The sequence below is a fragment of the Thamnophis elegans genome, chromosome 1 (assembly GCF_009769535.1).
Source record: "Thamnophis elegans isolate rThaEle1 chromosome 1, rThaEle1.pri, whole genome shotgun sequence".
Taxonomy (NCBI): Eukaryota; Metazoa; Chordata; class Lepidosauria; order Squamata; family Colubridae; genus Thamnophis; species Thamnophis elegans.
The window spans coordinates 150,692,232-150,755,420 of NC_045541.1; the positions used below are offsets into that span (position 1 = coordinate 150,692,232).

Consider the following 63,189-nt stretch of genomic DNA (forward strand, 5'->3'; position numbering starts at 1 on the left):
GTAAAGCTTTTCCATTTCTGTTATCAAGTTGACATTGGGGGAAAGGGGGGAGAGTATTCCAATCATACCTTCAGCTATAGTTGGATCTCAGATTACTACATCAGGCTGGTGATGTGTGAAATTTTACAACCTGCTGCCGCACTTCATTGGTGAATGTGATTTATGACACAGACTGAGGAGAGGGGAGAAACGGGGGTAAAGTTCAGCCATAATTAAACTGAAATTAGATCTGACTCCATGCAGGAATTCCCGATATGATGTTCCTAATAAGTGACTAGATTTCTTTGAAACTTGGCTCAAAGCTCATAAGTTAATTAGGGCATCTTTCAGAAACCTGACAGATGGTTTGTATAAGATAGATATGGAAAGATTTGTTGAATGATGTTGGGATTTGTGTATCCTATGTTTTAATTTCTTTTAACTTATATTTCTGACTCCTTTTCTGTATTGTGCTAATATTGCATGATGGTAATTTAGGTATGTAAATATGTATGTATTTACTTTTTCATCATTTCAAAACTTGCCAAGTCTAAAAACTGTTTTGATAAAAAGGACACCACAAGGAAGTCATGTGGGAAGGAAATCAAGTCCTCCAGCCACACATTTTTCCCACTGTAATTAGACAAAAAAATCAGAATTACAAATCAGAATAGGCCCTACACAAAAATTAAAATGTGGTGCAAATCTTATCACACAAACATTCCTCCTATTTTGAGCTTGACGTGAGATCTCAGGAGAAAGAAATGTGATTGGATTGGACTGTACCATTTAAGTCTTCCACTAAGGCAGGGCTGTTAAACTCATGCGCTGGCCATGCCCATGCCAGGTTCAGTGAAGGGGGGGGTCCAGATACATCATGTGATGCCGCCATGATGCCGTGAGTTTGGCACCCCTGCACTAAGGACTTACATCCCTGAATTTGTACATTGAAAATATCATGGCAGATGGAAAATTGGATTAGAACTTTCCTCTTTGTCACAGGGTTTTCTACACAGCCATATTTTACCAAAGACAAATTTACCACCTGGAAAACAAAATGTTGAACTTCAGTGTTTAAAGTTGTAGTTTAACTTACCTCTCCTGAGTGATTTTATTATGCACTGTAGGTAAACACAGCAAAACTATTGCTTGATATCTTCAGCTAAGCTATTAAGAAAAGGTTGATATGAAGCAAACTTGGCACTGCCTCTCTGAGTTTTTGAATTATCACACTTTCTCAAGAAAAACAGATAAGAGGAATGCTGCTGAAGTCACTGCACCCTTTCAGTCATCCAAGGCAAGGAAGGCAGTTTAACACTTCAGCCAAATCCTGATGTATTTTCTGACTATCTGGAAGCCCTGATTTTCAGCTTGGAATTTTAGGCTGCAGGCTAAGAATACCAATGTGCCTGCAGAACTTACTTTAATTCCTGCCACTCCCTGCCTCACACGGATTTTTCAAAGGTTACTTTAATAAGAGTAGCTGATAATAAAAAAAAATTCAGAAAGGTATATTGCAAAGCACAAGCCTCTAGCATAATATTAACAGAATGCCCCTGAGTCATACGTGATCGCTATATACATATTTGCCAAATGAAAAACCAGTGGGTGGCTTCAGACTAGGGCTTCATTGCTCAGTTGCTCAGAAAAAAATATGAAGATGTGGGATTACAAAACCAAATGAAGGGCTAGAGGGGATGACTAGGAGCAGCCTCATATTTCTCTTTGGATAAAGGAGTGAATTGAAGCTTATAATATTATTTATGGCCTCTATATTGATTGTACAAGTCTCACATGGCAGCCACTTTTTGAGTGTATGCATGATGTGCTATCAAGAAGTCCAACTGTGTCTCCCCATCCGGAAAGCTTATTAACCCCAGACTACAACTATTCCAGCTCTCAAAAGACTGCTGATGGCAATTAGTCTGGAGAATTACTTCTCTGTTTTTTAACAGAGCTACTATATCTAAAATTCAACATCTAGATAACTACTAGATGGCAGCAAAGTGAGTTTTCTCTGCCTCATTTCCTACCCTCCTTAAAAAAAAACTCAGCTGCTGGATAAGTTATTTATTATGTTGTTATAATGTTTTACCTTATTTTTATATATTTTTTATCTGCCCTGTCATGTATTTGGGCTGAGCAACTGTATAAAATGAATGAATGGATGAAAGAATGAATGAATGAATGAACGAATGAATGAATGAATGAACGAATGAAGTGGTCCTTCATTTTTCTTCAGCCTAGATAAAGGAAGAGTACAGTTAAATTTCCCAGTGCCATTGTAGCAGCTGTAGCTGTGAAAGAAGCTACATTATATTGTCTTTTGATTTTACACCTCCTTCTGTTTATCAAACTCGGAGTCAGGCAGTTCACTCTTCCTCAAAATAAGGTTCTGCATTTTCTTACTCTATATTACTGAATGTATGATTCATATTTAGTTTTCAAGGTCTGGCTTAACACAGGCCTATGCATGACATATCAGTTGGGCAACACATATTTTTTCCAGAGTATCAGCACTTCAGCATTTTCATTCAGTGTCCCGCCTACTTCTCTGGCATAATTGAAAAGAATTGCATACATAAAGGAAACAATGCTATATGCAAATGATGACAATTGATTACCAAATAATGCTACAACTCAGCTGGCAATCCTGAACTCATCCTTGTATCAGTTTCCTCAGAATCTCCTTTACCACTATGGTCCAGAAATGCAAAGCATCTTTAGCTGATAACCAGACACATTAGGTATCATCAAGATGATGTTGACTTATAGTGATAGACATAGATAGCTTTTCTCTATCAGCCATAAATATATGGTAGACAGCACAATATGCATTAACAGGGCAACCATAAGCCAATAGCCGCGAGGGGCAAGTGTCAGCCCCACCAAATGGACCATTTCATGAAGTCAACTGTAATGAATTAAGGAGGTAACTACTTGAGTTACTTCGAAATGTTTTTTGGCTCTTCTGCGCTTTAAAAATGCCCTTTTACCTAGGGAACAGCTCCTGTACAGTTTCATCAAAATCAACTTCATTACTCTTTGTAGGATGGGAGGGAATTCCATGATCAAGGCAATTGTATCAAGAATCTCAAGTATCTTGAGTTGCTGCATAGCATATCCCTGATAGGCATGACACCCTCAATAGGGCATTCTTCATGCCACACAGTATGGCACATAAGAAGATGCTTTATAAAATATCATGCAAATCATAGTACCTTACAAATACTTGGAACATTTTTGGAATATTTGCCTACAGGCAAACATCAGTTCATTAGCACCTCCTGTTCATGTTCCCCCATGAGACCGATATTGAGAGACATGCAGAGTCTTATACTGGATGTAATTCAGAGCCATCATAACTAATTTTATTGGATCCATCATTATATGTCTTCCATAAATTGTTTAATTCCCCTTTAAAGCTATCCAGGTTGGTGTCCATCACTGTCTTATGGTCGTTAATTCCATAAATTCACTATGAGAGTGCCTTTTCACCAGTTCTTGAATGTTCAATCATTATACATTACTGGATGACCTTGAATGCATTTGCACTCAGTCACCATTTCCCCCCAAACACAAAAAATCATATGATCATGCCTTGTTCACAAGTGTTTTCATCATTAGCTGCCATTCTCTCTAGTGGGACAATAGGAAAATGCAAACTCAGTGCTCTAGGTAACCCACCTATCCCTGTCCTTGCATGCAAATAAGCAAGGAAGTCATCTCACCGATTCCCTAGAGAATACAGTGGAATGGTAATTCAACATCATAGTAGTGTTTCTGGAGGGAATAAGAGAAAACTAGGAACCAGGAAATGAGTCAAAGTGGGAATCAACAGAAATTGCCTTCCTGACATCTCCAGAAGAGACTCTGCATTGCTATCCTCACAGTAGTTTTTGTGGTGCAATTGCTAAGGCAGAAATTAATCAACCAAGCTGCAAAAGACACCTAACCATTGCTTCCATCATAATAATACCAGTATACATGGATCATTGTAGCCCAATAATGTAAGTTGGCTTGGTTGTGGAAAAAGAGGAAAGTTTCTTCCAATCTGCTTTTTTAACACCATGCATAATTTTACATTTCTAAATAGAATAGAATAACAGAGTTGGAAGGTACTTTGGAGGTCTTCTAGTCCAACCCCCTGCTCAGGGAGAAAACCCTACACCACCTCAAATGGTTGTCCAATCTCTTCTTAAAAACTTCCAGTGTTGGAGCATTCACAACTTCTGGAGGGAAGTTGTTCCACTGATTAATTGTTCTTTCAGGAAATTTCTCCTTAGCTCTAAGGTGATTCTCTCCTTGACCAGTTTCCACACATTACTCCTTGTCTTACCCTCAGGAGCTTTGGAGAATAGCTTGACTCCCTCTTCTTTGTGGCAGCCCCTGCGATACTGGAACACTGCTATCATGCCTTCCCTGGTCCTTCTTTTCATTAAACTAGACATACCCAGTTGCTGCAACCATTTTTAGTTAGCTTGAACTCTACCCGTGAGGATCTGGTTGCTTGCACCTGATTTTTTGGTCCTTCAGGATAGAATAGAATAGTAATTCTTGTAAGTTGCTTCATTTGAAGGTGAAAAGTTCTAACCACTGTAATTTTCCTTTAATGGAATTTCCCTTTAATGGAATTTCCCTGGACCCTTTTCAACAATTGCTTCTACTCTTCCATATATATTCTGAGGTCAGACCTATAGAACTTCAAAGAACCAGTATGCTTTTGCCAGTTTCACTTTTCATGTCATTTCCTTTCTTCCAATGACTATATTCAAGTAACACCCATTGGTTCTTTTACACATCTCGCAGAATAAATAAAGTGAGAAAGAATAACAATGGTGGGAATCAATCAATCAATTAATCTCTTCTGATTAATGTTCACACTTAGGTATCAGACTCTTTCTTTTCTCTTAGTGGCACTTTTGTGCTTTTATGAACAAAGACAAAACTCGCACAATACACTATGCTGCAGTTCATTACAATCATGATTTCGTGAATAAAGGACAATTCCCTGGGTTTATGTAACGTATTAGTAATGGAGTTAACCCACTTTCTAGGTTTTCATAATAGAGATAGTGAACCATAAACCAACCCAAAGATCTGGGTGTCTTCCACAAAAGAAAACGAATCAAGTTTAATATATTGTCCAGTTATTCATTGGATACACAGATTGTGTGAGTTCAGCAGCTATGCGGAATTTGCTTGGCTTACAAAAGTTGCACACTGGGAGATCAATTACACGGTCTGGAAAACCATCAGGTAGCTGAAGAGCTAAAGCTTTAGTTTTGTTTTATTTTAATGTATGCATATTTGAATGTTAAGTACAGGACTGCCTAGTCCAGAATCAGCATCATTTTATGCAGAGATGGTAAACTTAATCCTTCAAAATATGGTTTGCAACACTGGTATTTGCAAGCAATGGGAGGGTCACAGATTTTTTTAAAGCTAGGGTTTGCACAAGCAAAGCTGAATCATTAAATGTCTATGGAGATTCTCAGCCATCCAGGTCATGGTTGTCCCAAAGGTGCTTTTCACAAGAGGCAACTGGACTTTTTGGGTTTGCTTTGAGGACGTTTTGCTTCTCATCCAAGAAGTGAAATGTCATCAAAGAAATTCAGAGCTGAAAAAGCTTCTTGGATGAGAAAGGAAACATCTTCAAAGAAAAACCAGAAAGTCCAGTTGGAAAAAGCACCTTTGGGGCAAGCAAAGCTAAAGTTTTTTCCACCCCCTTCCCTCTGTGAATAGTACTCTGATTTTATTTCCGCAAGCCTGGCAAAGTAGGTTTGTACAAAGTGCAAAGCCAAAGGCAAGCTTTAAGAGACGGCTAAGCCCAGAGGTCTAGACATCTTCACAAATGCATAACAAGTCACTGTAGTTAAGTTATTTAACTGTTTGGTTTTATTCATGAGGGGAATTGCAAAAATTCATTTGCTATTTTGAAGGTGCCGGATACATTCCCAGGTTACTTCCCTGGTCATTCAGAGCAATCTTTCAATTGCTTTAATTGTAGTTTATATGCCACCCAGAGTCATGTTTTGTGAGATGGGTGGCTATGTAGGTTTGCTAAATGAATATATTCAGTGCATAAAATGAAAGAATCTAATTCCATCAACACCTTCGGGGAGACATTTTAATTCTGTCTCTTCTCTCTTTAATTGCAAGGGAACATTTATTTTTAAAAAATGAACTATTAGCATTTGGATAGCATTACTTTTACATACAATGTAAAAGGGGTGGGGGGAGATGAGTTGGGAATGCAGAAAATAAAGATGGAATGTACAACCATGTCATTACTCCTTACACACACAGACACAGACACACACACACACACACACACAGAGAGAGAGAGAATCATTCGGGGTTTGGGTTTTTTTGCATGCTCCTGGACCTTTTTTGAACCCTTGAATCATTGTCCTCTGCCTATGTAGCAGGCCAATCAGGCACAACATGATGACCTGATCACAATTATCCCCAGACTTCAAAGGGGTGCTTTGCAATACTATTTAAGTTATAGAGGTTGCCAGATTCTTCCAATCAACATATGGCTGTCAATAACAGTTTGTGATTAAGTTTCAAGGCTTAGCTTCACTTTTTGGCTTGCCTTGGCAGAAAACTCACAAACACAGCTTGGACAGATTAAGAATGTTTATTGCAAGTCAAAATGACAAACGTTTGATTTACAATCACAAATAAATGCAAATACGATATAAAGAGTGCATCATAGTACAAAGGTAGCAGGGACATATGCTCTCTGGATTTTAAACTAAACTCTTCCTATTTCCTCTGTTTGAGACCTTAAAATGTAAAGGTGGTTATATATTTTTGTTATGATTTTCTTTAGCTTGGGAATTGCTGGTCTTCTCCACGGCTTCAACCCCTATAGATATTATTTCTCAATGCATATCATCTCTCCTTGTATTGATCATCTGCAAACTGCATGCAATTCTGTTGCTTTTAAGTAGAGGAATGGTGCATTTATTCTTTTAGACTGACATATGGCCATTCTGCTAAAATATGGTGCAGCCCATCATATTAAAAATATACCACCCCCTATGCACATGTTAACTCAGCTTTGGGGCTGAATTTAACTCAACCAAAGACATATCTCTGGGGTGAGAAATCTGGTAGCCTTTAAAGATACAACTCAACAGTTGTATCTTGGGATTTTCCAGCTTGACCTAACAACTTAAGAATTACAAATACTTAAAAAAAAAAAACTGAAACATCTGCATAGTATCAAGATTCACTGCCAACAACCCACTTTTGTCTGTGAGGGGTTGAATAGCAAAGCTGGGTATTTTGAGAAAGGGCTAAAACCATGGATTTCAGCACCTGCCAAAATTATACATGGGTCAGAGTGTTGTTTATTGTTTAGTCATTTAATTTTGGCTAATTAATCACTATCAGTTATTTTGCGATTCAGAGGGAGGTTGCAGAGATTCATTTCACCCTTAGGGTGTCACATTACTGCACAATCTGGGAATATCTATCTTAATCCTTTTTGTAGTGTTTACTTATTACAATTTATTTTACTAGTTAAAAGAAAGATTTTTTTTCTTTTTTTAAAAAAAAGCCTTATTCCATACAAAGAGAAGGGACTATGGAGTTAAAAGAAAGAGAAGAGTTGGAGTATTATAAAATTTGGAGTAGACTGCACAAGTGGCTAGAGAATAGAAGTCAAAACAAGAAATAAAAGTTTTTTAAACTATTGATTATAATCTGAAGAAAAATGTAAGTATGTAAAATCTGATTATATGTATTATATTATTCTATTACAATATAATTACTACATCAGTATTAGAATCATTACAATCTACGAGAAGGCAATAATAGAATAGTAAACTACAAAAGCAGAATATATATGCTGATATGGGAAGCTGTAAAACTATATTACATTGTTATGTTGTTTGTGTTTTATCTGTTTGTATTTGTTTTTGTATTTTTTCTTGGTTTTTTTCCATTTTCTTTTTTGTTACTTGTGGTTTTTTAAAGTTAAAAATGTTCAGTTAAAAACTATTTTTAAAAAACAGAGAAGGGAATTCTACGTTATTCCAAAATATTCACACTGTGTGTTTTGGCTCCTTGCATTGTCCCTCCCCCCCACCCAAAAAAACACAGCAGAAATACTTTACTTGGAATAGATTAAAGTGGGAATCTATTGTGAGTCACTCCCAGCAGCAACCCTAAAAATAAAGATGTTGTAAAAGCAAACATGGCTAGAATGATAAAATGGTGAGTTTAACCCTGTGACTTCTATATCGGTTGACTCATTTTGGCCCTTGCTTTGTGAGCAAGCGTCACAGAAGCACAGAAAAATAGGAAACTGCTGTATCCTTTCTATGCGTGTGTGGCTTTGAGTCACGTCATTTGCCAAATCTATGACTTGTTGCTCTTTTGAAAAGCCCCTGAATGTACAGTTTTGTCAGCAGGCCTGGGAACCAATTGGAGACAAGGCTGATCTTTGATTGTGTTGCGGCTGCCATAGGTTGTTGGGGGGGAAGAGACTAGTATGTTTTTTATGTTGTGAATTTTTTAATGTTGTAAGCTGCCCAGAGTCACCTGTGTTGGGCAGACATCTAAATTTGAGGAAGGAAGGAGGGAGGGAGGGAGGGAGGGAGGGAGGGAGGGAAGGAAGGAAGGAAGGAAGGAAGGAATGGTGAGTGCATGGGACTTGTATGTGTGAATTGAATAAGCCCACTTTTACTGTTATTATTGCTGTATTTGTTTTTGTTTTTAACCATTACGTGGGGATTGCTTGTGTGAGTGAATGAATATGTGTGACTCGGAGGGCCTACTGGGGAAGGCGGGGGTCACCGGGGTGGTTGGGGGGACTACTGCCGCGGGAGTGGGTCGGAGCATTGCGGTCATAACAGGGAGGGGCAGATATGGCGGGGACTTTAGGGCAAGCCATTACCGGGGAAGGAGGGTTCGCTACATTACAGAGATCCCTCCTTCCGGCCCTATGAGTCCCACTCCAAGACCAGATGGCGCGAGTAGTCAGGACCCTGGTCTCAGGCTGCTGTTGCTAAATGCCAGGTCTGTTGTTCACAAAGCTCCCCTCGTCCGGGACTTAATTGTTGACGAGAGGGCAGACCTGGCATGTATTACTGAAACCTGGCTGGGCACAGAAGGAGGAGTCCCCCTTGTAGAGATGTGCCCAGAGGGATTTCAGGTGCTTCATCAGCCGAGAGCCCAGGGAAGGGGTGGCGGTGTGGCTATTATTATCCGGGAGTCTCTGTTACCTCGTAGGGTCCCTGCTCCGGAGCTTGCCGGGTGTGAGTCCCTGCTGATAAAGTTGGACCTCAAGGGTCAAGTGGGTTTGCTGCTAACGTACCTGCCTCCCAACTGCGTTGCAGCATCCCTCCCCTCGCTCCTCAAGTCAGTAGCCGAGCTGGCAGTTGAGCTCCCCAGGCTTATAGTTCTGGGGGACTTTAATTTGCCATCGCTCGGTGAACACTCTGATGGGGCGCAGGAGTTCATGGCTTCCATGACAGCCATGGGCTTGACCCAGGTAATCTGGGGCCCAACTCATACAGCGGGTCACATGCTCGACCTCGTATTCCTCTCGGAGCAGTGGATGCGTGATCTTGGTCTGAGGGGTAATGAGATCATACCCCTGTCGTGGTCAGACCACTGCCTACTGAGGCTTGACTTCCGGAGGCCAAACCCCCACCGTAGGGAGGAGGAACCGACCAGGTGGTTCCGCCCCAGGCGACTTATGGACCCTTTGAGGTTCCAGACGGAGCTTGGGGTAATTCCCGACACTCTCGCCCACAGTTCGGCGGAGACTCTGGTTGCCGCCTGGCATTCGGCGGCATCGGAGTCTCTTGACCGGATTGCGCCACTACGGCCCCTCCGGGTCAGCGGATCCCGGAGACCTCCTTGGTTCACCGAGGAGCTCCGGGAGAAGAAGCGCCAGAGGAGACGCCTAGAGCACCTGTGGAGGTCCGATAAGTCCGAGGCGAACCGAGCACTTTTGACTACCTGCACCAAGGATTACATCTGGGCACTAAGAGTTGCCAAAAGAACGCATATCTCCGCCTTGGTAGCGTCCGCCGAGTCACGCCCAGCTGCCCTGTTTAGGATCACCCGCTCCCTCCTCAATAGGAGGGATGTGGGAGACCCCTTGCAGGGTAGGGCTGAGGACTATGCCCAGTTCTTGGCGGACAAAGTTGCTCGGTTTCGGTCAGACTTGGACTCCACCGCTGTAGATCCAGCCGAGACACAGGGGGATTACTTGGCAAACCATCTCTGGGTTGAGTTCCAGGATGTTGCCTCTGGGGATGTGGACAAGGCCATTCGAGCTGTAAGTGCCTCCACCTGTATTCTGGACCCGTGTCCCTCCTGGCTGGTTGCCAACAGCAGGGAGGTGACACATGGCTGGATCCAGGCGGTTGTGACCGCCTCCCTTCGGGAGGGGCACTTCCCCGCCGCACTTAAGACGGCGGTGGTGAGACCCCTCCTGAAGAAACCATCCTTGGATCCAGCCATTTTAAACAACTATCGTCCTGTCTCCAACCTCCCCTTTATTGGGAAGGTTGTTGAGAAGGTGGTGGCCTTCCAGCTTCAACGGGCCTTGGAGGAAGCTAGTTATCTTGACCCCTTCCAGTCCGGCTTCAGACCTGGTCACAGCACTGAAACCGCTTTGGTCGCATTGACTGATGATCTCTGGAGGGCCAGAGATGGAGGCCATGCGTCCATCCTGGTTCTCCTTGACCTCTCAGTGGCTTTCGATACCATCGACCATGGTATCCTTCTGCGACGACTGCGGGAGGTGGGGGTGGGAGGCACTGTTTTGCAGTGGTTCTCCTCCTACCTCTCGGACAGGTCGCAGTCGGTGTTGGTCAGGGGGCAGAGATCGTCCCTGAGGCCCCTAACATACGGGGTGCCGCAGGGTTCGGTCTTATCCCCCTACTATTTAACATATACATGAAACCGCTGGGCGAGATCATCCGGAGGCACGGGATAAAATACCATCAATATGCGGACGATACACAACTGTATCTGTCCGCCCCGTGCCAACTCAATGAAGCGGTGGACGTGATGAACCAGGGTCTTGAGGCCATTAAGAACTGGATGAGCGCTAACAAACTGGTACTCAACCCGGACAAGACCGAGTGGCTGTTGTGTTTCCCTCCCAACAATTTGGCCGATATTCCAACACTCAGGCTGGGGGGTCAAATTTTATACCCCTCAGATAGGGTCCGTAATCTAGGAGTCCTCCTGGATCCACAGCTGACTTTTGACCATCAGTTGTCGGCTGTGACCAGGGCGGCATTTGCCCAGGTTCGCCTGGTCCGTCAGTTACGGCCCTACCTGAACCGGGAGGCTCTCGCAACAGTCACTCGAGCCCTTGTGATCTCTAGGCTGGAATACTGCAATAGGCTCTACATGGGGTTGCCCTTGAAGTGCATCCGGCGACTGCAGTTAGTCCAGAATGCAGCCGCGCGAGTGATAGTGGGCGCACCGTGGTTCGCCCACATTACACCCATCCTCCGCGAGCTGCACTGGCTACCTGTCGATCTCCGGGTGCGCTTCAGGGTATTGATGACCACCTTTAAAGCACTCCATGGTAGTGGATCTGGGTACTTGAGAGACCGCCTTCTGCCGATTACCTCCCTTCGACAGATTAGATCGCACAGATTGGGCCTCCTCCGGATTCCATCTGCCAGTCAATGTCGACTGGCGACTACACGGAGGAGAGCCTTTTCTGTTGCAGCTCCGACCCTGTGGAACGATCTCCCCATTGAGATTCGTACCCTCACCACCATCCAGACCTTCCGCACGGCCCTTAAGACCTGGCTCTCCCAGCAGGCCTGGGGATAAGTTCTTAAATTACCCGCCCGAGTGTTGACTGTTGAATGCAAGTTGTGTTTTATTACTTTATTTTGTTCACTCACTGTTTGTCTTTTATTATTGCACCCCCTTCCCTGTGATTGTAAGCCGCCCTGAGTCCCCTCAGGGAGAAGGGCGGCCTATAAATCTTAATAAAATGAAAAAAAAATGAAATGAAAAGGAAGGAAGGAAACCACCTGGACAGGTCTCTGCAAATTTTCTTGGCAACATTTCAATGGTGGTTTGCAATTGCCTTCTTCCTAGTGCTGACTAAGAGTGACTGGTCCAAATTCACCCAGCCTAAATCAGAACTAGAACTCCAGCCTGATGTATGACTACACATACTGGCTCTGTCTCCATAGAGACTGGATTGGATTGGATTGTTTATTTATATGCCGCCCTTTTCCCTGGGGGGACTCAGGGTGGCTCACAATCAAAAGGAAGGGGGGGACAGACTTTTACATATAAGACAGTACATGATTAAAACGCAACATTCATACCATTCGGGCGGGTTACAATCTTTAGCCCCAGGCCTGACGGGATAGCCAGATTCTAAGGGCTGTGCGGAAGGTCTGGAGGGTGGTGAGGGTACGAAGCTCCACGGGGAGATCGTTCCATTGGGTCGGGGCTACCACCGAGAAGACTATTTATAGACCTGCCATTGCTGTTGTTTAAACTAGAGGAAGGCAATTTACAGACATATTCCCAACCCCAGTACCCAATTTGTAGCCCCAACCTCCTTAGGCAGAATTGACATTTTCAGACCTTTTGATTTTTAAAGGTTGGGAGAAATTTACAGATCCAAATGGGTTAAGAATTATAGTCACAATATCCACAGCACTGCTTAAAAACCTTGTTGGCTGGTCTATCAATGGAAGAAACATTAAAAGGCAAAATGGAAAGAAAGTTCAAGAAATTTCAGACATAGGCAGTAGTGTTGTCATTTTATAATCTAAACCCCCTAAAGCAGGGGTGTCAAACTCAAGGCCCACTCCGGCCCATGGAGTGCTTAGTTTTGGCCTGTGGGGCCACCCTGGAAACAGCAAGGGACCAGCCCACAGTGCCTCTGCCAGCAAAAACGGAATTTGGGATGGCCATGTGCGGCTCTGCCAAGCTGTATTTTTGTTGGCAGAGGGTTGCAGGAAGCCATCACAGCTGTAAATGGAACTCCGGAGCCCAATTTCACTGGCAGAGCACTCAGCACCTCCAACACGAGTGATGTTGAGCTGGCCATGCCTGGCTGCAGAGGTCAAACACAACCCTGATGCAGCCCTCAATGAAATCAAGTTTAACACCCCTGCCCTAAAGGCTCAAAGAGAAAGTGATCCTCCCACACCTCCCAAAGACGACTGGTAAAGCTGGTAATTTGATAACTTTTTTTAGCCATGTTTGAGATGCCAGATATTGGATGTAAGATTTTTGCATGAAATGCTTGGCTCTACTAATGAACTGCAGTTTTTCCTCTATACCCTCGCCTGGATGACTGGTTCAGCAATAGAGTAACATTTTTAGATCTGCCAAATTAATATGTTGGCCTTCTGATTAACATGTTCAGGTGGCAAGTGATGGGGGAAATCCTTTATAGTGTCAAGAGTTCTGGACAAGATGGGCCCATAATAAAGTAACAAAAAAAATCTAAACGGCAGTTTTCCAACAGGACAAGAGATATACAGGAATCTCTGAGCAGATCTCCAAGGCACATGCAACATTTTTATTTATGTATTTACTTTGTCAGGCATGTACAAGATAACAGATATAAGTATAAACATGATTATGAATACAGGACAGTAGGACAGGGTAGGCACACTGGTGCGCTCATGCACATCCCTTACAGACCTCTTAGGAATGGGGGGAGGTCAACAGTAGACAGTCTAAGGTTAAAGTTGTGGGAGTTTGAGGATGAGTTTGTGGGAGTTTGAGTCAGGTAGAGCATTCTGGGTGTTGACTACTCTGTTGCTGAAATCGTATTTTCTGCAATCGAGTTTGGAGCGGTTTACCTTGACTTTGTATCTATTGTGTGCTCCTGTATTGTTGTGGTTGAAGCTGAAGTAGTCAGTTGTGTTGAAGTAATCATGCAACACATTCCAGAAAGTTACTTTAAGAAGTTTCGTGTAGTGGTGCGTAACTTTTCCTCCCCATCCCCAAAACAAGGTCACCTATTCGGATCGGCAGCAGGTCTCCAAAGTTAAAAAGTGGTCGCAAGAGCAGCTCTCTATGACAGGAACCGATGCCCCCCACCCCAAGGCACACAGAGAGCCCCCCTCCAGGTATTCCTCTACTACAGCCCGGGACCTCCCACCTACTTTCCCAATGCCGCTACCCAGCAGAGCTAGTCCGCATTCAGCTAGTTCCCTTCGTGCGAAGACTCTCGCAATGCAAAGAGGGGCGGAAGACGTATCTTTCCCGGGGCAGCGGGGCGTAGGATCGCGGCTTTCCCCTCCCCAGAAAACCCTGGATCACAGTCCTACGCGGCATAACAGCAGGACTGGACGGCAATGCCGGCTCCGCCCCCCGTGAGATTCAACCCGGCGCCCTTCCCGTTTTCCCCCCACGCCTTCCACGTGGGAGCGCAGGCAGGGCTGTCTTCTGGGCTTCCTTCCACTTTCTAGCGCCAGTGCGCCTTCTCGTTCGGGGTTGGGAAGAGCAGGCGTGGTCGGGAGCGTCTCTGTCCTGAGCAGCCCGTCTGTGTGGAAACGATCAGTTTTCTTTTCCGCCTCTGTCCTCGGAGCCAAAGGGAGAGGTTTGGCCACGAAGGGATGCCTGTCTGGTGATCCGGGGCTGGAAGCGGCAGGCCGTGGAAAAAAGAAGGAGCGAAGGTTGGAAAAGAAAGAAGAGAAGCGCCGGGTAAGGAGGAAACCAGCTAGTTGCTAGTTTTTCGGAGGCTGCCGAGGGAATCAAATTGGGGAGGGAGGGAAGGAGAGAGGGACGGAGGGAGGGAGAGGGAGAGAGAAAGAGGGGGTGGGAGGGAGGGAGAGGGGGAGAAAGAGGGAGAAAGAGAGAGAGAGAGAGATTTGGGGCTACAGTGGGAGCAGGGATGTTATACTGCTGCTGCTGCTGCTGCTTCTAAGGATATACTGGGTGATATTTTTAGCTTGCTTGCTTCCCCCAAATAAAAACTTTTGCAGCGTCTTGAAGCGTCACAAAGCAGTTTAAGATTGGGAGCATCTTTTGGGGGGGGGGATGAGATACCTCTCTGTCTTCATTCTTTCTCTCCATTCTTCTTCAAAGCCTTGGGGCTTTGGGCAATAATGGAAAGGTTGATTCCCTCCTCTTGCCTCCCCTCACTGGCCATGACCTTCTTACTGTGCCTTCTGGGATGGCTGGGTAGCCTGGAAGGGTCCCAGTCTGGTTGCCCTCCAGATGTGCTTGTACTCCAGATGTGCTTCTGAAATCCCCAGCTCTTTAAGCACATTGGCTGATGGTTAATGGGAGTGTGGTCCAACTTCCCTGACGGGCATCAGGTTGGGAAAGGGTTTTTTGACATGCTTTGAGGCAGAGCTAGGGAACTAAAGAAAGAGTGTGCCATATTCTGCTCTTTGTATGTGCAGCTGAATGGATCTGGCTGGTGTTCCATGGTTGCTAAGTGACAATGTCTGCAAAATCAGTTGGTGGTAGTTGCTTAAAGTTCATTAAAATGGGCGCAAAGGTGTAATTTTGTGTACAGAGAGTCAATGAATAAGTATAATGTGCTTTGCTCCCCACACACTGAATCCTACTTTATATGCATTTCCTTCCAGTTTCCACTTTTGTTTCAATTCCAGTTCAATTCCATTTCCAATGTTTGCTCCTCTTTAAAACTGCAACCATCCTGCCTTTCTTTCCCTCCAGGGTAGAATTGTGCAAACACCAAGAAGGAAAGTTAGGCTTTGAAGCCGCCTTTGTATTTGCAGGTTGGGTGTGTTATTTACCAGCTGTCAGTTTTGGGGAATTTGTCTTCTGTCTCTGGCGATACCAACACCTTTTCCCTACTTGACAAGCATGAAAAGTTTACTTCCAGACTACTAGCCACAACCATCCAATTAGGGAAGTACTCTTAAGTGCTACTTAACCATTCGATCTGCATATCATCACATTATCACAGATTGCAGATGTCACTGAGAATTATTAATGGCATTTAGAGTGCAGAGAATGTCGTGCACATTAAAAACAACTTACTACAGCACAAAATTTCATGGATTACAGCCCAAAGCATCTGATGGCAAAGAATCTTGCCTATTTGTTTAAATGGCAATTCTTGAAAATGTTCAGTCCCTGGAAATGATATATTTTCATCCCATATTTTTTAATGAAACTAATTTCCAAGGCCATTGCTTACTTTAAAAACATTTTATAATAATGAAGAGAAGGAAGTTGCTAGCCGTGAAAAGTTCGATACTGTCATGTTTCCTGCAGCTCTTCTGCCTTGAGATGTAATAGGGAACGCTGCATGTGTGTTGTTTTTGGAGTGTCACATTGCAGTGGAAGTTTATTCCAGGTGAGCACAATGGAGTTTGCTCCTGGGTGAGTGTGCATGGGTTTGCTCCTTCATTGTCTCCTTTGGCTTACACAATGCAAGCATGTTTGTGTTATCAACCATAACTGTTCTGTAAAGGCTTCTTTTTTTTTGTATTGTTGATTCTGCAGTTTAATTTTCCTGTGATCACCCTATTCACAATTCCAACCCAACATCATCAAGGAAAGACTCTATTTGATCAATCTTCCATCTCACATAAACACCTTGCTTTTCCTGTATTAGTTATGTAGAACAAATAAATCTGAATGAAGGCCTGAAGTCTTCCAGATATATAGGACTTCAGTTCCCATAATTCCCAGCCAGAAGGTAGGGAAGATTGGACTAAAGAATCTGTTACCCAACAAGCTTCACAAATTCAGCTCTTTGTATACTTTTTAAATAGAAAAGCAGAATTAAAACATTACAATCATACAGACAGTCCTCAACTTATGAGCAGTTGTTTAACAGCCATTCAAAGTTATAACAAACTTGGAAAGGGTGCCTTGTGGCCCATAAAGCACTTCCAGCTGTCATAGAAAGTCATGTCAATGCCCTCCTATGGTGATGTGATCTCAATGGCAACCTGTTTGCAATTATGACCAGTTGCTAAGCATGCTATGATCATATGATCACCATTTGCAATCTTCTCTGCCAACTCCCCCAAAATATCAATGGGGAAGCCAGCAGGAAAGGCTGCCTGCCAGGATAGCCCCCTCTAATCTCTGGGGACTCTCTGAAATAGCTGATGGACAGAGCTGAACTCCTTCAGCAGGGTGAAGAAATGGAGTTCAGATCCTGAAGATCTGCACACACACACCCCAAGGCATTATTTTCCATGCACAGAGGAGAGCTGACATCTTCTCATGGGGTGCAGAAATGAACTTCATGTTCTGCACCTGACTAAAGGCATTCCTTCCATGCTTAGACAGAAGCTGAATTCCAACTCTTTCACCCACCTCCTAGAGACAAGAGGGAGATGAAATCCAAGCAGAGAGCAGAGAGGCAGCATAGTAAGGTAAGGAGTACAGGATGGCTCAGGAGGGTGTAGGACACCCTAGAATGCCCACACAGGCCACAATGCAAGTATCCCTCCCTGGGGATGAAAATCCTTCTTGAATTTCAGCAGGAAATATTTTCAGCTCCGGAGTCTCCCCCGCCCCACAACCTTGAGCTTTTTCCCTGAGACTCCATCTCGTTTCATACCTGGGAGTGCCAGGATTGCAGTGATTGACTAAAGCAATCTCATAGGCAATTATGTGAGTTGTCATTTAATGACAGCTTCACTCAAAGACTGAGATTCCAGCCCCAAATGTGGGCATTAAATGAAGACTAGGCAGAGGCAGATGGATTAGAGATAGTAGGAGCAGTAATGACTTCCTCTATTTCTTGCTACCATTTCAGAGTTCACTGCCTTTGGATGGGGAAATTTCATTTAGTAAACATGATAAACACCTATTGTTATATCCTGTCTGCCACATGTATTCATTTGTTTATTACTGTTCATTAAATGTATATTCCACCCTTTTTTCTAAGAGCTCAAAGCTGCTCATGGTTGGACACAGAGTGCCTGGTCCAGAGTAATTGGGTGAATGGGTGAGTTTCCATGACTGAGGATAGATTCTGCTCCTAAATCATCACCTTAACCGCTACATCGGTTCAACAGCCTTGAATGGCCTTGAATCAAGGAGTGGGAAACTTATTAATGGCACAGGATACATTTTTTTTCTTATTATTTCAGGCTCCAGGGATTTACAAAGGGCATGTAATATCTGGTAATGTAGTGATGACTCCCAAGGGCATTACAAAAATTTCCCTTTTTCCATTTGTCAAAACCTGAGCAGTAAACTGATTGTGAAACTGGTTTAAGTCTCTCAAGCCTAATCTTTGGTTTTGTTACTTTAGTAACACAGGCCAAAATAATCAGAGTCTACTTGCAGTCTTTGGTCGTGGTTGTCCTTCCTTCATCTGACTCAGTATGTCATGCTCTGATATAGCCTTTTTGGTTCCCATCTACACATGTTTTTCCAACCTCGTGTTTGCATTTTAACTTTCTGTACATAGAAAGTTATCTTCTTTCTGGCAAACCAACCAGCTTGTTTCCTTTTGTGTAATATCAAAAAATAATGTCTCCTTGTATCAAGTTCAAGTTCAACTCTTTGATGATTTCATAGATGTGGCAACAAGGCGTTTGCCATCGATTCCTTGGATGGTTCTGTATCTTTCCTATCTAATCTGCTGATTTTCTCTATGGCTATCAAGGGCATTTGTAGGGGCAAGTCAAAAAGTCAAGATGGCAGCTGTAAAAAGTCAAAATGGCAATACTCCTTTAAAAGCAGTGGGGTTTAAACCAGGTGGTCACTACTGTCATCTTGACCTTGTTTATATGTCCCAACCCAAAATGGGCGCTCTTGCTTCCAGTAAAATACTAATTATGTCAGACATTAATTACCGGAAGCCCTTTTGAGATTAATCAAGATCAGTTCAGGGCTGTTGTCTTCCATGTCAATTGCATTGTGTTCATAGTTCATTAGGGACTAGGCATGTTAATAATTAATATTTCACATAATTGATTTGTTGCCAGTATACCATATTAAGCAGACTTCTGCTTTCCCAGAAAACTTCCGTTTGTTTGTTTATAAGATTTATAAAATCATCCAATGAAAATAATTCGACTCTGGGAAGCATACAGCATAAAAATAAACTAAACCAAAAAAAATGCAAAATGTAAATACAAAATATAAAATGATGGCCAAATGCACAAGAAAACAACCTTTAAGAGAGAACTCCCAACCAACTGTCCCTAATGCTTGGGGGAATATCTAAGACTTAAGGGTTTTCTTTAAGAGAATTGGATCTGTTGTATAATAGAGGGAACACATTCTAGAGAACAGGGAAACCAATAAATGAGAATATTTGTAGCTCAGGGTTGAAATGAGCAGTCCTTTGTGCTCTCTGAGCTTGGTTGTTTTCTTGCAGACATTTCATTACCCAAACTATGTAACATCAGCAGGGCACCAAAGACCCCTAGAACAGGGGAAACCAAAGAAAAGACACACTTCCTAGGTTTCATAAAATGCCAAGATTAAAAAAAAAGAACTTGGAGTAAGTCCTCTCTGTGGGAGCTTGTAGGCCATGTTCATGAGGGAAAGTGGTCCCTCAAGTAACCCAGTTCTATGCCATGAAGTTGTGCCTTCAGAGGGAATAGAATACAATAGAATAGAATAGAATAGAATAGAATAGAATAGAATGGAATAGAATTCTTTATTGACCAAGTGTGATTGGACAAATAAAGAATTTGTTTTTGGTGCATATACTTTCAATGTACATAAAGGAAAATAAAATATATTCATCAAGAATCATAAGATACAATATTTAGTGATAGTCATAGGTTAATAATAAGCAATCAAATTATACTAAGAAACAAATAAAGCAATATAAAATTTAAAGACACAAACAATAAGGTTATAGTCATAAGTGGGAAGAGATAGGTACTAGGAAGGAAGAGAAGAATAATAGTAATACAGTCTTAGTAGGTAATATGACAGTGTTGTGGGAATTAGTTGTTTAGCAGAGTGATGGAATTTGGGGAAGTCCTTGTGTCTAGTTGTTCTGATGTGCATCATTTTGAGGGTAGAAGTTTAAACAATTTAGCACCTTGAAACACACATGGAAACTTGCATGAACATAACAAGACATGCCCACAAGCACCCACACTGCTGCATTTTGTACCAACCAGGAGACTAAAACTATAATAAATAAAAATGGTAATAGTTAAAATAATACTAAATCATCATTATCATCATGATTGCAGGTCAAGGTCTCTACATAACCAAACCCAATTTAATGACTTTGTTTCCAAAGGGGAAAAAACAAACGCAGACACTATTGTTCAGACATATTGTCCACTTTAAAAATTATTGCAATATGGACAAGAATACTTTTTTATAATTAACAGAACCATCTCCCTTAGATAGTGAACCATCTTAGCAGGTTTCTCAGTCGAGCATCTCTTTGCAGTGAATGCATATATGTAATCTAAGAAGGTGAGCTCTTTTTTCCCCATTTTGGCTGATCACAGTCATCTTTTTTTTCATTCTGCACATTTATATTCTAAATAAAAGCCCAGATCATCTTTCAGTTTACTTTTCTTCTAACTTGATCTTTTAATGCATGTACAAAGTTGCACTTTATTTAAACACGAAATACAATCCAAATGAATTTTGTGATGACATTTACTTTTTCCAAACATGATTAGTGTAGTGTTTATTATCCTTTTCTCTTAAAAATATAAATCTATACAGGGTAAGACAAAGTGTTGAAAGAATCAAAATGCAGCTGCTGTGATTTCAGTCATAGTGATGTTGGAATCAAATATTCAGGATGCTCTATTAACACTGACCCAGATGTGAATGAAAAGCCTTGCATATTGTAGTTGGTAGAAGTCTAAGAAATAAGCCATGGTGATACAGTGGTTAGAGTGCAGTACTGCAGACTACTTCTGCTGACTGCCAGCTGCCTGCAATTTGGCAGTTCAAATCTCACCAAGCTCAAGGTTGACTCAGTCTTCCATCCTTCCGAAATGGGTAAAATGAGGACCCAGATTGTTGGGGGCAATTGGCTGACTCTGTAAACCACTTAGAGAGGGCTGTAAAGTGCTATATAAGTCTTAAGTGCTATTGCTAAATTGGATAATGGTATGGTTATTTCTGTTTGGTGCCTTTCTTGGTGAGTGCAGCATCCAGAGGAGATTGGAATTGAAAAGGGTCACTTTGGCCACAAAATGCAACCTTTGTTCAGTGCAGGAGTGTAAATGAATCTATCTACTCTGCTTAAGACAAAATAAGGAGGAGAGCCCAACACATTTCTCAAGTTCAATTTCTCTTGCTGTTGGAAAGTCCTTTTACCATTCAGCTGGAATCTCTCTTCTTATATCTTGATTCCACTGTTGCAAATATTTCTTCTGCACAAAGATATTTTCCCCACTTAAGTATTTTTTCAAGATTTAAATGTACCCAGTTTCCTCAATCTGTCCTTGAATGACCCCGGTCATTTCCACAGTAGTGACATATAGCATCACCCAGGCATCATTGAAGCAATATAAAGCCTGCCCACATTATTATGCTGGCAAAATTATGGCTGGATGACTCCAGAAGATGTTATAAATCACAAACATGGAAAATGACTTTAGTTTCTAATATCTTGTTGCCCTTTTATGAACCCATTCCAGTCTGACTGATTTTTTTTTCTTAATTGAGGTACTCTGAACTGAACACATTACCTAAATGGGGTCTGGCTATTAAAGCAAACATTAGGATTGTTTGTTCATATGGTTTGAAAACTATACTTCTGTTGATGCAGCTTAAAATGACATTTGCCTTTTTTTTCAATCCTGTCACATTGCTGATTCATATTGAAATCAGCCCCAAATTTTTCCTCGGGGACTGTTCAGCAGTGACCAGAGGTGGTATTCAGCAGGTTCTGACCAGTTCTGGAGAACCGGTAGCAGAAATTTTGAGTAGTTCGGAGAACCGGTAAATACCGCCTCTGGCTGGCCACTCCCCCATCTATTCTCTGCCTCCCAAGTCCCAGCTGATCAGGAGGAAATGGGGATTTTGCAATAACCTTCCCCTGGAGTGGGGAGGGAATGGAGATTTTACAGTATCCTTCCTCTGCCACACCCACCAAGCCACAGAACCAATAGTAAAAAAAATTGAATTCCACCACTGGCAGTGACCAGTTCACAAGTAAGACTATTTTTTTAAACAGTTGTTAAAACTGTGCAGATATGGACCTCAAAGAATACCCCTCTTAAGGATATGGGCAGTTTAGAAATGTAAAATATAAAAGTGGCAATCATACATCCCTTTGAAAACTCAGGTTTTACTAAACAAATGGCAATGAAGGAGAATGCAGCAATTGCTGGGGAAACACCAATTAAATAGGAAGGAAGGAATAGCAGTGAACAGCCATCCCTGAAGTCTAGCAACAACATGTAACATGTACAGTTTTTAAGGAAAAGAGTGAATCCCATATATGTTCTGTACAAACTTTTTTCTCTACATAAGAGAGGAGAGAGAGCATGCATTTTTGATAAGCAGAGAGAAGTCCTGGTATGCATGCCTTACCTTTGGGACATAGGAGTTCAAACCACAGAAGAGTGCAAAGAAAACTGAAAAACACCTGTATGTAACAGATAGAGTAGGAGAGGAATGAGAGAAAAAGGACAGAGAAGAGAAAGAGGACTGAGAAGTTAGCCTATGTGTAAAGAAAGACAAATTAATTGAATAGGAGAGTGAAAAGGAGAAAGATTGCCATATCTGACCATTTTATGCTCCCAGTTCTCAAGGATTGACACTGCATGGTGCTTCCAGAACTTCCTAAAAGGAGGGCAACAAAGGTAGGTATCCACAGCAACTGGCTAGAGCTGGTTGGCTGAACTGGGGTTAGGATTTCTGAAGCCACAATCATCTAGGAGGTGGGGTGTGATGGACTGTGTATTGGAAGCAGCAGAGGGGGAAGATTTGGCCAAATCATAGCTTTCTCAGAAAGAAACCCAGATTAAGAGACTGGACAGACTGTGTAGTACAAAACTGAAGGCTGGAGTGGGAGGGAGAAGAAATTCAAGATAATAGTTTATAATCTCTCAGGTTGTATCTAGTAGCTTGGAAAATGAATAGCTTTAATTTGGCAAGATTCTGTCAGGTATAAGCAAATAAAAAGGATTGGACTTGATTGAATCTCACAGTCTCATCTCTGGACTGAGCCCAACATGGGACTAGTTCACAGAGTAGGCATTGCCATATTCCTCCTGTGTTTGGCTTGGTCCCAGCTGATCAGTAAATCCAATTACTCTTTCAGACTGTGAAACCCAACTCAACGGAACATTCCCAGAACTTAGAAAGATTTTGGTTCTGAGGTATAAAGAGACAGCATGCTGGAGGAACCAGGTTCCACTCCCAGAAATCAGGAGTTTCCTTGGTATCTGTTATATTTTGAAGAGGTTTTCTCCTGTGCAATATTGAAATTTCTGGAATGAGTCTCTTGAGGCAAGCTCAAAGAGAGGGTGTGCCTTTTCACACCTACTAATTCCAAGCCATGAAATTCCATGGATAAGGTTCACTGCTGAATAGTTTCTTACAGATCTAACATTACAGAGAGAACACCCATGTTACTTTTATTCATTCATTGTTTTGATTTATAGTCTGTCCTTTCTCTAGAACCGTGATCGCCTAGGGAATGTGTGCCCGAAGTGACACGCAGAGCCATGTCGCCTGGCACACAAGGTGTCATCCATTCCTCTTCCAAGTTTCTAGTGTGCATGTGTGTGCAATGTTCAGCTGGCCTTCATGCATGCAGCAGTGCCGGAAACTGGAAGAGTTGGTGTTCCATTTTTCTGCATGAGCAGGCACACCAGCCAGCTGATCATCACAGGCACATGAATGGCAGAACCCTGGAAGACTAGCTGGCCAATGTGTATGTGTGCGTCAGAAACTGGAAATTCATTTTCGGGCATGCGCCCTGGGTAACCCCTTTTCCAGGTTGCGGGCCAGACCAATGCGCTCAAAATGTATGTGTGTGCGTGTGTGCGCGCGCGCGCCCGCGTACTCCCTTTTTGGCACTCAGTGCTGAAAAGGTTCACCATCACTGCTCTAGGATATCACTGATGCTCACATTCCATGGGCTGAGAGATAGGGATTAGCTCAAAGTCTCCCAGTGAGCTCCTATAACTGAATATGAATTTGGATTTCCCTTACATAATACCTAAGCTACCACTATGGTATTGAACTTGCATTCTCTTTTCAAGGGAGGCAGATTCTTGTGAGCCGTGCTCATTTCCTCCCCATTAAATGCAGGAATTAAAGTGATACCATTGCACACATGAACAATCTGCAAATGGAATTACAATATTGAAAGTAAGTGCAAAACTGTTGCTGGGAAGAAACCGTGACTCAGTTGGCAAGCATTTATTTTGCAAACCAAAAGTCTCTTATTCATGGTCAGTCCCTGCCTGAGATAGCTACCAGTCAGTTTAGAGCAGATAACAAACCATGTATGTATGTATGTATATATGTATGTATGAGTGAATGTATGTATGTATGTATGTATGTATGTATGTATGTATGTATGTATGTTATTAGTATATCACAGAAGTGATATTTTGTAGTGATATTCACATTTGTGATATTCACATTTTGTAAATATTTAAGTATATCTTGCCAGCAGTTTCGACATTAATGCCTGTGTATTGCGTTATTTTGAAGGGACAGCACATTTACACTGTTATACAAGCTATATGCTCACTACTTTACATTGTAGCCAAGGGTCATTTCTTCAGTGTTGTCACATGAAAAGATATCCTTAAATATTTACAAAATATGTATGTATGTATTTAAATGTATTGGACACCCAACTCCAGTGGACTCTGTCTGTAGCATTCTAAGTGATTTGTAGTAGATCAGAAAAGACTTCATGCAATGATAGTCTTATTGTTACTCTTTCGTGGGTAGAAATATACTGTAAATACAATCAACTAAATGAACACAACAAAGGAATTCGGTTTTTCAAAGTTTTCAGTTTTTCATTTTTATGAAAGAGCAGGAGAAGAAGAGAAGGAATTCTGACAGTTCGACTGGATGTTAAAAGCCGGATGTGTGGGTTTGATATCAATCCTGATTTTGAAGCAGTGAAGTACAGCAGTTTCTCTGGATAAAATAGGAGCAAGGAGAACCTGTCTTCTTCTCTATGCTCCTTGTAATAAAGTTACTAGATCACAACGGGATCACAAAATTACTTTAGGAGTGAGTTCAGGTGTCCATATAGATTGGAGGATGACAATGGGTGATAAAATCTTTTCCTGTATATAGCCAGCACATCCAAAAGAAAAGAAGCACCTGATTGGTTATGACAATGGTGAGTAACTGCCCATGAAATATAGGGCAAGAGCTCATTTTCTAGACTTTCCGAATCTATCTCATGTTCTAAAAAAGGTCAAAGGTGAAATGAAAACAAAGAGAATCTGTACTCCACAACACACTGGAGTTACACATTCCAGTGTGACAGAGTTGGCATGCTTCAAGTCCCACTGATGAAGCAGTCACCAGATGGGCCTTCTTTGCCTTCAGTCCTGCCCTCTGGAATAGCATCTTCCAGAGATTCAAACGGCCTTCACTTTGGCATTTGTTAAATGAATCCTTATTAAAACTTGGCAGTTGTTCCAGGCCTTGTGATAGAATGGGTCAAGGACCCCCCCCCCCCCCCCCCCCCGTATAATGACTTTTACTACAACCTGTGCTGTTTTTTCTCTGGACATTTGTTTTATATTCTTTTGTCTGAATTTTATATATTGTTTTATATTATACACCAACCAGGGTGACAATGAAATTAGGCAGCCTGGAAATCTAATCAAGCCATATATTTATTTATTGTCTATTTAGGCAATTGTCAGGCCTCGAAACCATCTTTTGCATTGGGCCTTCAGGCCTGCCACGTTTAATACTGTGGGAAAATGGGAGTGGGGATTATATGGAGCATGGGAGATACATTTCGTTAATATATTTCATAATATTTCGTTGTGGGTGTTACTTGGAACCCTGATGGCAATAATGATAAGATGTTTAAACTTGAAACATCTTGCATAGGTTGCATAGGCTGATCTTCTGCTTTGTCCAGGCTCTTACAATTGTATTTGATGATGAATCCTTACAATATAGGTCCCTCTGTCTTCCATAGTGGTCCCTTGGCAAACAGCCCTCGTATACATTCTCTACATTTCATGTTGAAGACTTCCAAATATCTTGAGATCTTGTTCTCTTGTTCTCTGAAACAAAAGTACAACTATAATTCCTTTTTTGTAAATAACATCTAAAAACAAAGTGGCATGTCATTTGACTAGCAGTATTTCAGAGCACTGCTGATGGAAATGAAAGTGTAGAGCAGGGTGTCAAATTCAATTTCATTGAGGACCGCATCAGGGTTTTGACCTGTGAGGCCAGGGTGGGCATGGCCAGCTCAACGTCACTGATGTTGGAAGTGCCTGTGGGGGCCCAAGCCCTGTGCCACAGAAAACGGGCTCCCAAGCTCCATTTTCAGCTATGATGGCTTCTTGCAACCCTCTGTTGGCCTCCTGGGCTCCATTTTTGCTGGCAGAGGCACCACAGGCCAGTCCTTTGCTGTTTCCAGGGCAGCCCGCAGGCCAGATCTAAGCATCCCCGGGGGCCAAATCCAAGCCCCTGGCCTTGAGTTTGACCCCAATGGTGTAGAGAATGTGGATGATTTGTTTGAAGAATTAAGCACTATATCAGAGGAAAAGCTTCATTGAGATTAATCATTCTCAGTTTCTTTTAATGAATTTAGTTGCTCATTCCCTAGCAGAGCCACTGTGAATTTGAATGTTGCTCTAGTTTGGCCTGGATGTTACACTATTGGAATGTTAACAAAGAGCACTTTTGCAGGGATTGGGGAATTTGTTGACTAAGGGCCCAAAAATTGTAAACTCTCCCTAGGAAAAGGGAGGGGGGAACCCCTATTCTTGTATAACAGAGTTTTTCAGTAATTGTTCTAAATGCCAGTGAGGGTGGATGGGTGTCTGATTTACAGAGCCTGCTATAGAAACTGGAATAAAACAGGGCATGTGTGTGCCTTTGTTCGCCCACTATTCAGTCATTGCAACTGTTGGAGTGATTGCTGCTGACTGGAAGCGCAGATATGGTTAAAGAGCACAATTTGTCAATTTTGTCCTTTTTCTTCCCTGGGTAAATAAAACGTAAGCAAGTTTATGGGTTGATTCAGAGAACAATAATAGCAATTCATTTCTACAGTGTAATAGAAAAAAAAGCTTAAATACCAAACAGCTGAAGCACTAAATTCAAAAAAGCCAGAAATGCATCAGGGGTGGGTTACAGCTTCTTCTACTACCGGTTTGCTCAAGGATGCGCTTCGGATGTGCACGTGCTTCACACATACATGCATGCTTGCTACATGCTACATATGCATGCACGGTAGGTAAAAAATGCTTCTGCACATGTGCAGAAGCAATAAACAAGATGGTGGTGCCTATGGCGCCGCCGATAGAACGGGTTTGGGGGCGTGGCCAGCCAAGTTACTACCTACTTGGTAGAACCAGGCTGAACCGGTAGGAACCCACATCTGAAATGCATGCATTCTGCCCTAATTATGTTACAGGAGGTCCTCAACATGACCAATCGCTTAACCATCATTCGAAGTTACAAACTACCTGAGAAAGATCTAGAAACTGTAAATCCAATAGTTTCCCCCCTTGAGGTCAGATGACCACACTTTGGACACTTGTATTTACAGCTGTTTGCATCATCCTGCATTTACATAATTGCATTTTACAAAGGTTTTGCTCAAAACCAACCCTTACTTAGAATTGTCAGCAGAATTATAACATAGAGAACAATGGGTCCACACACACCCAAAAATGGAAAATTGAGTTGGTCACATGATTGATTTATGAACTTACAAACATAAAGCAGGCTCCATTATAGTTGTAACTCAAGGACTACCTGTACTAAATTAAAGACAAAAAAACCCATTACCATAGCTAGTATAAATATGAATTTATCCAACTCTAAAAATGCATGTACCTTAGAAAGCCCTATGTTCTTGGGCTTAGAATGCAAAATATGATCAATGGCTCTTAGCATTGCTCCATCAATGACAGGCTGCATCCATGTTAAAGCAAAGATAGGAAGGGGGTAAATGCTAAATGTGCAGGAAAGGCAGGCTGACCGGGCTAACTTCTAGACAGGTATAGAAAATGTTCCATACTGGTTTTTGTGTTATCCTTGATGAAACCGTGAACTGGATTTTTATTTAATTTTCAGCAATTGGTTTTGTTTTGTGAAAAAATGTTTTCAATCAATTATCTCAAAATTTTATCTTGCAAGTGCTCATCTTGCCAGAACCGGCATAATCCCAACACCTATCCTGTTGGTCAGGTATTGGCTTCTACTAGTAATTTTCTAATTTACTTCATATGGAGGGCATTCTGTCTCGGCATATAAGCAGTGAATTTCACGCTCACCTGGACACATCTTTTCCTGGGACTGCACAGCAGCTGCAGAAGGAATTCACACAAGCACAGAAAAATACAGAATTCCTTTAAGATGTTTCTTTTTTTTTCCATAGAAAATTTTTTTATTTTCCATTTTCATAGCATATAATCACATGTATACTATTACATAGTCAATATCATGTTGTATAATTCATATTACCATCAACTACCAAAGGGGGAAAAAACCCCAGTTATTGGCTCTTCTGCTCTCCATACACCATATTTATACCTTATCCGACACTTTCTTCCCCCTCTCTCCTCCCCCTTTCTACATCCTTTCTTCCCTCCATCATTTTCTACTCTACTTCCCCTTCCTTTCTCCTTCTCCTCTCTCCCCTTACCACTCCTCCTTATACACCTCATCTTCCCCCCTCACCCTCTCTCCTGTCCCTCTCTTCCTATCTTTCTTCTCTCCTCTGCTTCCCACTCTTCCTCTAATTCACTTGGTGTATTTCAGCTTCTGAGCAAACTCCCTTTTGTGTTGATGGTATTTATAATTCCATTTCAATATACATAAAAAAGAAAAAATAGCAGTATACGTGTACAATCATAATACCTTAAAATCCAACACCCCTTCTCCAACTTAGTAAACTCCGCTCCCTCCCACCCTCCCCTCAACCCCCCCAACCTTCCCCCCCCTGACTTCCCAGAACCAATACAAGGTATAAGTCTTTAACAAAAACAGTTCAAAATATACCTTAAAGAAAAAGTAGAAAATTAATAACGTCTTTGAATTGAGCCTTTAAGATGTTTCTGACAAGTGCTGTGTACATATTGTACTCCAAACCAGATTTTTCACTTTGAAGCCAAAGCATTGCACAACTCTATTGCTTACTGGCTGAAGAAAAATGTTCTTTTTTCATATTAGCATTTAAATAGCTAACAGTAGGTATTTCGTCTCATCATTACAAGTATCACAAGAGGCCACTTTTTAATAATAACGTAAAATGTAAACAGGATGGGGAAAACTCACCACCTAGTAATTTATTAAGTGATGAAGCCCTTTTACAGTAAAAATTAAAGTTGTGCTTCTGAAAACAACCACCTTTTATTTTAACATGCATCCTCTTCCTTCTGCGCCTGCTAAGATAACAACCATTTTTAAGTTAGCTCAGCTGTTTCTGGTTTGTCTTGATAGTGGGAAATGCCCTGCTTGTTTTCAGTTCCATGTTTTAATAAATGTTGCGTCTCTTTTTCCTGTTCTGAATGTTGGTTGGGAGTCCTATTCTTAGCTCTTCTTACATGCTTATCTCACTGGGATGCAGCCCAGGAAAGGATATGTTTGCCTTCTTTCCCCTCTTCCTTCCTTGTGTTGCTTTAGTTTTGCTTCATCTATTATGACAAGGGTGTCAAATTGGATCCCATTGTGGGCTGTATCACGATTTTGTTTGCCCTTGGGAGGCTGGGGTGGGTGTGGCCTGGTCATCACGACTGACTGGGCGGGTGGGGCCAGAGTGGGCCTGGGTGGCATGGGATGGTCCCTCACCATCCCCAGATGGCCCTGCGGGACAACACTAGGCCTATCACGGGCAAAGTTTTTGACAGCCCAATGGAAGGGTTCATTTACATTCTGCATGATAGACTAAATATATTAATATCAGGAGAAGAGGGACAAGTTCCTGATCTTAACCCAAGAGTTGAACGCAAGAACTTCTTCAAGTCAAGTTTGATTCTTTGTGACAGACTGTGCACTTTGAATGTTAACATTACAAAAATGATTTGGTAATGCCTTCTTTCTGGATTGTTTACAGTTTTCCAGTCTAACAGCCCTGCAGTTCTCAAGTAGTCTCCTTTCCAGTCTAACCAGTCTAACGTCCAATCTAATTAATCAATTTTCAGGTCTACAAACAGCCCTCCAATTCTCAAGTGGTTCCAATCTAAGCCTTAATTAAAGCCTACCCTGTTTAGAGCGTCTGAGATGAGTCTAGCTCAGTCTTTTTCAAACTTGGCAACTTTAAGATCGGTGGACTGCAACTTAAAGCTTCCAGAATTACCAGCATGGTGGTTGGGGAATTCTGGGAGTTGAAGTTCACATATCTTAGTTGCCAAGTGTGGAAAAACACTGGGCTAGATTGTGCAAGTAACTAATGGTTTGGTTCAATGTGCTTTCAACTAGCTATACCCTGACCTCCCATAACAACACCTCCTAATGCTAATGTTTCTTCCATCATCAATCACTTCAAAGTGCAGTTCATTTGTTGCTCACCACCCTTCAGGGGCTGGTTCTATGCCCAATTCATGGCCCTTCTTTGTTTCCTTTCTGTACTTTTAAACTTTTTTTTTCCTGGGGAATGCTAAGCATCTGCCTTTGGATTAGAAACCTGCTGGAAATTTGTGGCATTTCCAAGTTATCAAGACAGAGTACTTCCTAAGTGCTTTGTTCTGCAGTTTATTTTGACAAAAGAAGAAAGAAGAATGTGAATCTGTCACCTACTTTTTCACTTATAACCTTGGTGGGTCCGATTCCCAAACTAGTTTGGAAAAATATATGTGAAAGATCATATTCAAACATCAATTTTCCCTGTAATATACTTATTTATTTGCCATTTAACTTTTTTTTATAATTTCCCTTAGCATATGGTATATTTGTCCATTATTTTCAATAATCTTCTCTATCGTCTTTTTTTTTTATATGTACTTTTTAAAAATGGTCTATTGCATGATAAAAAGCACATTTTGAAGGATAGCTAAGCTTCAATTTATGTACTGACTCAAACATGTGAAATTAGATGAAGTTGCATTCAAAGGCGAACCAAAAAAATGTTCACCCCCACGGCCTAATATTGTTTATGTTTCCCTTACCTTTGGATAACTTCCATTGCCCTAAAGAACCTTGTTAGGCTTCCGATTTCAAACTGTCTCCTTGAAGACTATTTACAGTCTCTTATCCCAGATGAGAACATCACCCATTATTCCACCCACATCAGTTCCTCTGACTGGCACTGAAGGTGTCCTAGGTCTCAGGCAGAGAAAGGTTCTACTAATAGCCTGTTACCTGATCCTTTAAAACATTTAACAATCAATGATGCCAAGTATTGATCCCAGGATGTTCTCCTTGCAAAAGATTTGCTGTATCACTGAGAGGAAGAAAGCCGAAAAACTCTCTTCCATTGTCCCAAAGGTACTTTTTCAAGAGGCAACTGAATTTTCTGGTGTTTCTTTGAAAATGTTTCGCTTCTCATCCATTTCATCTACATCATCTATCTCCAGTCTACAACACAGTCCTTTCAACAGTTCCAAGAAGGCTCCATACCCATTTGCACCACTCAGGTGACCCTGATGACACAGTTAAACCTCCAGCTGACCTTAATAACTCACTAAAAGAATGCAAATGACCAGCTGTTTGCAAGAAGTATAAATCCTTCCATTCCCCACCATCCAGTCAGAGTTGAAGAAGTTTCTTGAATGAGAAACGAAATGTCTTCAAAGAAAAAACAGAAAGTCCGGTTGCCTCTTGAAAAAGCACCTTTGGGACAACCATGACCTGGATGGCTGATAATCTCCATAGACATCTCCTGAATTGTGTGTAGTTGCAGCAGGACCAGGAATGCTATCATCCAGCATTCAGAAGGCCTTGTCATTTGTAAACTGCCAAAGACTAAACCTTGGGAAGCTGATGCCAACCTGGTGCCTGCCAAGTATGGTGGACCAGCTAATAGCCATGTACTGTAATTCAGTGCTTGCTTATTTATTTATAACACATTTAGAGACCTCCCATCTCCCTCTAAGAGAAACTCTGGAGTGACATGTCGAGACTAATAGATTGTGGAAAGTTAATGTAGATAATACTGACTCAGACCTCAATTGATAAGCTGATTTGATAGAATCTATGCACCTATTGAATTACTGTTATTTCTGTCTACAAGTATTGAATGCACCATAATCCCGTTGAATGCAAGAGTCCAACTGATTCATATCAACAATAATATCTGCTTGACCAATTCCACAAATTATTATTAAAAAATCCACAAATTATTGTGAAAATCATTGGGTTCCAATGGCTTGTTGTGCTTTGGAATTTGCAGTATCAGCATTCTTTCTAGTATGTCCTTTGTTGTTGTTCATAGACAATGTATTATACAATGGTCTTTTTTTTCATTCTGAGACTAAGCTCAGAGGCTCATTTTATTGGAGGGTTTAGGATTTATACCTTCCAAATCACCTGAACATAAATTGCTGTTACTGATGTGAAATCCATATAATAGAATATTGCGTAAGCTGGGCTACAAAAATAGCTCTCTGGTCTTCCTTTCCTCCCCAGAGGGATAAGGAGAAATAGATTTTTGCCAACTCATTTCCCAGATCAACAAGCACAGCAGTCAGCCAGGATGAAGCTTTAGTTGCCCATTAAAAGTTTGGGCAGAGAGACCAATTAATTTATTCAAACCCTTTGCTCAAGTAATTTGCTGGTAAAAATCAACATAACATTTTAACATCTTACAATTATCATCTTTCTAGAATGGTGCTTTCTAGACTGTCTGCTAGACTATGTTTGCATCATCTGAAGTCATGCAACCAACAATAAAAATTGAAGATGATAGCAACTGTAGCCCTACATATCTGAAGGGCCCCGGGTTGGAGAAGCTGTTGGAAATAAGCTGTTTTGTGACTTTTCTGTACCTCGTACTTCTCAGACTTGGCGTAAATATACTTTAGATGAGTATTTAAATCCCCACAAATGTATATAAAAATACATCTCACTGGCATTTGGTAGCCAGTGAGATGTATGCATACAGAAGTCTTTCTCATAAAGGTGAATTTTGTTTGCCTCAGAATTCTCCACTCCACATGTGGCCATTGAGCACTGTGGAGGCAGGTAGGAGTGTCTACTGGACAGTTCAAAATAATCAAAATGGTGGGTGCAACATACCTCTTTTTTATATGAATCTTAGCCTACCTAAAAAGGGGTAGGGCTTCAATCACACAAGATGGATGCCATCTTGAGGTTTAGTTTCACCTACTTTCTGCAGAGGTACTTTAGAGAAAGGATTTTTAGCATGACGTTTTAATCCCTTCATGTATTATTTATTTATATCCCACCTTTATTGGTTTTACAAATAATTCAGGGTGTTAAAATAAAATGGGGCATCTGTCTGTAATTGTTATTATCACCAATCATACAATCATACACCAAAAATACAATTATTTTTTAATCCCAGGGAGGAACGAATGACGGTTCTTTTGCCTAAGATGCCAAAACACTTGAAATGCCATTTACTGTTCTGCCCCATCAGCAAGATATCTTGGACCAGTTCTAATTAGCAGAGTAGATCATTTGGTCCAGGATAAGCATATTTCAGGGGAAATCCTAAGTGCATTGAGACTGTTTATTCTCAGTGAAAAGGAGCAGTTAAATCTGAATCCATGAAAGAAGCAGAAACAATATTCAACAATCCATAGGAAAATTATAATCAAGCTTGTGGGGAGGGGGTCAAACCTGCGGCCCTCAGGCCAGATATCTCACGTGCTGCCCCTGCCCGGTTTAGCGAAGGGGGGGAAAATCCAGATACGTCATGTGATACCACCATGACAAAGAGAGTTTGAACACAACTCCAGTATTTTTTCCACGTCATTTTGAGATGGAGAATGAGATACAGAAGATATTATTACTGAAAGTCACTTTATGTAAGTACAAGAGGCACACCAGGAATCTCATAGTGAATCTTTTTCTGTATAACAAGCACTTGCTTGTTTTCGGCAGAAACAACATGACTGATCTGAATATATAAAGTTAACACCAACATCCAGTTGAACTTTCTGCTATAGCACAGCTGGCCGACAGGATAATAAATCAACACTTTTTCCTCCATTTGGCAAGTAAATTGCTCCTCTCAGAGTAATGAAAAGGATGAAATGAAAGTTATGCTACTATTTTAAATCCCAATGATTTTTTCCCCAAGCATTAAAAAAAAAAACCACAAGGTTTAAAGAACTGAAGAAAGTACATCTTCAAATCACAAAATGTGTTAATGAAGCGTATTTTTGGATAAACAAGTATAGAATTGCAATTTGGTTGTACTACTTGCATATATATATACTACTATATACTACTATATTTTATTTAAAGTTCATTAATATTTTGGCTCCTCCCCCAACCCAGAGATAAGTTACCTGGAGTCTCTAAATCCTGTTTTGTTTTTAAATTCTTGAATTTCTGATCTCAGTGATAATATATTGCACCATTTTGTTGTGGGAGAGTCAGAAATGATTATCAAAGATCTGAAATAGACAACATGATTTTTTTGAACCAAAGAAGGAAACAGAAAATCCCCTTCCCACTTGCATTATTGCACCCATAGTAGCTTTTGCTGAACCTCAGAATATTGATTATGACTCCCAAAAGTTGTCTACGCTGCCATAATTGAATGTGTGAAGTTGTCTTATCAAAATATCAGGAATTGTGGTTTATTTTTTTGTTTCAAAAGTTTTATTTCTTTTAAGGCAAACATTTCATCATTCCTCAATCAGTAAGACATCGAAGTACAATTTTTTGTATGTCAAAATAATTCTAGTTTACCACCAAATTCTTGTCTAGCCTAATGTATACCCCTCCCTCCCTCCCCCCTCTCCCCCAACCCCCCTCCACCTTCCCCCCCCCAACTTCCCAGAACCCGTACACGGTATGGATTTCTAACAAACACAGTCTAAAATCTGTTGAGAAAATAAAATAAAATAAAATAATAACATTCTACATTGACCTTAGCTTCTTCTTGCTGAACCAACTTTAAACAATTTAAATCATTTCTGATCTTAAGCATAGGCTAACTGGAATTTCTTGGTCCCATATTTATTTTGTATATAATCAATCCATTTTTTCCAGTCTTGTTTATATCTCTCATTTGAGTGATCTTTAAGATATGCCGATATTTTAGCCATCTCGGCTAAGTTTGTAACTTTCAATGTCCATTCTTGAGTTGTAGGCAAGTCTTCCTTCTTCCAGAATTGCGCCACCAACAGTCTTGCTGCCATTATTAGATGCGGTTGTGGTTTATTTTGATAGCCAGATAAAATTAATTACATGAGACTAGAGTCTGAACTCAAGAACTAGTGATGAGTAATGTAAGAAAAGAAAAAGAAGCTTGTTGAAGGTGTGGGAAGAAATATCCATCTGGTTCAGTTCCAAGCCGGGAGAAAGGCACTGAAAACAAAATGGAGGGTGGAGGCTTATTGGAAAGAGGCCCATTTATTGATGAAGCAGAATCACCAATCATGTGTGATTCTGGGCATTTGACCACATGGAGTCGAAAGTGGGGGATGTTTATACCTTCTCTTGGGCTTTGCACCTGAGATTCCTGTTCCTGTGCAGAACATGTATTCTACTGGCTGTTGTGGTCCCATGGGGCCATGTAGGGGTTATATAGGGGTTTTAGCTGGCTCTATAAACAAAGTACAAATCCTAGGTATTTGCCTGAACTAAGTTTGGTTCAGGTTGGACTGCCCTGAGGATGGTACAATGAAGGGGCTTGTGTTCTGAAAGGGTGTTGGGTAATTCCTATTGTGGCTTAATGGCTTTCATCCTATTTTGGCTCTTGGGTGAGGGTATTTGCTTATTATAGAGCTATCTTGATAGTTATTTTCTTTCAATAAACTCTGTATCTCTTAAGTACTAATATCTGCTGTGTGCTATTAAGTAAAGTGGGGATTGCTTTCTGCCTCTAAAAACATGTTTCTTCATTTCTTCCTTTGGGGAATATAATATTCTTCCTTTTTCTACTATTCCTCAAAATATTTCATTCTTCTAGGAGGGGTAGATGCTGACTTTCTACAAAGGAATTGCAAGTAACTTTGAGGTTCAACACAAGGGTATTTCTTTTATACATCTGAGGTTTGGTTATGATATGAAGAATTGTCCTCTTTTCAAGAGAGATAATGAAGGAATTTGTGATTCTTCACCTAATCTGCCCTTTGGTCTCTCTGATACTCTGTTGCCTGCTCTCTGTCACAGATGTCCTTTAGAGAGTCTTCTAATTCATCACTTTGTAGTGGTTTTTGACTGAGAGCCCTCTCATTTGCTGTATTTGTAGGAAACTCTTATCTATAGATAGTTTTACCATAATCATTAATCCAGTTTCTAGGTTTCTGACCCAGGTTTGCACAACATGCAAGGCTAAGATTGGTTGGCTGGTTTGTGGATCACTGTACACACCATGTGAATACTCTCAAACATCTGTGGCTTGGTGATTTAAAAAAAACTGGAAAAAAGTGGTTTAACAAGTTCCAGATGTGGAATTCTGTGACGGCAGAATTTTTAAAAGGGATATGCCTATTAATAGCTATTAATAGCTAGAAAAGTAATGCTCTGTATGTTTGCCTGAACACAAGGGAGTATTAGTGTTTGTCACCTTTATAAGCCAACTTTGGAATGATTATACTAAAAAGCAGGTTATAAATCTCTAAATTAAATATGCGTCCACTTTTATAGAACAATGGCGGGAGGTAGAACATTTGTGGTCTTTGAAGAAACGTTTTGCTGGCAATGGTAGTAACAGAATGTTTGATTCAGTGGACAGTTGATTGGATTCAGCAGAGCTGTTCGTGTGTCCTTTAAGTCTTGCAGTAAAACAGAAGGCCTCAGCAATGTTTCCTGGATCCGGATGAACACTGATATTAAAAAGGACAGGAGTGCTGAGTACAGACTGTACATATCCTCCTAGCTAAGAAACAAAATAAGGATGGTGGGAACTATTGAACAGATTTCAGCTGGAGAATGAATGTAAGCCTTTTTTTCCTCCCAAAATTTGGGTTACCTTAATTTTAAAAAAAGAAAAAGAAGCATTATTCAAATATACTATGTATTCTCTTTCCCATGGAGATATAGACAACTCAAGTATCCCAAGTTTTTGGTAGAGTTGGTTTCCCAATTAAAGAATTCCATAATGGAGTTTATAGGATCCTAGATATTCGCTCTGCCTCCACTTCCTTTGGCCCTCAACAATATCTTCCTATTTCGACTTGCAACTATCACTGTTGCTATTTTTATTAGAATTTTATAATTTAATAAGTGAATAAAAGGAACAAAAAAGGGAAAAACAAGTGAAACTAAAGAAAGAAAATGTAAACTTTTTACTTCCACTCTTTATCAGTGCTTCCAACCTGACTCCTTCCCATCCCTCTTTTACCCTTTTTAATCCCAAACCCATAAATCATCAGTTCAGTCTTTTCTTCTTTCAGCGAGAAGTCCATATAAATGTTTACATCTTTTTTTAAAAAAATAAAAATTTCCATGACCCAATTGGTTGGCTTTGCCATTTTCACAGGGTCTAATGGATACATTTGAAAATATTTTTAAAAATGGGGAAATGGGTGCCTTCACAAAATAGCTGCTGGGGAGGCATTTATCCATTCACAAAATGATGTCTTGGACAAATAGTTATAAGTTATTAATTAATCAGAATGTTCCTTGCCATCTGTTGTAATGAGCCTTTTGGTAGGAGACTTCCTTTCTCCTTTTGGAGGACAATATTTTCTAATGTGGCTCTTAGATATGGAGCAAACGAATGGAAATGCAGCTTTATCTCATTTTTAGAGAATGAAAAAAAAACCCCATTACCATAGCATCCACCCATCTAGCACTCCTTTAAAGAATAAACATGGCATCTGTGAGTCATAACTCATAGATATGAGAACATGTTGGATCATACAATATAGGAGAGTCCCAGGAAATCAGAAAAAAAGCTTAGGTGGTGGACATAGAGTCATGCCAATCAATTCTATGCCATTGCATATATTAATATTAAACACCTGTGTGATTCATTTGTGGTTCCCATGCAAGCTGAGAGTATAGGATGCCTTAAAACAGAGAATACCCTGATTCCCCTGAGTGAATCCCTTTGTCATTATATAAGAGTTATGTATAGTGTTATATCAGACTTAGTATGATGCCCACACCCTCTCCAGCACAGTGAAGATATAGTGAGTATTTAATTACTATTACAGTCACTACTCAACAAACATTAACACCCTTTTCTTTCCTGTTCAATGACGATCGTGCACTGAGTTTCCCAATCATGGAGGCGTCATTGGAAGATCTGAAAGGTGAGGTTAGAGACAGGTTGTTATGGAGAAAACGTATCCCTATGAATTGACAATGACTTGATGACACTTAACCCAACCCAAATTATGCAGGAGCCTTATTTACATTGAAATTGTCTACTTCATCTTAATGAGGCATCATTAGACCAAAAATCATGAACATAAATGCTTACATTAAAATGGCCATTTCATACGCCTTTCTCCAGCTATAAGAGGTTCTACGGCAGTTCATTGCTGGCACTTTTTGTTTTAACCATTCTAAATTATTCACTGTCTTTAGCAGTGGTGGGATTCAAATAATTTAACAACTGGTTCTCTCCCCTAATGTTTTTTTTTCCAACAGCCAGTTAACCAAACTGCTCAGAAACTTAACAACCGGTTCTCCCGAAGTGGTGCAAACTGGCTGAATCCCACCACTGGTCTCTAGACTTGATCATGTCAGTTGCTGATTGACAAATTTAAGGGAGCTGGTCTCCTATTGGGAGATAGTGTCATTTCCAATTTCAGACTTTGGTTGTTTATTCTACTTTTCTGTTTCTTGATATTGTATCTAATCAGTTAGTGTTCCATTAATGAAGCTTTTCCCCCCCTTGTACTGTTACTTTTATTTTTATTGTTTCTTTAACTGTTTTTAACAAAGTATTATGTCAATGTAGGGAGTCAGTTTGGTATGCAAAGGTTAATACTTAAAACCAGGAGACTGGGAGTCCTACTCCTATCTGAGGCACAAAGCAGAGCAAAATATAAATTAATAATAAGTTAATAATTGTTTGTTTTTTCAACTGAAAAGCAAGCTATTTTTTAGTAGTTGATTTACCTTCTCTCCCTATGGCAAATTCATACAGTGTAGCTGCTTAATGTGCAAGTGCCTAATTCCTTTTTCCTCTAAAATGTTTCATCACTGGCAATCCTTAATGCTCAAAGGACCAGGTTCCTTTGCAAATCTAACTGAGAGTGTTTTACAGTCAGGATTTTCCTGAAAGCAGTACAGCTCTTCAACTCACAACCACAATTGAGCCCAAAATTTATATTGCTAAGCGAGACATTTGTTAAGTGAGTTTCCCCCTATTTTACAACCTTTGTTGCCAGAGTTGTTAAATGAATATTGCAGCTGTTAAGTTAGAAACATGGCTCTTAAGTGAATTTTGCTTCCCCACTGACTTTGCTTATCAGAAGATTGCAAAAGGAGATCCCTGGACCTCAAGATATTGCGACTCTCTTAAATATGAGTCAGTTGCCAAGCATCTGAATTTTGTTCATATGACTATGAGGATGCTGCAACGGTCATAACTGTAAAAATGGTCATAAGTTACTTTTTCCAGTGCTGTGCTAACTTCAAATGGTGACTAAATGAACTGTTGTAAGTCGAGGACCACCTGTTGCAAACAGAGTTCAGCAATTTTTTCAGGCAGGCGATATCATTATATCATATGACATAATAGCAAAGTGAAATAAAATGAATGTGGATAAATTTAGTGATATCACCAAGTTTCATTACAGTTTAGTGATGTCACTAAATTGAAAGTTTTCTCACTGTCTGAAACTTCTCATGCTGTCAAATGTAAACAATTTGAGACTAGATAAATCTGTTACCAAAATAAAGGACAAATAGAAACTGTGTCTCCTTTCTAAAAAGAGTTTCCATTTATCCCTTTTATATAGAACAGGTGGAAGAGGCACCAAAATGCGAACACTTATTGTTATAAATAGAGCTTGCATTTGATACAGAGCAGTCTCTGGAATTCTTTCATAGTGATTTCATAGTTTTGCTATAAAAAATTACTTATCTGACAAATGAAGCCAAATATACATATCCCAGGATAATGTTAAAGGATCCAATCTGAGTCAGTCGCTTGGAACAGAGGTTTATTCTTCCAAATTTTTGGATTTATGCTGGAGCCCATCCTTGAGAAACTTCTCTCACTTCTCTCAAACTTATCTGAGCCTTTGTATCATAGAAAATAGAGTTGTCAGCGTTCCAAGTACCATGTAGAATTAAATCAGAGACCAAGGCAAAACTATCCTTAAAGTTCCAATTTAATAAAGCAGACATCTTAGGCACATCTGTGTTAATCCCACTACTGGAAATGACATCAGAATTCCACCCAGTTAAAAGTTCATGATCTTGTCCCCACACCTACAATCCATCACATGGTCCAACCTTCTTCCACGCTGGCATCCACACCCAGCGTCTTCTGGTCAGGTGTACTGGTGCGGAGATAAAGGATGACCTTGGCTTCTAGTAAAGAATGAAAAACAATACATTCCACAATCTCACTCCTGTCTATTCCCCCCTCCCATCAACTATACTAAAGAAACAGCATAATGAAATAAGAGAAAGTGTGGCAGGCCAAAATTCTAAAAGGAATATAATTGCAGGCCTGACAATAGTCTTTAGTGCTAGTCATGAGATATCTGATGTTATCTTTCACAGGAGCCCGTTTAAGAATATTGACATTTTTAAAATCTAACCATTTGGTGGCATTTTTGCCATTTGTAAATTTATTTTAATCTTGCAATTTTATCACTAGAATTCAATTATTTTTCTAGTGCAGCAGCTCCCAACCTTTCTGGCTTTGGGGACTGGCGGCAGTGGGAGGGCGAGAGGGGATGGTTTCATGTGCACCACTTGTGCAAATGCATCTCCTTGTGCACATGTTCGACCACCACTTGTGTGGCCCAGTTCCCAATGGACTGCAGCCTTCCCTCCCAAAGATTGCAGACTTCTATTCTAATGTTACCCAATCCTACACCATTAATAGCTTTCAGTCTCTCAATTCCCCAGAAATTGTTCCAAAATGTTGGAGCAGTTCTAATATTAAAGAAGAGAGGAAAAAAATAAACTATACTGTCTTATGATTAAGAAATATTCTTTAGTCTAGCTGTTGAAACATAAGCAAGAAAAAAGGCATCCAACTTATTTTATTTTTCTTCCAAGAATATCCAGCAATTCAACATTGTACTGACATTTCTGAAAGGCAAAGAACAGTTAATCAATATACTGCTGTTTTTCTTTCAATTGTGTGCAAGGTGCCTATTATCTACTAATGGCCTATTATGCACAGCCCATTTATTTACAGTATAGCCATTTCCCTGTTAATCTTGTTTTTGTGGCCAGTTGCTGTGAAAATTTGTACAAACCACCTTTTCAAAGTTGAAAAATAACCAGAGGCTTATTTTGAGGAGGGAGAGTTAATTTTAACAGTACTGTGCCTTACACGACCATGCCTCACAATTCCATTTATTATTTTAATAATTGATTTTGCTCTGTAATCAAGATTTGATTTTGTATTTTAATGATTTGATTCTTCTTTGGCAGTTTGTTAGTTCCTACTGAAAGATGGACTCAGGAAGTCTGACTGAAATCTTCCACAAATGCTGTATATGTTATTTTGACAGCATAAGGAAAACACTGGAAAATAAATAGGCTATTAATGTATTAGATACTAATGGTGCATTTTTCAGAGGTCTTGTATGACTATGTTGCAGCACGAGGAAAAGTTGTACACAGGTATTTCTGGTGGCAGTGGTGATACAGTGTACAAATTAGGAACTCCTGGTGATTGGTTCCCTGCTGTTTAATTGGCAGCATAGAGGAAGTGATTTGCTCTTTCCATCTTACATATTGTTGGTTTACTTCTTAGTGTAGCCCAGCATTTGTCCATCTCTGCAACTTTAAGATGTGTGAACTTCAAGTCCTAGAATTTCTCAGACAGCATCAGAGGTGGGTTCCTCCCAGTTTGGCCCGAATCAAGCAAACCAGTAGTAGCGGCAGCAGGAGGCTCCGTCCACCCGGCCAGATGCTTCTGCACATGCGTCACACACATGAACCGGTAGTAAAAAAGATGGAAACTCACCACTGGCCAGCAAGTATGCAATCAACACATCTTTAAGTTGTGGAGATTGAGAAACACTGGGCTAGCCAAAGATCTGAAATTCCTAGTCAGTTCCCCCATCCAAATACTAACCAAGGATAATTTGCTTAGCCCTCTATAATTAGCCATGATTGGTTAAGTACTGCCATAATCTACACTAGTAGAATTTTTAAGAGTCTTATATGACTCAGAGAGCCACTTTATAGGGGAGATTGGTAATATAAAAAATTAATAAATCAATAAAAATGAGCAAGGTGAAATAAATGGATGTTTGTATGGCTTTGCAATGCACAGCAATAGTAATCTCATTTAAACTTATATACCACTCTACAGCAATTTACAGTGTCAGCATTGTTCCCAGCAATCTGGGTTCACATTTCAACTTTGAGCCAGTCAGGATCAAACTCCTGGCAGTGGGCAGAGTTAGCCTGCAAATACTGCATTCTAATCACTACGCTACCATGGAGCAGACTTGACCTTCACTGGAATTTTTTTCCCAAAGAATATTTTCTATTGAGGTCATTAGATAGAGATGGGAAGGAAGTTCTTAACGTAATAACTTTATTTCAAGTCAGAAAGGAAACTGCCTTCCTTTTATATATTAATCCCATGTGTACATATTAAATGAGCAAGAAAATACAATTTATTTTCAAACTTGTTTAAAAGAAACTTTTCTTGACTCAAAGGAAAAAAATGTACCATATAAAAAGGGAGAACTGTGCTGTAAAGAGATTTGATGGCGTTGAAGCTATTTTAAGAAAAAATGTACAATACTTACACAAAGGTATAATTTGTAAAACAGTTAGAGGGAAGCTCCGATACCTGTTATTTGTTTGGTTTGGGATTGTTGTTTTTTAGCAATACATGATCTTAAACTGTTTAGCATTCCAACATTTAGTACTCAACAATTATTGATTGCTTATATTTAGATCAATGACAGACAGAATTTGGCTACCCAGATACTACTTATATAAGTACACTTCTTCTTTAATTAACCAAATTTCATCTTGGAAACATTTTATTCTTGATGAATCAGAAGAAAATGGAGTCCCCAGATTAATTGTCCTTTAACAGTTGCTAACAATCGCTTCTGCATATTCTCAACAAATAGTCTTGCTTTTTCTGAAACATAACCCATTTAATCCTACTCATATTACACATATTAAGTGGCACACAACCCAAATAGTTAAACATAATCCTGCCATGTTATTAAAAATAAATAAATCTTGGCATTCTTTCAGCTGTGTTACCCAGCTTTGATGTCTCCTAGGATCGTACATTCCCCACCCCAAAGAATGTTCCTCTGACTCTAGTTTACGTATGAGCAGTCACACCTGTTGAACAAGCAATTTGCTAATACCTTAAGTTTCCTTATCTTTTTCTGTCTTCAGAGAATATTTTTGACATGAATAGCCTTCTGGGGAATGGCTGCTGAAAAAGGATTCTGGGGAATGTTGTAGCATGTACTTTGACCAGGAACAAAGTTCTCACATTAAAATCAAGAGTAGATCCTAAGCTTTTCCTATTAACTTCATATTGTTTTTCTGTTTTTATTAAGATATCTTACAAGCTTTCAAAGAGGATTGCTGCAAAGTTAGGTAACTGAATGAATCGAGTTTCCCTACATAGGATTAGCATGCTGTCTAGCTGATGATATAAATATCAAAGGATCTTATCAATCAATAAGATTTTTTTTCAAGGTTACTGTACTTAATTTCTGTATTCCAAGGGTGGACAAATTTTGGTGGATGTGGATTTAATGTTTTTGGAAGAATCAGAGGTCAGAGTGAGGAAATGATGGTACAGATAAGATGGAACCAAATCTTGCACCTTAAATTTTTCATTATTTCTAAAGTTTTCTTTTATGTCTCAAGTGTTGAGATCCCTGTGTATAACAGGAATCAAAACATTCAAAACTAAAAGATCCTTTTCATCATCCAGAGAAATAATCCCAAACAACTTTTTCTCCTAGATCAGGGGTGTCAAACTCACATCATCACATGACGTATTGGGACTTTTTTTCCCCTTCGCTAAACCGGACCCATCTGGCCCATGGTTCGGGAGTTTGACAGCCCTGTCCTAGATTAAAGGGAATAACCAAGACTTTAGAGCAGGGGTGTTCAAACTCACGTCCATAGGCTGCATCCGGCCCACAGGGTGTTTAGATCTGGCCCTGGAAACAGTGAAGGACAGGCCCACAGTGCCTCTGCCAGTGAAAATGGAGTTCACGAGGGCCATGTGTGACCCTCCTGTGATCCATTTTCAGCTGTGACAGCCGAGCTGTAAGAGCCAAGATGGCGCAGTGGTTAGGATGCAGTACTGCAGGCCACTTCAGCTGACTGTTATCTGCAGTTCAGCGGTTCTAATCTCACCAGCTCAAGGTTGACTCAGCCTTCCATCCTTCCGAGGTGGGTGAAATGAGGACCCAGACTGTGGGGGCGATATGCTGACTCTGTAAACCGCTTAGAGAGGGCTGAAAGCCCTATGAAGCGGTATATAAGTCTAACTGCTATTGCTATTGCTATGTCAAGTTGGCCACACCCACCCTGGCCACACCCATTTGCCCCCCCAAGGTCAAACACAACCATGATGCACAACCCTGGTTTAGAGACTTTGTGAAAGTCAGAAAAGAAAGAAACATTTGAACACCTGGAAGAAATATTATTACAGAGAAAGGAGCCAGTGACTGGAAAAACTTACTAGTTTATTTCTAAGTTTATTAGGTTTCATTTCTTTCAGTGAGGATGGTTCAAACATGACTCCATCTGAGGCCATCACCACTTCTCTATATGTAATCACCACAGACCTCGTTATTGTTATTGCTTTATTACCTTACAATTATTTATTTATTACAATAGTTTTGAAAGGATCTTGAGTCTTAATCTTAGATCAGTAATAAACCCTGACTTTACTATCTGTTATAATTGTAGACATCTCCAAAACAGGTAAGCAATCTTTAATAGCAAAGGTTGCTGTCTGGCACTACCTTCTTATTTTTCTACAGGAATCAAGAAGTCTCATTGTTCACCCTAGACTGGTCTCATAAAACATCATACTGAGATCCAGGGGCTATTTAACATGTAGTCAATTTTACTGTTTTAGAGGCAGCTGGAATCAAAAGTGTCAAAGAATATAGAAAGCATGTCTGCATGCATACATGCAGAATAAGCTGTTTACGGCCAAGTATCTTTTTCTAAGGAAATTGGACCTGTAAAGTTACTTTCAAACCCTATGTATCACTCAGGAAATTGGAATGTATGAAAAGATCATTTTATTGCACTGTGGTAGTTCTGGGTGTGTCAAAAGGGAAAAAATGTGTAAATGTGTTTGCTGAATAAAATGTTTTGCAGCCTTCAGGTGAAATAAGATGTTTGTTTGTCCTTCCCCTCCCCCAAAATTCCTTCTTTCTGCCAAGGACAATTTATTGAGGATCTAGAAAGGATCTTGAGAAAAAGGAAAAGAGGCAATTCTCAAAATTTCTTGGGAATTTTGACCCCCTCAGAAGTATGATAGAGCCATCTTGCTTGAAATAGTCATTCATTTCAATGTCTAAACAGTTTAGTGTTTCTTTTTCTTGGACACTATGCTCACAAAAAGCTTATTCACTGTTCCCATTTGGAACACTGCTGTCTATTTTTTTTCCTTCTTTCAGCCAATAGGATAGCTTAATAACTGGGCTGTTACCAAAATCGTTCCATAACAACAACAAAAACAGGGTGGGGGGGTTGCTGGGTATTTTTAAATTTTATTCAGCCACCAGCAAAGAATTCAATACAACTTTTTTTTTCTTTGCACCATTTTTTGTTACAAAAATCATGTGAGTAGCTTTCTCCAATTTAACTGCCTACCCAGATATGTGACCCAGTTCCAGAAATTGCAATAATTCCCATGCTGGCTGGGAATCTGGAAAGTTGGAGAGTGAATTTGTAAAGGATGCCCACGTTGGTTATGGTTGGTTTGTATCAGAGTGTGCAGCAATCAAAATTTACATACACAAAGTGAATTGCATAGTTCAGTAGGAATTTGGTCTTGAAACTATGCTAGGTAAATGTGCATAAAATTTTAGTTTAAAGATTTCCCAAATGATTCAGAATTCCCAGATTTCCTCCAGAATACTTGGATTTCTGCCCTCCACCCATTCCTCAGCACTCTTTGTACATAAAAACAGAAATGTATATGGCATCCTTACTTATATGAGAAAATACATAATAAAAACCTATGTTTGTTGAGTGTAAAGTACAAAAATGAAATTGGGATGAGCTGAAGTAGCAGGGTGTAAAACAGGGATGATACTCATGAGACTTCCTCCCATCCTAGTAATTTAGTGCCATTCCTTGATGAGTCAAAGTCAACTTCATTCATCCAATCATCTCAAGAAGGTTTGCTAAGAACATGTTCCTTTTTGGAGTTTCTGGATATTGGGCCAGAAGCTTTCTTTATGGCAGCCCTTGGAGGAAGATGCTTCCTCTGGATACCTAAACAGCACTTGCCCTTCTCATATTAATCAGGTATTCAGTTCCATGTTTAGCTATTGTTTTCATATCCTTTATAGCTTATTTTACAGCGGTGGTGCTGTTTTTTTGTTGTTGTTGTTCTTACTTCTCTGTATATCAACAAAGTTACACCATTGGAGTAGTTAACAAATATAATAAATTCATTAATTAATTAACATGTGTGCAGTTCATACTACTCCAGGTATGCTCTGCTTTATATTTTTTAAAGATAACTTCATTAATCCTTTTAAACAAGAAAGATAAAAACTAACAAGAACTGATAATTAAGATGAGAGAAAGAAAAAGAATAAAGAAAGCAAAGGAGAATAAGTAAAATAAAATAATGACTTACCATATTCCTTTAAAATAGTTATAACTATAAATTTAAAGTGACATCTTTCTTTATGGTTACAATGTAACTTCCATTTCCCCCCATTATCTACTTTTTTTTTTTAATCAAGGCCATATAATCATAATTTTTTCCAATCAGAATTACAATTAATCAGTGTGTTTTATTTAATTAAATAAGTCAATTTTTCCATTTCCACAAGCTTCATCTTCTGCACCATCCACTCTTCCATTGTGCGCGCACACACACACACACACACACACACATACTGTGTAAGTCTTGCTGTTATATACATAAGAAAACTGAGATGTACTGAGATGTACATCTTTCAGATGTCAAATCTTCTCTTAGTTTTATTTTGACATCTGCCTGAGCAAATTTCATTATTTCACCATTACTAAGTATGAATTAGGGCAGCCATAAGTCATCAAAGACTCAGCACATCAGCCAGTTCCCAAGTGATAGATTGGTACTGAGAAAGAGTAAATGTAACATTTTATTTTAAAAAGATAAAGGAAAATAAAGTAATGTTAATTCCAACTTCCTACAGTGTATTTTTTAGAAAGCTTTTATGTTTTTAAATAGTTCGTTGAACTTTCCAGAAGTGGAAAGTTGAGATTGAAGGCTAGAAAGGAGAAGTAACTTTATTCACCTTTTTTCAGAACTAACCCTCAGCATGTCTACTATACTCTCTAGCTTCAGTCAGGACGTATAAGTAATAATTATATTCTTCCAAATACAAACATGCATTCTGAATTAAAAACTTTCCTAGGGCACAGCTTGTTTAACAAGTCACTGAATAAAAGCACAATTACATAAAACTAGAATTAGTTCTCCCCACCTGGCCAGCTTCCTTTTGGGATTACAATCCATAAGGCACCATTAAAGGCCAATTATAGTCTCTTATAAATCATAGTTTACATGCCAAAGTAGATGGGTTCACATCCTGTGAAACCCCAAAAGAAACAATTCGTTGGTTTAGCTTGATGTGTGAAATATTGGTTAGGATAGTACAAAACTTCCTGAGAAATTTCAGTTGCTGTAAGCAGACATTTGATTCAAAATTGATTCACTGGCTTGTCTACTCAGAAGTAAATCTCATTGATCTCAGTGGGGCTTACTTTAAGGGAACTGGTTCTCAGATTGTCATCTCACAGTTCCTATGATCAGAAATTGCTAAACATGCCCTGTGACCCTTTGTTCTAGAAACAACGGGTGCAAGCTGGAAGCGCAGAGCCACATTGGAAAAACATTGGTAATCTTCAAATTTCTCTCTTCTCCACCCACCAACCGTACTTTCCTCTAGTGTTCTCTTCCTTAACTGTGTTACTTACACAAAATTGAGCAACATCCTTCTTACAAGGGATGTGACAGTCACTGCAGTACTAAGAAGACAAAGCAATGTTTAGATGGAATTGTCAGAGAATTGGACAAAATTCTGACGGAAGCAAAATACTGTTTTGCAATATTGATGGCTAGAAAAATGTAATATATATCTACCAACAGAAGAACTGCAGGATCTTATTCTGCTTTACAAATGAATAACTTTGGGGCATACGTTACAATTTAAATGAATTTGCTTGAATATTACTGCTTGCCCTTTAACTTTACTTCAAGGAATTTGAGTTCTCAGACTAGGGTATATGTATCAAGGTATATGTATTTGCACCAATCAGGCCACAGGAAAATCAGCTGTAAGGGATGTTTTCATCCCTTTCTCAGCAGATTCAATTCCTCTGCAAATGACACTAAGATTGTTTAACCCCATCTTTCCCGGTTCACTTTACTTTTGCACTTTCAGCTCAATTGTGGAGAAATTACTTACATTGGAAGTTCTAAACCAATGGGCAGAGAAGGATTAAGGGTATTAATTCTACCCACTGATTCTTGTCTGTCTGTATTATTATTATTTATTAATAGTTTTACACAATCCAGTTGCCCAGCTTTGCAGTACTGTGACTCTATAAATAATATATGAGTTTGTATGTAATGTATAAAACATGTTTTTATTAGGGTCTGGATTGGGCAATAAATAAATGTACTACTTAATTATTAAATGTTGGTCCATGTGCGTATGTGTGTGCATGTTTTCACAGTTCTGCAGCCACCTACCAGGACTTGCCCAGGCAAAGTGGGAACTCTGTCAAAATTCACTCCCGCTTTGACTGGGAACACCCATAGTCTTCTTGCCCAGACAAAGCAAGGAGCAAAGTCGAGAGTGAGTTTTGATGGAACTCCTACAAAACCTTGCAAACTTGAATCAGTTTTTTTTATATATACCAGGAGGACATAAGCATTTTAGAGATAGTCACTATATATATATATATGTGTGTGTGTGTGTGTGTGTATGTATGTATGTATGTATGTGTGTGTGTGTGTGTGTGTGTGTGTGTATATATATATATATATATATATATATATATATATATATATATATATATATATATATATATATATATAGGGACTATCTCTAAAATGCTTATGTCCTCCTGGTTGATCCTCTCCAATAATTTGAAATTACCTACCCTTTTATAAAAAATCTAGACTACTTTTAGATTGCCACAAAGCACTGTGACATCTATTATTGCTATCTGTATTTTGAAAATCAGATGTGATAGCTAGTCTGTTCTTCGTTTAATATTGATTGATTTGACTGATTGACTATGTGACATCATGTCAGTATTGACTTTTAGTGACCATACGGTTAGAGTTTCTACATGACAATGTCTCTAACCTGGTTTTTCATATCTTCCAATGGTGTACCACTGTCACTATAACTAAAATCATCCATTTTGTTGCTGGTTTTCCACTTCTCTTTTATTCCACCTTTCTCGGCATCAAAGTCTTCTCCGGAGAGCTTTACATGCTGTAACCAACATAGGATAATCTGAATCTGCTTATTTGTGCTTGAGTGACAACTCTGGGTTAATTTGTTTGATGATCAATCTGGGTTGGGTTTTTTTGACTGTCCACAGTATTCTTAGGTCTCTTCTCCAACACCAAAGTTCAAAAGTGTCTGTACTCTTCCTATCCTTATATATTTATTCCTATATCATTAATAATGATGGAAACATTTGGTAGTGCAAATAGAAAAATAGGAAATAGCAAATAAGGACATTTTATTTATTTTGTGGCTAGATTTATATCTTGCTTTTTCTTCAGGAGCTCAAGATGGTGTCAATAATATTTCCTCCTCCCATTTGCCCCCACAACAACTTCTGAGGTGAATCGCAATGAAAGAGTAACTCAAAATGTTACTTATCTGTTTAAACGTGTTATATGGCCACCTATCTTATAGCAATGACTCTGGGAAGTATATAGAGTTAAAACAACTTCAACAAGGAAACCTTAATGTCCCCGAGCACAACAACAATCCCAGCACATAAGAAAACAATATTAACCTGTAGAACCTGCTTCACCTCCCAGTCCAAACGCCTCAGGGAGTAGCCAGGTCTTTAATACCTACGTTATGGAAAAACTAACTGGGTCAGAGCCATCCAGATTTTTGCAGGGATGCTGTTGCATTGCCACAGAAACAACTCTTGGATACAAGAAGGTAGTATTGCTTAATGGAAGGGACCTTAAACGTGTTAGAGCTGGAGGGGGGGCATGCAAAGACAAGGGGAGATAACAGTTCCACAAATGTCATGTCAATCAGCATAATATAATAGTTTAAAATACTGGGGGAAAGGAATTATTTTGAATTTGCTGCTTAATTGAATGGCTTTACCACTTGCACCTCCATGAGTTGATTTGAGCTCCAAGGTCAAATTGCTGTTTTCATATGTGCTCCAGCAGATGACAGTACCTAGCCAACATTGGTTGCTCTCAAAGGGCTAAAAGCAAGCTCAAACCTAGTTAGCAATTCAACGGGAAGGCAACCAGGAAAATTTAATTTGTGGACTTAATTGGAAAGTTTAAAAAATAAGAGGGAAGAAAGTAATAGCAAACCTCATCCTTCTCCAGAAGGCAAGGCTGTCTCCAGAAGTCTTTGCTTCTTTTTCGTTGTGTATAATGTACCAGGTCATTTTGGAGAGGAGCCTTTTTTAATTGTCTTGGGAATAAATATCCCCGCAGCTATTTAAAGTAAAGAAAAACACTCCCTGTATTAACATTAAGAATTAGGATACCACATTTGGAATATTTATTTCTCCACCCCCAGATACTTCTTAATTTAAGATGTCTGTGAGTTCTTTGGCAAGCATAGGTCAGGAGGGATTTCTTTTTGTTACAGTTTATTCGACCCTACCATACATTCCTTTCTGGTGATAAATTTCTCTGGTGGAAAGGCCTTCACAGCATAAGCAGAGCTTTGTTCTAAGTTTCAGGAAAGGCAGCTGAAGTGTTACTTTTGCAAAATTAGGCCAGATCCTGCTGTTGGGGAAAGGATGAGCAAAGTTATGGTTGTAGAAAGTATGCTAGGATGGAAAACTCAGCTATTTTTTTTCTGAGAACGTTTAAAGGAGAGGTGAATTATCCCCCTGGCAGGGAACAAATCGAACTCAGCTGAAAAGCAGTAGGGGGTTGGAGAAAAGTTAACAAGCTTAGGGAAAATACTAACAGGGTTAAGTCAAAAGTGAATTGGGTTTTCTGTTTCAAGGTAACAGGCAGTGTTTTTTTTTCCCTTTTCTCCTGCCACATCTGAGATATTAAAGTGTTTAAATTAAATGTAAAGGTTCTCTTCACACATGTGTGCTAGTCGTTCCCGACTCTAGGGGGCGGTGCTCATCTCCATTTCAAAGCTGAAGAGCCAGTGCTGTCCAAATACTGTGCCGAGGTGGCGCAGTGGTTAGGGTGCAGTACTGCAGGCCACTTCAGCTGACTGTTATCTGCAGTTCAGCGGTTCTAATCTCACCGGCTCAAGGTTGACTCAGCCTTCCATCCTTCCGAGGTGGGTGAAATGAGGACCCAGACTGTGGGGGCGATATGCTGACTCTGTAAACCGCTTAGAGAGGGCTGAAAGCCCTATGAAGCGGTATATAAGTCTAACTGCTATTGTATGCTATCTCCGGGTCATGTGGCCGGCATGACCAAACAGGCTCACAGAATGCTGTTACCTTCCACCAAAGTGGTCCCTATTTTTCTACTTGCATTTTTACATGCTTTCGAATGCTAGGTTTGCAGAAGCTGGGACAAGTAATGGGAGCTCACTCTGTTATGTGGCCCTAGGGATTCAAACCACTGAACTGCCGACCTTTCTGATCGACAAGCTCAGCATCTTAGCCACTGAGCCATCGCATCCCAAGTGTTTACATGGGTGTAAACACCATGGATGCTCCAGAATTCCATTACAGTTAGTCCTTGATTTAGGACTATGATTGAACCTGGCAGTTGTTAAGTGGGTCACCATGTGACTGTGCCTGATTGTACTAGCTTTTTTTGAAATGGTTGCTAAGCAAATGTGATGGTCATTAAGCAAATCCATTGTACCCAATGGGCTTTTTTTTTTTTTTGACAGAAATCAGAATTTTACCAGACATTTCTGGCAAAAAAAAAAGCCCCATAAATCATGGTTTTGTGACTGTGGATTTTGTGAACTTCAATTGTGAAGTCCCAAAATGTGGTCATGTAACTGGGGGGGGGGGGGGGGGGGCAGTAAAATTTCAAACCCGAGTCATAAGTAGCTCTGGGGAGATCCATTGTAATGTTAACTAAAGTAACCAGACATAAGTCAAGAACTATCTGTGAACCTTTTCATTATATTATACAACATACCTTGATTGAGCTGTGGTGGTGCAGTGGTTAGAGTGCAGTACTGCAGGCTACATCTGCTGGTCACCGGCTGCCAGCAGTTTTGCATATCGAATATCACCAGGCTCAAGGTTGACTCAGCCTTCCATCCTTCCGGTGGGTAAATGAGGACCTGAATTGTTGGGGGCAATAGGCTGACTCAGTAAACTGCTTAGAGAGGCTGTAAAAGCACTATGAAATGGTATATAGATCTAAGTGCTATTGCTAGTCCTATGTGATTTGATTGAATTCCGGAAGAATCAAAAGGGATAAAAGATAAATATAAGGGGTTTTTTTTACCTAATGTGTATTTAAACTCAGGAACACATTACTATGAGATGTGGTGCTAGCTACTGCTTGCTAGCTTCAAAAAAGGATTAGATAAATTTATGGACGTCATAGGATTCAGTGACTCTTGATGGCAGTGTGACAGTCTCTAAAGGCCATCTTCTGGGTCATTAGTGAGTTCCCTTGTGCAGTTTCTTGGCCCTTGTGAGAAGATGTTGGACAAGGGTCTGGTGCATCAGGGGATTGCTTATGTTCTTATGATGCTGTGTTGATAGCACAATTTGTGGGAAAGAGGAGAAAAGATCTGAGATGATACATGCCTAATTTTGGAGATCGAAGCTTCCCAGTAAAGCAGTAAAGCTTTATCTGTCTGATGACTTGGACAGTAATTTGTGGGGAAGTCATTTACAGACAAATATAATAACATCAATGAAATCTTGATGTCTGTTTTTCCTCTTCCTCTTTTAGGAGCAACCTGCCAAAATGTCTAGCAAGAAAGAGAATGCACACAAGAAATGGAGCGTCTTGAAAGAAAAGCTGGGCTCCCAGGATTCGGATCAAACAGAAGCCAATCTAGAAAACGCAGAGCCAGAGCTCTGCATTCGCCTCTTGCAAATCCCTTCGGTGGTGAATTACTCAGGGCTCAAGAAACGGCTGGAAAGTAGTGATGATAGCTGGATGGTCCAGTTTTTGGAACTCTGTGGACTGGATCTTCTGTTAGAAGCCTTAGACAGACTGTCGGGGAGGAGTTTCTAGAATCTCAGATGCCCTCCTGCAGTTGACATGCATCAACTGTGTGCGGGCCGTAATGAATTCTCAGAAGGGCATTGAATACATCGTTAGCAATGAAGGTTATGTCAGGAAACTCTCTCAAGGTAAGGGCATATTCTCTCCTCCCTCCCTCCCTCCCTCCCTCCCTCCCTCCCTCCCTCTCTCTCTCTCTCTGTCTCTTTCTGCCTCTCTGTATCTCTCTCTGTGTTTGTCTCTCTATCTCTCTTTCTGTCTTTCTCTCTCTCTCTCTCTTTCCCTCCTACCCTCTCTCCTCCCTCCTTGCCTTTATTTATGCTTTGATTTTTTATTATTTCATAGTTGGGTCTCATTATTACTGGATTTTAGAGCTCTTCAAGAATCCCTAGGAAGCATGGAGGTTAGTGGGGATAACTGAATAAACTAGCAATCATGACATTGAAAAATCTGTAGGCTTTGCCATCCCTTGCAGGGAAGGTAGATGAGCGCTGTGACTTGTAACAAAGACAGTAGAAGCAGGAGCAGGGCAGGAAATGTCATGTCAGTGTAGTTTTCTGCTGACTCAAGATATGATGGATAATAGCTCTTGGGCTCAGCAGTGGGGAACATGTGAAATGGCTGAAGGGTGTATAAGATGTCCTGTCCTGCCTTGCATTATGAAATCATCTCTCCAGCCTTTCTGTCCTTCCACTCTTCGTCAGCCAAGGGAAAATAACATGAGTACCTATTTCAGAAAAACAGGAAATAGCTCATAAAAAGAAATGAACTCCCCCTGGTCTTCTTTAGATCAATAGAACTCGATTGTTAGGTACAGTACAAAGGGTTGTACATAAAGTGGTGTCACACAGAAAATACCTTGTACATTATCTTACATAGCTGAGGAAGAAGAAAAAAAGATCTGTAGGAAATTGGAGTGCAAGATTTTGGTACAGTATAGAGCAGTGTTGGCGAACCTTTTCGGCACCAAGTGCCGAAACGAAAGCGTGGGCACGCATGCATGTGCATGCTGGAAACTGGAATAACAGCCACCTGTGCCCGCCGGGAAGATGATCTTCCAGTTTCCGGTGCACGCATGTGCACTGGCCACTTTGTCTTCCGGTTTCTGGTGCACATGTGCGCATGAAGATCAGCTGACTGGTGCACATACGTGCACCAGAAACTGGAAGACCAGGTGGCCAGTGCGTGCATGTGCACTGGACAGCTGCTCTTCCACTTTCTGGCGCTCCAGTGCATGTGAAGACCAGCTGGCCAGAACGTCGGAACCCGGAAGAGCAATGGCCAATGACTCACATGCCCAGAGAGATAGTTCTGCCTGCTGCTTCCGGCACATGTGCCATAGCTTTGACACCACGGGTATAGGGTGTTGAATTAGCTTGTAAAGTGGAGATCTGCAATCCTTTGTAGGAGAAGGAGGCCCATTAGAATGCGTCGTATTTGTATTGGGTCAGGGAACAAGGAATTAAGGCCTTTTCCTCCACAAATTAGAGCCTCAATCTAGATTGGGTTCCCTGAACTTAGAGTTGAGTAGAAAAGCTTTCTCTCGCTATATCATCTATAAAATACATAAAATAACTCTGAAATATAATTGTTCATTTTTGTCTTTGTAGCACTGGACACTTCAAATATCATGGTCAAAAAGCAAGTGTTTGAACTCCTGGCTGCTCTCTGCATTTATTCATTTGATGGCCATGTACTGGCTTTGGATGCTCTAGACCATTACAAGGCAAGTGGAAAATCAGATGCAATTAACCATTATTAACCACTATAATAATCTGCCTCGATCAAAGTAGCTCTTCAGAATCAAACCAATCAGTCCATCTCATTGGTCCTCATCCAGAAAGACACGAGCATTTAGTCTCTTCTGAACTTGCAGAGCAGAATTAGGGAATCTGGTGTTTAAGACAACATACCTTGGCATCCCCCAGACAGCCTACATCATTTTTTATTTCCTTTCAGGTTATTAAAATTTAATTAATTAAAAACTGGCATGCTGCAAAGCCAAATGTCATTCTCCAACATCATTCTTCCTTGCTCCTAAAACAAAAGCAAACTGTCTCTGGACCTCATAGACATTCTTAGAAAAGAAAAACTGTGCCTATCTATAGACTAGAGCAGTGATAGCTAACCTTTTGCCATTGCATGCCAAAAGCATGGGGAGTGCAGGGGGCCATGCACGGGTGTGCCAACACCCATAATTCTATGTGCACAATCCCCCGTGCATGCGTGTGCAACCCCTGCCCTCCCCCACTTTTTGCATGCGATGGACCTGTTTTTCACTCTCTCCAGGCTTCAGAGGCTTTCTAGGAGCATGAGGAGGGGGGAAATGGCCTCCCTTACTCCCCCCCGGAAGCCCTTTGGAGGCTTCAGGAGGTTTCCCTGAAGCCTCTAGAGGGCGAAAAATGGCCCTATGGGCAACCCGGAAGTCCGTTTCTGAACTTCTGGGTTGCCCATAGGGCCCTTTTTCACCCTCTGGAAGTTTCAGGGGGCTTCTCTGAAGCCTCTGGAGGGTGAAAAATGGCCCAACAACCAAACCAGAAGTCTGTTTCCAGAAGTCTCTGGAAAGTGAAAAATGGACAAATATGAAGGCCAAAGTCAGCTGGCCAGCACATTCATGCACCCTGGAGCTGACAGGGCAACACCTTGCGTGTCCTAACAAATGGCATGCCATAGGTTCACAATGATGGGACTAGAGCTTTGTACCCATCTACCTTAAAAAACACATACAATGAGATGGGAGGGAGGTTCCTTAAATGCTAAATATGCCGAGTGGTTCAAGAAGATTGCTGACCTCAGTTTTAGGTTCTGTTTAGAGCATTTATACACATAAACCCTTGCTCTGTGATAAGGAACTCAAGTATTTTTCCCATGTTTATCCTTTCTGCTACCTCTGTTGATGTCAGTGCCTCCTATTAACATATTATATAGTAAGGATTTCCGTTGGTGGATAATGAATTGTGTCAAAAAATCTTCTGTTTTTAATTTACTATGAAATGCCAGTCCATTTCAGTGGCCCACTTTCTCATAACTGAAATCATTGACATCACAGGGATGGAGAAGCTATGGTTTCTTAACGTTGCTTAACTACAACTCTCAGCCATCCAGCCTGTTTGATCATCGGTGAATGTTGGGAATGAAACTTCAGTCACATCTATCTACCCTGTTTCCTTGAAAATCAGACTTCCCTGGATAATAAGCCCAATTGAGTTTCTGAGTGCATGTGCTAAAATAAGCCCTCCCCCAAAAATAAGCCTTCCCCAAAAATATTACAACCAGCAGCAGCCATGAGGTGACCACACTCGCTGCCTTCTGCACCTCAAAAATAATAAACCTCCCCAAAATAGGGCCAAATGCTTATTTCTGGGGTCAAAAAAATAACCCTGTTTATTTCGAGGAAACATGATAAAGAACCACAGGTTCCTCACACTTGAAATAGGGAAAGTTAATTAAACTTAAGAAAAGTAAAAGCGTTGTGATGGAAACATTTTTTTTCCATCTTGCCATTTCCCATGAATTTAGGGACTTCTTCTTTCAGAGAAAGACCATAGTTCAATTTGTGAAACTTCATCAGTTGGATTTCTGGCATAACCTGATTTCCGAATTTTCTACTTAAAACTCTGAAGATTAATCAAGGTGACAATCTTAGGCTGAACAAACTTGGTTTTGAAATCTAGCATTCAATCCAGCACATCTTTTATTTGCCTCCTTTGCCACAGACTGTGAAAAACCAACAGTATCGATTCAGCGTCATTATGAATGAGCTCTCGGTCACAGACAATGTGCCGTACATGATAACGCTCTTGAGTGCCATCAACGCAGTTATATTGGGAACAGAGGAACTGAGAGGGAGGATCAGCTCCGGAATGAGTTCATTGGTAAGAATGGCTTTCAGTTCAGATGTTCCCTATGAAATTAGCTTCGTCAGAAAATCCCCTGGCCTATCAGCAAGCCTCTAGTGTACGGGGGTGAAACTCACCACATCACATTGCTGTCACGTGACATTTCACGATGTTTTTCCCATTCATAGAGCTGCGTGTGATGCATCCGGCCTGCTGGTTTGACACCCCTACCCTAGTGGAAGCTTCTAAGCATGGTGACCTAACAGACTTACTTACCCTGAATTTATTTAAACTCAAGAAAATAAAACAAAACAAAAGTTGGCTTCCAAGAAGACAGATCCTTCTTGCTAAACTATTTTTTTTTAAATTAGCAATTCCATGTTGTGCATCATTTATCATTCAAATTTACATCTGTTTCACAAAAAGATTTCCTTACCTAAATTGATAGCCCATTTACAGGTAGTCCTTGACTTACAACAGTTCATTTAGTAACCATTTGAAGTTACAACAGCACTGAAAAAAGTGCATGATCGTTTTTCACACCTATGACCATTACAGCATCCTCATGGGCACATGATCAAAATTTGGATGCTGGGAAGCTGACTCATATTTATGGCAGTTGCAGTATCTTTGGGGGTGTCCCATGATCCTCCTTTGCAACCTTCTAATAAGCAAAGTCAATGGGGAAATCAGATTCACTCAACAATTGTGTTACTAATTTAACAACTGCAGTGATTCACTTAGCAACTGTGGCAAGAGAGGTCAAAATGCAGCAAAATTCACTTAACAAATTCTCACTTAACAGCAGACATTTTGGGCTCAATTGAGGCCATAAGTCAAGGAGTACCTCTAGTCATTTTCTGTATTGCATATTTGCTAGTGTTACTGATGCTAAAGTAGTTGGTTTTTATTAGAGCACATATTGATGGTTTTTTTTTTTTCATCTTCTCTATTTCCAGGTCTTCAGTTCTTGGATATTTTAAGCAAACTACGGTGAGTGATTCATTATGTTTTGGACTATGTAACTATATTATATTTGAAATAATTGTTTCACAATTTTATACTGTATACATCACATGATTAAGGGAGAGCCATTTCCTTATCAAAATACTTCTCTGAGTCTACTGTTATATCTCTAATATCTAGTTCCTTCCTGTAGAAGGAAACAACAGACATGAGCTTAAATATAATTGACCACAATAGTATTTCCTTTAGAAAATAAGGTTCCATTGATTTAGCAAGATTTCTATCCATCCGGCTGAGTAATAATACTCTCTTGGCTCTTTCATTTATCTTCATCACTTTCCCTTCATTAGTTAAAAAATAATCTAGATACTTTTTCAAAAAAAAACTCTATTAAATTGGGATCTGTAAGACTAAGCATTCATTATGCTCAAAATTTGACATGTCTTAGCAGTCTCTCCAGAAACTACCTGAAGCTACTTTACAGTGGTCATCTATATTCCCACTGAAGCTTAGATAGCCCATACTAGCTGATCTAGATTACATTGTGATGCTTGCCACATCTGTTTGGCGTGTCTATGTGTGTATTTGTAAAACTGAGTGTTACCTGCAAAAAGTTCTTAGAGGGAGAAGTATTTATTTACTTACTTACTTACTTACTTACTTACTTACTTACATACATACATACATACATACATACATATATCTATAAATATGATAACAAGCAAGCCATCTTCATTCAGTAATTCTTTTCGTATAAGTTTGGATTTAGGATTTATTTTTACTGCCACATTTCTTTAGCCTGCAATTGCATCAACTTAGAGTTTTTTTATTAATCAGATATATAGATGCTAGGTGGGAATATTAGCTTCTGCTGTAGGCTTATCAACTGATGATTTAAAAAAATTAAAAATTAATCATTTATCATGATTAAGGAATTCCAAATATTTATTGTTGTGGGCTTTATATAGAGACATAGAAGATGAGGACTTGCTTATCCAGTGTGAGACGTTTGAGGAGGCTAAGACTGAAGATGATGAAGAGTTACTGAGAATAGTGATGGCATTGATATGAACAGTCATCAAGATGTTTTCTCATCTCTGTTTAACAAAGTGAGTAATATTTTCTTTTTAATGCAACATATAATTCCTCTTTGTTTCTGTGCCTCCTTGTTATTCCACAGAATTCAGCATTCCTAAATAGTGATTTAAAACTATATAAATATTACATATCAAAAGTGAGGGAATAAAACTTAAATCAGCCACCAACCGGTGACCAGCATGAGGTTAAAGAACGCTCTTGCAGCTCTGGATCTTTGCTAGCACAGATTGTAATACTAGAGTGTCATTACAGTGACATCAGTTCTGTAATATACAAATTATAAATAGCTTCAAAGTTTCATTTTCTGTTTCAGGTGAGCAGCTCCCCAGTCTCCGTTCAATTGCTGTCCATTCTCCAAAGCCTCTTGCATCTTGAACCTTCTCATCGCTCCAGCCTATTGCTCTGGGAATCCTTAGAAATTTTAGTAAGCAGAGCCATCTTGCTTGCTAATGACAGTAAGTTTTAACGCACTATGAGCCGTGATGCAATATGGTGTTCCCAAAAAGCAAACCAAGCCAAAATACAGAAATTCATGTTTGGCTTAAGAAATCTGGCTCTGGGATTGTGACCCACCAGGTTTACAACAGACCTCTGCTCCATTTACATTATCTTCTTAGATCAACAGAATAAAGGAAACAGTACTTCGGCACTCCAGGACAGGTGGCAATAGAAAATTGTGGATGAGAGATTGTGTTGCTCAGAAAGAATATGAGTAAACATTTCCCACCCTGTTTCCTGTTTCCTGTCTCCTTCTAAAGGGAGTCTGCTGCCAGAGAATTCTTCATCCAGAACAAAGTACTCTTTATTAAGGGAGTTGTCCCTGGGAACGATGCTGGATTGCGCATTGTGAGGCAATTATTGAGGTTCAATCCATGCAAGATAGAGGTTCCAATAGCTGTTCTGGAAAGTGGGTTTTGTTTGCAGTTTAGGATATTTCCAGGTCAGATTATGGTAGGGTTCACAGATGGTACTGCCCAGATTTGGCTGGTATATCCTTTAGTCATCATCATCTAGAGAAGATGATCTTGCCACAGTGACTTTGCCTTAGTTAGGTCTGAAAGGTTTCCAATTCATGGAGAATGTACTCATGCAAGGCAGGAGGCCTTTATTAATAGGCTTCCTTCACCTCATACCATGGCCCCACTGTCAATAATCCTTATGCAAAAGGTAATTTGCTGATAAAAAAAGACTGTTCTTTAGATTTTCTATGCTTTTGGGTTATTACTGCACCCATCAATATACAACAATCATTGCAATAAATGCTTGAATAAAGACTAAACCTTAGTAAAGCCTATTTCGCTTATGAATCTCAATTTTCACTGTAAAGTTTAAAGTTCAGAGCTTGTGTATGGTTTCCTCTGGTTAATAAATCCCTGCATGGACTTGAAATCACCCCTTCCTTTACTCAATCATTAATGTAAGCCTCTCTTCAAGCAGTAGTAAATACCTCTTCTTTATAAATACACTAGCTGATAACCTGGCATTGTCCAGATATTATTTAGGGGGAAAATGTCCCACTATACCAAATGTAATTTCTAATGTTGGATTATCCCCCCTTACCAGAGGGAGCCCCCTTGTGGAGTACTGTGAAGCCGTTACCATGGCAACTCTGTACAGTAGAGTACAGTAGAAGCCATGTTATGGCAGTTCAGTAGGAACCATTTGAAGGCATAACAAGCTGTACCTTAATAGACCTCCGCCCTCCGAAGGGTGTTATGGGTGTCTTACCCCCACAGTGTTTTTTTCTAGAGAGTAAGTCATATATATACCAAGTTTGGTTGAAATTGTTTGAGGTGTTCCAGAGTTATGCTGGAACACACACACACACACACAACACACACACCATATATATATAGCAATAGCAATATATAGCAGTAGACTTATATACCGCTTCATAGGCCTTTCAGGCCTCTCTAAGCGGTTTACAGAGAGTCAGCATATTGCCCCCAACAATCTGGGTCCTCATTTTACCCACCTCGGAAGGATGGAAGGCTGAGTCAACCCTGAGCCGGTGAGATTTGAACCGCTGACCTGCTGATCTAGCAGTAGCCTGCAGTGCTGCATTTAACCACTGCGCCACCTTGGCTCATGTGGTTAAATGGGTTAAATGGGTCATATATATGGAGGGATATATATATATGGAGGGAGGGAGGGAGGGTAGAGGGAAAGAGGGAGAGAGAGAGAGAGAGAGATGTAGTCAAATGGCAGAACATAAGCAAGGAACATGTTTATATATATAAGTAATTTTGTAAATGACCTTGTAAAATTGCACACGGTAAGCATGAGAAACAGAATACAAATATACAAAATTAAGAACATAAATTGATACAGATGGAAGACTGTGATGACCAGTTAGCCCCAGGATTTTCAAGACTGGCTGGAAAAATGCAGAGAAGCTAAAGTTGGTTTTCATTGGCTCCAGTCCATCTCTGCTTTTAATTCTTCGGCATTTCCAACTAGGCCTTCTTGGCTCCCTTTTTCTTAGGATTGGCTCCTTCAGAGCAGCTTTCCAAGTGTTGGGTCATCATGAGCAGCAGAGAAAACCCTCTGCACCTTCCAGTGTTTTACAAATAATGTAAAGGAAAAGTCTATGAAAGCTTTTCCTGCTGTCAACTCTCCTAATAAAAAGCTTTTTCAAGAAATCAAAATAAATATTTAAATGTAATATAGCAATTTTACTCTTAATCAAAATATAATACTATGAAATGCATAATATGACAAGTACAAGACAAGTAATACTTGTCTTCAGTTATGGCAATTATAGTTACAGGGTTACCAAACCATGTTACATCCTAGTATGAAGTAGAGAAAGGCAGTAAGGTATATAAACGTCAAACAAAGGATAAAAAGTTCAGACATCAATTCAGTTCAAGCATGACCACATGAAGAAAATGGTGGAGATGGAGGGTGTATTTTTTTTTAATGCATAGCTCTCCAAGAGTTCTGCTTGGTTCCACTAGTTTTAGAAAGTAACTATAAGAGCCTCTTCCACCCTCTTATGTCTAGCACACAATGAAGTTTGAACCAAACTAATGTGCTTATTTGTGTGGTTTAAATCATTTTTTTCTGATTTTCATCTGTTTAAATCTGTTGGAAAACATTGTTCATTTGCGAAAGATATAATCTTAAAATGTTCATTATGACATTTGAACAGTAGTGGAATTCAAAATGTTTACTACCAGTGGTGGGTGTGCCGTGCATTGGTGGGTCTGGCAGGGGAAGGGGACTGTAAACTCTCCATTCCCACCTCACTCCAGGGGAAGACTGTAAAATCCCCATTTCCTCCCTATCAACTGGGACTCAGGTGGCAGAGAATAGATGGAAGTGAGGCCAGCCAGAGGTGGTATTTGCCAGTTCTCCAAACTACTCAAAATTTCAGCTACCGGTTCTCCA

The 63,189-nt window shown here is 40.2% G+C and overlaps 1 protein-coding gene across 1 annotated transcript; it reads left to right on the forward strand.

The window, feature by feature from the left end:
* Nucleotides 1-14,443: 14,443 nt before the first annotated feature.
* Nucleotides 14,444-58,729, forward strand: LOC116520710 (inverted formin-2-like). The gene is given in 7 exon segments (XM_032235021.1): nt 14,444-14,658; nt 53,618-53,892; nt 53,894-54,024; nt 55,504-55,619; nt 57,610-57,742; nt 57,745-57,768; nt 58,692-58,729. Coding segments are annotated over 6 exon segments (702 nt in total). The 5' UTR covers nt 14,444-14,658; nt 53,618-53,632.
* Nucleotides 58,730-63,189: the final 4,460 nt, after the last annotated feature.